This window comes from Pseudophryne corroboree, chromosome 1 (assembly GCF_028390025.1).
Source record: "Pseudophryne corroboree isolate aPseCor3 chromosome 1, aPseCor3.hap2, whole genome shotgun sequence".
NCBI lineage: Eukaryota > Metazoa > Chordata > Amphibia > Anura > Myobatrachidae > Pseudophryne > Pseudophryne corroboree.
In genome coordinates this window covers 683,486,925-683,559,013 of record NC_086444.1, presented here as the reverse complement: position 1 = coordinate 683,559,013, position 72,089 = coordinate 683,486,925, and the positions used below count along the sequence as shown (strand labels likewise).

The window sequence follows — 72,089 nt, the reverse complement described above, 5'->3', positions numbered from 1 at the left end:
GACGAAAAATCTCTGCTATGAATAATTTTGCCAGCTGGGATGCTGATGGAAGACTAGCCAGGGGAACAAAGTGTGCCATTTTAGAAAATCGATCAACTATGACCCATACGGTGTTCCGTCCGCCAGACACAGGCAAATCAGTAATAAAGTCCATAGAAATATGTGTCCATGGTATTTGCGGCACAGGTAGCGGATGAAGTAACCCGGCTGGGGGACCTTTAGGACTTTTATGCTGAGCACACTTTGGACAGGCAGCCACGAATTCCTGTACATCAGTCCTGAGATGAGGCCACCAGTAGGAGCGCTGAATGAATTTGAGCGTTTTATGACCACCCGCATGGCCCATGAAGGAGGAGGAGTGAGCCCATGTAAGCAGTGTCTTGCGAAGATTTGGAGCAACGAAGATCTTTCCTGGAGGAGGAAGTGGAGAGGTATTGGTTGCTGAAAAAGAGGTGGAGTCTAATATGTATTGTTCTTTTGAACGGTCAGAGGGTTCTTCAGAACTCAAGGAACGAGATAATGCATCTGCCTTTTTGTTGAGGGACCCTGGGCGGTAACTAAGTTTAAAGTTGAAACGGGTAAAGAAGAGTGCCCATCTTGCTTGACGTGGATTCAGACATCGGGCTGACTGTAGATACAGGAGGTTCTTATGATCCGTGGTTACCGAGATTGGATGCTGAGCTCCCTCCAACAAATACCTCCACTTCTCAAAGGCTAACTTAATTGCTAGTAATTCTTGCTCACCAATAGCGTAATTCTGCTCAGCGGGAGAGAATCTTCGCGAGAAGAACGCACAAGGATGGACTTTCTTGTCCTCGAAGAGCTGAGATAAAACTGCTCCCACTCCTACCGTGGAGGCATCGACTTCCACCAGGAACGGACGACTGAGATCAGGTTGTCGAAGTACAGGAGCGGTCATGAAGGCCTTCTTTAACGATGAAAAGGCTTCTAAAGCCTCTGGAGACCATTTGGCTGGATCGGCTCCTTTCCTGGTTAATGCTGTTATGGGGGCTATGACAGAGGAATAATTCTGAATGAATCTTCGGTAGAAGTTAGCGAACCCCAGGAAACGTTGAACTCCCTTAAGGGAAGCTGGAAGCAACCAATCCTGAATCGCTTGGACTTTAGCAGGATCCATCTGCAATTTCTGCCCTGAAAGGATGTAACCGAGGAATGGAATCGTGGGTACTTCGAAGGTGCTTCTTGAGCATACAAAATAGTTGATTCCTCCGTAAACGAGTTAGAACTTCTTTGACTTGTTCTCGATGGGTCTTCAGATCCCTAGAAAAAATGAGGATGTCATCCAAGTAAACCACCAAGCAGTCATAGAGGAGATCTCTAAAGATTTCATTAACGAATTCTTGAAAGACGGCTGGGGCATTACATAGGCCGAAAGGCATTACCAGATATTCGTGGCCGTCGCGGGTATTAAAAGCCGTCTTCCATTCGTCACCAGGGCGAATACGTATAAGGTTGTAGGCTCCCCGAAAGTCCAGCTTAGTGAATACAGTAGCTCCTTTAACAAAGTCGAACAGTTCTGGAATTAGAGGTAATGGATATCTGTTCTTAATTGTAATGTCATTGAGACCTCTATAGTCAATACATGGCCGCAGACCCCCATCCTTCTTTTTGACAAAGAAAAACCCCGCCCCAGCCGGAGAGGTGGAAGACCTAATGAACCCTTTTTCCAAGTTCACCCGGATATACTCCGACATGGCCTGAGTCTCAGGGAGTGAGAGCGGGTAGATTCGACCTCGGGGAGGAGTCTTGCCGGGTACCAGATCAATGGGACAATCCCAAGTGCGATGCGGAGGCAAGGTGTCCGCCCCATGCTTACTAAAAACATCTTGGAAGGCCTGGTATTCTGCAGGGAGGCTGGAAGGACTAGAAGAGCAGAGAGGTCTTACAGAGGGCAAACAGTTCTGGAAACAGTTTCGTCCCCAAGAAAGAACATCCATGGTTTGCCAATCTATGTGGGGATTGTGTCTACTTAACCATGGAAATCCTAGGATCAGTTCGTGAGAGGCTTTGGGAATTACTAGGAAAGAGATGTTTTCCGAATGAAGAGCTCCAACCTTCATCTTAAGAGGAATTGTACGAAGAGTGATAATTCCCTCAGGAATATGACTTCCATCCACAGCAGTAATTGAGATGGTACGATCCAAGCGGACCGTTTGTATCCCAGATCGTTTGACCAGAGCTGATGTAATAAAACTTTCGGCAGCTCCGGAGTCGAGTAGTGCAGGGATGAGAAGAGAGGAAGAAGGAAGCTCCAGGTGGGTTAACAAGACTGACTCTTTCTTGGCAAGTAATTCTGAGAATTCTCCTAGCTTGACCTCTCCGGCACAAGCTAGGAGCGGGCGTTTCCCGGACGTTGGCTACAAGATTTAACAAAATGATCAGATGCACCACAGTACAGGCATAAGTTCCCTTGTCGCAGTCTCTGACGTTCCTCGTTGGAAAGACGGGAACGATTGATCTGCATGGGTTCCTCAGTAGTTGGAGTTGATGGTGTTGGTGGAGGAACGACTCGAGGCCTGGGACGATCTGACCGTGATTTCTCCATACAGTGTTCTCTGTATCTTAAGTCTAATTTATAGCATAGGGAAATTAACTTATCCAACTTATCAGGTACGTCCTGAGTCGCGAGGTCATCTTTGATCTTCTCGGAGAGACCGCTCCAGAAAGCTGCGATGAGAGCCTCCTCATTCCAGTTCAGTTCAGAGGAGAGAGTACGAAACTGGATCACGTACTGACTGACCGTACGCGTGCCCTGACGCAGGCGCAGGATCTCCAATGAGGCAGCAGAAGTCTTGCCCGGTTCGTCGAAGATTCTTCGAAAGGCAGCTACAAACTCCGAGTAGTTAGACAGGATTGGATCCGACCTCTCCCACAATGGTGACGCCCATTCCAACGCTTGCCCAGTAAGTAAAGAAAAGATATAGGCTACCTTGGTTCGTGCTGATGGGAAACTGGCCGACTGTAGTTCGAACTGGATTTCACACTGGTTAAGAAACCCACGGCATTGCTTTGGATTCCCATCGAATTTACTGGGAGATGGCAAATGCAACCGTGGAAGTGGGCCTGGCACAGGAGGAAGCGGAACCGGAGGTGCTAATGTGGGAGCAGCTGTAGGAACTTGAGGAGCCGTCATGGCAACACAGAGAGAATCGAGACGTTCGGACATACTCTGCATGAACTGCACAATTTGAGATTGTGTGGCCTCCTGCTTACTTAAGCGAGACCAGATATCTGAGGTTGAATCTCCTCCTGAGGCCTGATCACCCGTCGAATCCATTGGGCCAGTGCATACTGTCACGTCTAGCAAAGTTTGGGGATACGGCAGTTGAGACTTGTCCCAGGAGGTAGCAGGCTGGGGAAGAACAAAATGAGGGTGTTGGATATAGTTCCTTTGCATGGGATACGGAGTAATGAAGGATGTAGGCGGAGTTTGAGAGTCAATGGAAAGTATTTATTATGTACAGAGCAGAGGTAGAAAACTGAGGTTGATGAACGGTGACTTGAGAACGTGGTCGTAGACAAAGAACTGTGGAACTGTGGGTGAGAGTAAAACGAGGCTGAAGACAAGAACCGTGAACTGCGACTTATGAGGTGAAACTGCGGTAGAGGAGCTGAGAACTGTGGACGGTAGTTTGGGTCGTGACTGGAGACTGAGAACTGTAGACTGTGGCTTGAAAGATGAAGCTGGAGATAACGAGCTGAGGACTGTGAATGGTGGTTCGAGGACTTGGCTGGAAGCAAGGATCTGCGGAATGTGGCTTGGAGGACGAGGCAAGAGACCCGGGGTCGTCCGTGCCCAAAGGGTCTTACTGAACTGGGTTTTCCAAGAGCGTCTCCAGACTCCACGGGCAGCAGCAGGCTAGGAACAGGAAAACTGCAGCAGCAACTGAGAACTGGCAAAGCAGGGTTAGAAGTACCAGAATACAGCAGGAATCCTGGGAGCACAGGCTAAAGCACCTACAACATGGTTGTAACTTGAAGCACCGGCATCCCTGTCCTAAATCAGCCCCCTTTTATAGGAAGAAGTCTCCCTGGATTGGCTGGAAAACTAGGAACAGGAATTATGTCAGAAACTTGGTCTCCAACATGGCGGTGCCCAGTAATGCAGACCTTTTCTGACAACATGCTGCTCACTGCCCCTGGTCTCCTAGGCAACGGCTTAGCGAGAGCGAGCTGCTGCAGCGGCATCCCGCCGCCACGAGCGGACCCCCTCAACGCCATTACCGCTGCCTGTACCCTTGAACCCAGCGTCGCAGCCCTCCATTGCCGCTGCCCGGCCGCCCGTGAAGCCCGCCCCGCGGCCCCAGCGTTCCGGTAAGACCCCGGATGCTGACATATTTGTGCAAATGTGTGGTTAAGCCCCAAAGCCGCTTCAAGGCGTCTCTGTATATTTGGGGTCCCTAGCGCTATATCTAGGTGCAGGGTGTGGCACCCCAAAACACCAGCATAAGCCAGAAAGCCCAGCGTAGCATACCAGTGAAAAAACTATAGTGCTAATAAATTAGTATTTAGGAAGCCGAAGCTATAGAGAGGGTGATACAAACATGAAATGTAATTAAAATATAGAAATAGTGTTAAAAAATTAATAAGTGAAAAGTGTTAATAGAATGTAAAGGTATGCCACACTAAAGCCATCCAGCTCAGCCAGTCCAGAAGCACCATACCTCACACCTCCATTACCCCAATCTGGGTCTAATATTAACCAGCAAGGAGCCACATGATAATGGCTCCTTACTACAATATGTCTAAGCTAAGAGCTACCTACCTTGGAGCAACCCCATAATGCTCCATGTGGCATGTCAGGGCTTGCACCTCCTCCTAATGCAGGAACCTCTCTGCCTCTCACAACAGACATATGTATTGGTAGATGCTCAATTAGCTCAGTGATATCATTCAGGTGCTCGAAAGGGAGGGGTATTTCTGAGCAAGAAAAAAAGGCATTTGGTTTCCCCCAGCACCCTGAATGATAACAGTAACCAGATATAAATCCCACATAATAATAGAATTCAGAGTTCTTTGTTACACATATTTGCGCAAATGTGTGGTTAAGCCCCAAAGCCGCATCAAGGCGTCTCTGTATATTTGGGGTCCCTAGCACTATATCTAGGTGCAGGGTGTGGCACCCCAAAACACCAGCATAAGCCAGAAAGCCCAGCATAGTATACCAGTGAAAAAACTATAGTGCTAATAAATTAGTATTTAGGAAGCCGAAGCTATAGAGAGGGTGATACAAACATGAAATGTAATTAAAATAGAGAAATAGTGTTAAAAAATTAATAAGTGAAAAGTGTTAATAGAATGTAAAGGTATGCCACACTAAAGCCATCCAGCTCAGCCAGTCCAGAAGCACCACACCTCACACCTCCATTACCCCAATCTGGGTCTAATATTAACCAGCATGGAGCCACATGATAATGGCTCCTTACTACAATATGTCTAAGCTAAGAGCTACCTACCTTGGAGCAACCCCATAATGCTCCATGTGGCATGTCAGGGCCTGCACCTCCTCCTAATGCAGGACCCTCTCTGCCTCTCACAACAGACATATGTATTGGTAGATGCTCAATTAGCTCAGTGATATCATTCAGGTGCTCGAAAGGGAGGGGTATTTCTGAGCAAGAAAAAAAGGCATTTGGGACCCCAAATATACAGAGACGCCTTGATGCGGCTTTGGGGCTTATTCACACATTTGCGCAAATATGTGTAACGAAGATCTCTGAATTCTATTATTATGTGGGATTTATATATGGTTACTGTTATCATTCAGGGTGCTGGGGGAAACCAAATGCCTTTTTTTCTTGCTCAGAAATACCCCTCCCTTTCGAGCACCTGAATGATGTCACTGAGCTAATTGAGCATCTACCAATACATATGTCAAATGTGCATGGTAGTTAGAGATGCATGGATGGGTCAGCATTAGGAGGGATTGCTGACTCCAGAGTGCCATTGGAGAAGCTATGGGTGTCTCCAGGTAAGCTGGCTCTCAGATGCTGTAGGAGCCATTATCATGTGGCCTTACACTGGGCATTCAGACCCAGACATATGTGTAATTATTTATGGGGTGGGTGTGGGGTGCCCCTATGTCGGTATGGCTGGGCGGCTTCAGGTCGGCACACCCTAACACTTTATTAACACTTATGATTTTCCCTATCACTTTGTATATATTTTTGCATCATTTTAATCACACTTCACTTACATAGCACTTATGTGCTTCTTATTAACCCTTATTAATTTTCACCTGTGTGCTGACCTGGGGTAGCCTACCTGTGCCGACGTGATGGGGTCCTGCACTCCGGACCCATACCTAGTGTTAGGAACCCCCAGTGATGGAGACGCCTTGCTGATCGGCCTGGGGGCTTAACCCGATATCAGCAGATATACGCAACTAAGATCTCCATATTATCTGATTATTATGTAGTATTATTTTTCACTCAGTGTGCATTAGGGATAACAAAATGTTTTTTCTCTCCCTTCAAAAGCCAGCATCTGTCTGTCGCTGTGGAGAATTCAGATATGGCTACAGTTCTGGCACACCCGCAACTCCCTCCCCACTTGGCAGGACCTCCAGCAGTACCTGCTAAATATGTAAGAGCAGATTCAGGGCTCCTTCCAAGCATGCATTTCTACCATTCAATCTCATCTTGCGCACGTAGCGAACAGAGTTGCCGATTTGGAGGACAATAGAGATGTGATAGACTCGAAAGTTATCTGACTTTCATGACCTTGTTTCTCGGTACTCACGTACAATGACCGACATGAGGCATCGACTAGATGACATTGATAACAGAGGTCGTCGTAACAAACTGAGAGTTAAGGGTCTCCCAGAAGATGTACCACCTTAAGGTCTTGTTGATGCTTTGACCAAGATATTTATTGAACTTCTGGATGCAGATCCAAATGCTGAAATTGTGTTTGATAGAGCACATCGTGCACTGTGTCCTAAAGGAGTGCAGACTGAATGGCCGGGAGATGTCATCTGTTGTCTCCATTACTTCCAAGTGAAAGAAAAGATTCTACAAAAATCCAGGTAGGTCTCGGATATTGACTTCAATGGACATCAAATACAGATCTTCCAGGATCTCTCCTGGGTGACATTGCAACAGAGACGCCTACTATGCCCTTTGACAGAGGCACTTCAGAAGAAAGACATTCGACTTCACTGGGGTTCTCCTCTCAGCATACAAGTGGTGGGGATGGGACCCGATACATACTCCAGGACTATGAAGAGCTGCCCTAGTTTACTGGAGCCGTGTGGTCACTGGAGCCAGGTAGACATTGCTGTGAGCCTCCAGTTATGCTGCTGCAACCACTGCTCCCCCTGTCTCCTCCTCTCCTCCCCGTTGTTAGGTTCCTGGTGCTCAGAACAAGGGAGATGTTGCGTTGTGAGTCCTGAGCACCAGAACGTGACACTGAAATAAGGTGTGGTGTGGAAATAGCCCCTAGCACCCTACCTCCGTTGTTTTACCCGTATGGTCAGTTCACGCCTGAGTGTCTATGGTTTCTTGGGCCCACGGCAGCCGCGTTTGAAGGGCGGATTATGTCTGCCCAACTCCGATGCCCCCAGGTCTTAGCGTGAGACAAGGCGTGAACCGAGACAGGATAATAACAAGGGGACCTCCGACTAAAACAACAGAAAGCTAGGGGCTACTAACTACCCTAAAACTAAATATATGTGCGGCACGCCGCCAAAGGAAAAGAACAACCAAGGAAATGCTGTCTACTCACCGACACAATACTGTAGTGTACCGGCGGTGACAGCATAAGCAGAACCCTCTGCAAAACACCAGTTACAAAATATAACCAAAGAATACTGCGGCCTAGGCCGACGGACGCGGCAAAGCCGCTACTCACGGAACCGGTATAAACACTGGCAAACGGACAGGAACCCCCAATGTAGCCGACACAGACTCTCAGAACCGGAGGACAGGCAGAATCCCAAACGACAGACCGGTGGACACCAAGAAGCCAGAAACTCGACTAGGCACAGACAAAGCCACAGGACTTCTGGACAGGAACACTTCACGGCAGGACACAGGAACCGACACAGGAATCGACACAGGAACCAACACTGGAAGCAGCTAGACAGACACTGCTAGACAGGAGCTCAGGAACTGGCAGAGACTAGCTCAGAACTCAAGAACTCTGGAACCCAGGAAATATCACCAGCATCTGTGAATTGCACTGAGCCAGCATATAACAGAGTCTTAATTAATTATGTCGTGCAGCTGCCCTGCTGCACAACTGAGAGGTGCAATCAACAGACAGGTGAGGCTGAACACATGGGAACAAGCTGCAATTACACAGACTCACCACTGGCAGCAAACAAGAATATTCTTAAACCAGAGCAACAGGAAAACCTGGCCTGCAAGACAACTATAAACATAAAATAGGAATGAACCACTACCTGTGGTTCATAACAGTACCCTTTCCTTAAGGGGGAACTCCGAACACCCCATGACACCCACGGGGAACATGAACAGAAGTATAACATAAAATACATAACCAAAAATGCAAAACAGGAATGAGCCACAGCCGTGGCTCATAACACCTGTCCATTCCATCTCCTCAGCTGCTCTCCCCACTGCTACCCCCACCGCCGCAGACATCTCCCCCCCCCCCCCCAGGTGCAGCTAACAGCTCCCCCCGATGCCGCTGACAGCAGCAGCAGGTCAGGAAACCAGGAACGGCCAAATCCGACAGTCGGCTTTGGCCACTCTTTGAATAGGGGTTGTCGGGTCCATTCCGACAACTGCATGTCGGAATGGACCCGACTCTTATTGAATATACCCCTAAATGTTGCAATTTTTTTAGATTCAGCTGGGTGCCTTATCGTTGGCTTTAATTATTGTTTATAATGTGGAGACTGTTTTTCACTTCTCATGTCTCCATTCTATTTCTCAAATATGTCCGTTGTGTCCCATTGATGCTTTGTGTTCATTTGTTGCTAATGTTAATCATAACCATCATTACCCTCTGACCCCAACTCTCTGCTGTATATTTCCTAGTCCATGGGATGTATAATTGTTCTCATGGCTTGTCATGCAGAAATTTTTATAGTTTACTATTTTCTATGTGTTGTTTTTCTGTGTTATTCTTTTGTGTCCCCACTGCTACCTCTGTGTGTTTCCCTGTGTGCTCCTTTCTTCCACAGATCTCAGCAAGTTCAGGAAGCCTCAAGATTTGAAATGTTGATTGCAATGACTTTCAGGGCCATCTTTGTTATGCTTTCACCCCTTCCTATGGCTAATATTAAGATAACCTCATAATGTGGGTCATTCCCAAAAAAGAGGTCGGGCCTCCTACAGTATTTTGCTCCGCCCAGGAAGTGAACAGATCAAGCCAGCCTGAAGATCAGGATCTGAGGCCACTGGGGTATTGTGCTCCGGCCAGGATGTGAGCAGATCAAGCCAGCCAGAGGATCAGGATCTGAGGCCACCCTAGACGGGAAGCGGCAATATCCCCGACGCTACCACCCAGTTCCAGCCGAGCAGCGGGCCCCGCCCTGGACATCCCACAGCTGTCACATCCTCAGCTCTTACCTTGAGACACGCTGCCTAAATCTGCTTAAACGTGAGTGATACCGCCTATTAAATACTGTCCCCCAAAAAATGTGGGCTCACATTAAAAATAGAAAAGTTGATTCCGAATGCCGTGTTTTCAACAAGACATGGACTGCTAAATAATTATTTACAGAAATCAAGGGTAAAGCTGTGTGCTTAGCTTGTGGTACACAAGTCGCTGTGTTTAAGGATTACAATCTGAATCACCACTACGTGACCAAACACGAGGATAAATATAAGAACTTATCCAACCAAGAGTGCGCAAAGGAGTCGGAGGCTTTTCTAACCAAGCTGCAAACTCAACGAACACTTTTTACAAAACTTAGCGCACCCAGAGATACAGCTGCCAAGACAAGTTATATCATATCTCATAAAATAGCTAGAAAAAGTAAACCGTTTTCTGACGGAGAGTTTTTAAAGGAGTGTTTGGTGGACTCTGCTGCGCTAATATGCCCAGAGAAAAAGGGTGCATTTGAGAACATCCCCCTCTCCCGGCGCTCTGTAAAGAGAAGGGTTGAGGACATTGCGGGAAATCTAGAGTTTCAGCTGAAGAACAGAGCGGTTAACTTTGACTGTTTTTGGTCCATTGTCTTTCAGAAGCTCATAAAGCGATAAGCCATTTTGTGTGGGGTGGGCGGAAGCCCAGATTTAAGCATACCAATCTGTGTAGGCATAAATTGCAGGGGGGACAGCAACTTCTGATGGTCTCAGCCTATTACCATGACACGGTCCTCTATCGTATTTTAGACAGGTTCGACCCCAGCCCAACTAGAAAACACTGGGTTGACCTTGAAGCCTCCTCAACAAATCATAATTTGTATGCCTTACCATGGTCTTCCAAATTTGTCTGACTGTCACATCCCACCGTAGGTTCATCCCTAGAGATTTGGAATATCATCAGAGAACACGTCTCTTATGTCAATATTTGATAATCCACTGTTTTCCCCGGGAATCGCGAGTGCAGTGGCATCTAGAAGGCGGAAGGCCAATGTAACGAGACTACACCACCTGTTCAGAGATGGTAAGCTTAAAGCTTTCTCTGAGTTGCGGGAGAATGAGAATATCCTTTCGAAGGATTTCTTGTTTTACTTGCAACTTCACCATTACCTCACAAAGGGGTATGCTCGACCTCCATGGAGACCTCACTCTATTTGAATCTAAGTGTACCCAGACAATAGCTCCCACTCATATAGTATCGGGAATTTATAAGATCCTGATACACGGTTCTTTCCCTGATTTTCCTTCCTACTGTGGTTCCTGGGATAAAGACTTATCTCATTGGGGAATTGCCATTAATTGGGACAAACATTGCGCAGTCTTGGCACGCAGTTCTACTAGCTAGGAAGTTGTAGAAACACAGTATAATCTACTGACATGATGGTATAGTTGCCCGGCTCTATTGCATACATGTTATCCCTCAGTATCTCCCTTGTGCTGGTGCTTTGAAAGGGAGAGGGGCACACTAATCCACATTTGGTGGGATTGCCCGTCTATTGTTCCTTTTTGGTCCAAAATTATAGAGCTCACTTCTAAAATTCTGGGATTCCAGAAGCCAACCGGCCCAAACTTCTGGCTGCTATCGCATTCCACCATCCCCTTACTGAAACACAAAAACTCATTACTCAAGCATTTAAACAATGCGGCAAGAGCAGTTGTGCCAGTTCGCTGGCGTTCTACCGAACCATCAACTATCTGGGAATGGTTCCAGCGTATAGATTTCTACATGCAAATGGAGAACATTTACTTTACAACTTTAGAGACATACTCAGATTATACAGCCGCTTGGTTTGATTGGATGGAGTAGACAACTAAGATTTATGCCGCTTTTGTACCTCATAAGTTACCTTGAAGAGTGTTATTCTAGACCTGATACTTTCAAGGAATGGTTCCTGACTAATCCATGAGATCTTTCCTAGTTTAGACTTTCCTTACCCCCTTCCCCTTGGCTTTGTCTTTTTCTTTGCCACCCCAACCCTTTCTTTTCTTAGCATTGTTCCATACTGGTTTCCTCGTGTATTATTCTGTTGATACTGGAGGTCATTCCTCTTTTATTTTTATATGATGTTGAGGAATGTGTTTCTTTTTCTTATGAAGTGTTAAGTTTCCGACTGATAGAATTTATGAATATATATGCAGTATTCTATTTCTTTGTATGATCATCACATTATGGAACTGTCACTGACTGTCTTCATTTGCAATGCATGGAACTTGTTCTTATTCTAAAACAAAAATAAAGTATTTATGAAAAAAAAAACTACAGTAAGATGTATTGTATGGTACCATGTAAGAATAAAACTATAGTAAGATGTACTGTGCGGTACTATGTAAGAATAAAACTACATTAAGATGTACCGTATGGTACCATGTAAGAATAAAACTACAGTAAGATGTACTGTATGGTACCATGTAAGAATAAAACTACATCAAGATGTGCTGTACGGTACAATATAAGCAGAGCCAGACCTAGGCATAGGCAAACTAGGCAAATGTCTAGGGCATTTGGAATGCCTAGGGGCACAAGCAGCTTCTTAAAATTATATGCGGCATGCCTATGTTGTGTGTGTTACTACGGCTGTATATGCATATGAAATGCTATGTTACAGTGTATTCCTGGAAATCACTGTAACGTAGCATTTTGTATGCAGAAACAGTCAAAGCCGCACACAGAAAATAGGCATGCCACATATCATTTTAATCAGCAGAAGCTGCTTGTGCATCATAGCCACATAGTAATGCAAATAAGATGCATTTTCATCGAAAAAAGGCACCCGACATTATCAGAGATGCCAGCTGACTCAAGCCAGGCATCTCCTGCTGCATGGTGTATTGAGTCAAGATGTATGAGGACACATATGTATCCAAGCAGAGGCAGAGGTCACAGTGTTTGCACCCATGTGAGTGCTGTGTGCTGCTGGGTTGTTTGTGCAGTAGTGTTCAGCATATGTGTAAGGGGAATTATGTGTGTCATGTGTATAAAAGCATTAATAATGTGCGGCATATGTGTAAGGGGCACTGTGTGTGTCATTATGTGTTTACAATAATAATGTGCAGCATATGTGTAAGGGGCACTATGTGTGTCATTATGTAAATAAGTGCATTAATAATGTGCGGCATATGTGTAAGGGACATTGGGGGTAATTCAAACCTGATGGGCTGGGCTGCATTTTTTGCTGCCCTGCGATCAGAGTCACCGCCTACAGGGCGCATACAGGGTATAAGGTCTGTGCAAGTGTGTGATCACTTTTGCAGCAGAGCTGCACAAACATCACTTTGTGCAGCCTCTGCACAGCCCAGGACTTACTCAGCTACTGCATTAGTTTGCTGCTGATCGAGGCCGGAGCTGGCGTCAGACATCCTCCCTGAAAACGGCTGATCCCGCCTGCATTTTTCTGGACACTCCTGCAAAATGGTCAGTTGCAACGGCCTCTACCTGTCAATCACCTTGCGAATGCCCATGCATTTGGAATTTTCAGCCCATCCTGTCGCTAGGCACCAATACCCTGCGCAGTTGTCCGACACGCTGGTGCATTGCAGTGCATACACATGAGCAGTTCAGATCTGATCGTATGCTGTGCGAAAATGCTCAGCAGTGATCAGGTTTGAATTACCCCCATTGTGTGTGTCATTATGTGTATAAGGACATTAATAATGTGCAGCATATGTGTAAGCAACATTATGTGTATGAGGACATTAATAAAGGTTGGCATAATGTGTAAGGCGCATTATGTTTAGAAGAACATTAATAATGTGTGTCATGTGTGTAAGGGGCATTACTGTGTGGTATAATGTGTATAAATGCATTACTAATGTGTGGCATTATGTGTATAAGGTGCTCTACTGTGTGGCATAATGTATAGAAAGGGCACTACTGTGTTGTCTAATGTGAGTAAAGAGCAATATGGTATGGTGTAATGTGAATTAGGAGTAATTCAATGTGATGTAATGTGAATAAGGGTAAAGTGGTATTACTTTGTGATGTAACGAGAATAAGGGACACTATCGTATGATAAGATGTGAATAAAGTTGCACTGCTGTGTGTCGTAATTTGAATTGGCGGTATTATTGTGTGGCTAAGCCCCTTCCCAGCAAGAACATGGCCCTTTTTGGGCTGTACGCCAAATGTGCGCACTGTTCCTATTTCAAATAGAGGGGGTAGGAACACCAAAATGAGGACTGCTATGGGTGAGGTGTGATGGGAAAGGGGTGCAGGGTCAGAGGCGGAACTCACAGTGGTGCTAGGGGGCACCAGCCAAAATCTTGCCTAGGGCATCATATTGGTTAGGGCCGGCTCTGCATGTAAGAATAAAACTACACGGACCGTTGGGGGGGGGGCCACAGCGGCTGGGACAGCAAAGAGGTTCTCCCGGCAAGCCGCAGGAGCTGCGCTGGCCAGGAGTAACTCGTGAGATGCAAAAGCATTGTCGCTGTGCGATGCTTATGCATTTCTGCAGGGGAGGGGGTGTCACTGACATGCAGTGCAGAATATCCCTGTGTTGGGCGTACTCCCGCATGTCTGAGTGCCTGATCGTAGCTGTGCTAAATTTAGCACAGCTACGATCAACTCGGAATGACCCCTTTAGTACATAGCTCAGACCTGGGCAAAGTACGGCTCGCGGGCCACATACGGCCCTTTGTCAATCCCTGTCATGCCCGTGTAGGCTCTCCGCCCACAGGCTCCCTGCACCATGGATTTATCATTAATGCATGTGTGGGGTATTGTGCTCCGCCCAGGACGTGAGCAGATCAAGCCAGCCCGAGGATCAGGATCTGAGGCCACTGGGGTATTGTGCTCCGCCCAGGAAGTGAGCAGATCGAGCCACAAGGAGGATCAGGATCTGAGGCCACTGGGGTATTGTGCTCCACCCAGGACGTGAGCAGATCAAGCCAGCTTGAGGATCAGGATCTGAGGCCACCCCAGATGGGAAGCGGATATATCCCCGATGCTACCACCCAGTTCCAGCCGCCCAGCGGACCCCGCCCTGGACGTCCCGCAGCTGTCACGTCCTCAGCTCCTACCTTGAGACACGCTGCCTAAATCTGCCTAAATGCGAGTGATACCGCCTATTAAATAGTGATGTGCACCGGACATTTTTCGGATTTTGTGTTTTGGTTTTGGATTCGGTTCCGCGGCCGTGTTTTGGATTCGGACGCGTTTTGGCAAAACCTCACCGAAAATTTTTTGTCGGATTCGGGTGTGTTTTGGATTCGGGTGTTTTTTTCAAAAAACCCTAAAAAACAGCTTAAATCATAGAATTTGGGGGTCATTTTGATCCCATAGTATTATTAACCTCAATAACCATAATTTCCACTCATTTCCAGTCTTTTCTGAACACCTCACACCTCACAATATTATTTTTAGTCCTAAAATTTGCACCGAGGTCGCTGGATGGCTAAGCTAAGCGACACAAGTGGCCGACACAAACACCAGGCCCGTCTAGGAGTGGCACTGCAGTGTCAGGCAGGATGGCACTTCAAAAAAATAGTCCCCAAACAGCACATGATGCAAAGAAAAAAAGAGGCGCAGCAAGGTCGCTGTGTGACTAAGCTAAGCGACACAAGTGGCCGACACAAACACCTGGCCCATCTAGGAGTGGTACTGCAGTGTCAGACAGCATGGCACTTCAAAAAAATTGTCTCCAAACAGCACATGATGCAAAGAAGAAAAGAGGCGCACCAAGGTCGCCGTGTGACTAAGCTAAGCAACACAAGTGGCCGACACAAACACCTGGCCCATCTAGGAGTGGCACTGCAGTGTCAGACAGGATGGCACTTCAAAAAAATTGTCCCCAAACAGCACATGATGCAAAGAAAAATGAAAGAAAAAAGAGGTGCAAGATGGAATTGTCCTTGGGCCCTCCCACCCACCCTTATGTTGTATAAACTGGACATGCACACTTTAACGAACCCATCATTTCAGCGACAGGGTCTGCCACATGACTGTGACTGAAATGACTGGTTGGTTTTGGCCCCCACCAAAAAAGAAGCAATCAATCTCTCCTTGCACAAACTGGCTCTACAGAGGCAAGATGTCCTCCTCATCATCATCCTCCGATTCCTCACCCCTTTCACTGTGTACATCCCCCTCCTCACAGATTATTAATTTGTCCTCACTGGAATCCACCATCTCAGATCCCTGTGTACTTTCTGGAGGCAATTGCTGGTGAATGTCTCCACGGAGGAATTGATTATAATTCATTTTGATGAACATCATCTTCTCCACATTTTCTGGAAGTAACCTCGTACGCCGATTGCTGACAAGGTGAGCGGCTGCACTAAACACTCTTTCGGAGTACACACTGGAGGGAGGGCAACTTAGGTAGAAAAAAGCCAGTTTGTGCAAGGGCCTCCAAATTGCCTCTTTTTCCTGCCAGTATACGTATGGACTGTCTGACGTGCCTACTTGGATGCGGTCACTCATATAATCCTCCACCATTCTTTCAATGGTGAGAGAATCAGATGCAGTGACAGTAGACGACATGTCAGTAATCGTTGGCAGGTCCTTCAGTCCGGACCAGATGTCAGCACTCGCTCCAGACTGCCCTGCATCACCACCAGCGGGTGGGCTCGGAATTCTTAGCCTTTTCCTCGCACCCCCAGTTGCGGGAGAATGTGAAGGAGATGTTGACGGGTCACGTTCCGCTTGACTTGACAATTTTCTCACCAGCAGGTCTTTGAACCTCTGCAGACTTGTGTCTGCCGGAAAGAGAGATACAACGTAGGTTTTAAATCTAGGATCGAGCACGGTGGCCAAAATGTAGTGCTCTGATTTCAACAGATTGACCACCCGTGAATCCTGGTTAAGCGAATTAAGGACTCCATCCACAAGTCCCACATGCCTAGCGGAATCACTCTGTTTTAGCTCCTCCTTCAATGTCTCCAGCTTCTTCTGCAAAAGCCTGATGAGGGGAATGACCTGACTCAGGCTGGCAGTGTCTGAACTGACTTCACGTGTGGCAAGTTCAAAGGGTTGCAGAACCTTGCACAACATTGAAATCATTCTCCACTGCGCTTGAGTCAGGTGCATTCCCCCTCCTTTGCCTATATCGTGGGCAGATGTATAGGCTTGAATGGCCTTTTGCTGCTCCTCCATCCTCTGAAGCATATAGAGGGTTGAATTCCACCTCGTTACCACCTCTTGCTTCAGATGATGGCAGGGCAGGTTCAGGATTGTTTGGTGGTGCTCCAGTCTTCTGTACGAGGTGGCTGAATGCCGAAAGTGGCCCGCAATTCTTCGGGCCACCGACAGCATCTCTTGCACGCCCCTGTCGTTTTTTAAATAATTCTGCACCACCAAATTCAATGTATGTGCAAAACATGGGACGTGCTGGAATTTGCCCAGAAGTAATGCGCGCACAATATTGCTGGTATTGTCCGATGTCACAAATCCCCAGGAGAGTCCAATTGGGGTAAGCCATTCTGCGATGATCTTCCTCAGTTTCCGTAAGAGGTTGTCAGCTGTGTGCCTCTTCTGGAAAGTGGTGATACAAAGCGTAGCCTGCCTAGGAACGAGTTGGCGTTTGCGAGATGCTGCTACTGGTGCCGCCGCTGCTGTTCTTGCTGCGGAAGGCAATACAGCTACCCAGTGGGCTGTCACAGTCATATAGTCCTGAGTCTGCCCTGCTCCACTTGTCCACATGTCCATGGTTAAGTGGACATTGGGTACAACTGCATTTTTTAGGACACTGGTGACTCTTTTTCTGACGTCTGTCTACATTTTCGGTATCGCCTGCCTAGAGAAATGGAACCTAGATGGTATTTGGTACCGGGGACACAGTACCTCAATCAAGTCTCTAGTGGCCTCTGAATTAACGGTGGATACCGGAACCACGTTTCTCACCGCCCAGGCTGCCAAGGCCTGAGTTATCTGCTTTGCAGCAGGATGATTGCTGTGATATTTCATCTTCCTCGCAAAGGACTGTTGGACAGTCAATTGCTTACTGGAAGTAGTACAAGTGGTCTTCCGACTTCCCCTCTGGGATGACGATCGACTCCCAGCAGCAACAACAGCAGTGCCAGCAGCAGTAGGCATTACACTCAAGGATGCATCGGAGGAATCCCAGGCAGGAGAGGACTCGTCAGACTTGCCAGTGACATGGCCTGCAGGACTATTGGATTTCCTGGGTAAGGAGGAAATTGACACTGAGGGAGTTGGTGGTATGGTTTGCAGGAGCTTGGTTACAAGAGGAAGGGATTTAGTGGTCAGTGGACTGCTTCCGCTGTCATCCAAAGTTTTTGAACTTGTCACTGACTTATGATGAATGCGCTGCAGGTGACGTATAAGGGAGGATGTTCCAAGGTGGTTAACATCCTTACCCCTACTTATTACAGCTTGACAAAGGCAACACACGGCTTGACACCTGTTGTCCGCATTTGTGTTGAAATAATTCCACACCGAAGAGCTGATTTTTTTTTTGTATTTTGACCAGGCATGTCAATGGCAATATTCGCCCCATGGACAACAGGTGTCTCCCCGGGTGCATGACTTAAACAAACCACCTCACCATCAGAATTCTCCTTGTCAATTTCCTCCCCAGCGCCAGCACACCCATATCCTCATCCTGGTGTACTTCAACAGTGACATCTTCAATTTGACTATCAGGAACTGGACTGCGGGTGCTCCTTCCAGCACTTGCAGGGGGCGTGCAAATGGTGGAAGGTCAGGCATCGCAACCGACACAATTGGACTCTCCTTGGGGATTTGTGATTTAGAAGAACGCACAGTTCTTTGCTGTGCTTTTGCCAGCTTAAGTCTTTTCATTTTTCTAGCGAGAGGATGAGTGCTTCCATCCTCATGTGAATCTGAACCACTAGCCATGAACATAGGCCAGGGCCTCAGCCGTTCCTTGCCAATCCGTGTCGTAAATGGCATATTGGCAAGTTTACGCTTCTCATCAGACGCTTTCAATTTTGATTTTTGGGTCATTTTACTGAACTTTTGTTTTTTGGATTTTACATGCTCTCTACTATGACACTGGGCATCGGCCTTGGCGGACGACGTTGATGGCATTTCATCGTCTCGGCCATGACTAGTGGCAGCAGCTTCAGCATGAGTTGGAAGTGGATCTTGATCTTTCCCTATTTTAGCCTCCACATTTTTGTTCTCCATTTTTTAATGTGTGGAATTATATGCCAGTATCAATAGCAATGGCCTACTACTATATATACTGCGCACAACTAAAATGCACCGCAGGTATAGAATGTAGATGGATAGTATACTTAATGACGACACATAGGTAGGTACAGCAGTGGCCTTCCGTACCGTACTGCTATATATACTGGTGGTCACTGTGTCAGCAAACTGCAAAACTAAAATGCACCACAGGTATAGAATGTAGATGGATAGTATACTTAATGACGACACAGAGTTAGGTACAGCAGTGGCCTTCCGTACCGTACTGCTATATATAGTATACTGGTGGTCACTGTGTCAGCAAACTGCAAAACTAAAATGCACCACAGGTATAGAATGTAGATGGATAATATACTTAATGATGACACAAAGGTAGGTACAGCAGTGGCCTTCCGTACCGTACTGCAATATATAGTATACTGGTGGTCACTGTGTCAGCAAACTGCAAAACTAAAATGCACCACAGGTATAGAATGTAGATGGATAGTATACTTAATGACGACACAGAGGTAGGTACAGCAGTGGCCTTCCGTACCGTACTGCTATATATAGTATACTGGTGGTCACTGTGTCAGCAAACTGCAAAACTAAAATGCACCACAGGTATAGAATGTAGATGGATAGTATACTTAATGACGACACAGAGGTAGGTACAGCAGTGGCCTTCTGTACCGTACTGCTATATATAGTATACTGGTGGTCACTGTGTCAGCAAACTGCAAAACTAAAATGCACCACAGGTATAGAATGTAGATGGATAGTATACTTAATGATGACACAGAGGTAGGTACAGCAGTGGCCTTCCGTACCGTACTGTTATATATACTGGTGGTCACTGTGTCAGCAAACTGCAAAACTAAAATGCACCACAGGTATAGAATGTAGATGGATAGTATACTTAATGACGACACAGAGGTAGGTACAGCAGTGGCCTTCCGTACCGTTCTGCTATATATAGTATACTGGTGGTCACTGTGTCAGCAAACTGCAAAACTAAAATGCACCACAGGTATAGAATGTAGATGGATAATATACTTAATGACGACACAGAGGTAGGTAAAGCAGTGGCCTTCCGTACCGTTCTGCAATATATAGTATACTGGTGGTCACTGTGTCAGCAAACTGCAAAACTAAAATGCACCACAGGTATAGAATGTAGATGGATAGTATACTTAATGACGACACAGAGGTAGGTACAGCAGTGGCCTTCCGTACCGTACTGCTATATATAGTATACTGGTGGTCACTGTGTCAGCAAACTGCAAAACTAAAATGCACCACAGGTATAGAATGTAGATGGATAGTATACTTAATGACGACACAGAGGTAGGTACAGCAGTGGCCTTCCGTACCGTACTGCTATATATACTGGTGGTCACTGTGTCAGCAAACTGCAAAACTAAAATGCACCACAGGTATAGAATGTAGATGGATAGTATACTTAATGATGACACAGAGGTAGGTACAGCAGTGGCCTTCCGTACCGTACTGCTATATATACTGGTGGTCACTGTGTCAGCAAACTGCAAAACAAAAATGCACCAAAGGTATAGAATGTAGATGGATAGTATACTTAATGATGACACAGAGGTAGGTACAGCAGTGGCCTTCCGTACCGTACTGCTATATATAGTATACTGGTGGTCACTGTGTCAGCAAACTGCAAAACTAAAATGCACCACAGGTATAGAATGTAGATGGATAGTATACTTAATGACGACACAGAGGTAGGTACAGCAGTTGCCTTCCGTACCGTACTGCTATATATAGTATACTGGTGGTCACTGTGTCAGCAAACTGCAAAACTAAAATGCACCACAGGTATAGAATGTAGATGGATAGTATACTTAATGACGACACAGAGGTAGGTACAGCAGTGGCCTTCCGTACCATACTGCTATATATACTGGTGGTCACTGTGTCAGCAAACTGCAAAACTAAAATGCACCACAGGTATAGAATGTAGATGGATAGTATACTTAATGACGACACAGAGGTAGGTACAGCAGTGGCCTTCCGTACCGTACTGCTATATATAGTATACTGGTGGTCACTGTGTCAGCAAACTGCAAAACTAAAATGCACCACAGGTATAGAATGTAGATGGATAGTATACTTAATGACGACACAGAGGTAGGTACAGCAGTGGCCTTCCGTACCGTACTGCTATATATAGTATACTGGTTGTCACTGTGTCAGCAAACTGCAAAACTAAAATGCACCACAGGTATAGAATGTAGATGGATAGTATACTTAATGACGACACAGAGGTAGGTACAGCAGTGGCCTTCCGTACCTTACTGCTATATATACTGGTGGTCACTGTGTCAGCAAACTGCACAACTGAAATGCACCACAGGTATAGAATCTAGATGGATAGTATACTTGACGACACAGAGGTAGGTACAGCAGTGGCCTACTGTACCGTAATGCTATATATTATATACTGGTGGTCACTGGTCAGCAAAACTCTGCACTGTACTCCTCCTATATAATATTATACTGGTGGTCCCCAGTCCCCACAATAAAGCAGCACACTAAGCACAGATATGGAGTGTTTTTCAGGCAGACAACGTATACTGGTGGTCACTGTCAGCAAAACTCTTCACTGTACTCCTGCTATATAATACAGCTGCTCCCCAGTCCCCACAATTAAGCAGTGTGAGCACAGATATATGCAGCACACTGAGCACAGATAAGGAGCGTTTTTTTTCAGGCAGAGAACGGATAAAACTGGTGGTCTCTGATCAGCAAAACTCTGCACTGTACTTCTCCTATATTATATAGCTGCTCCCCAGTCCTCCCCACAATTAAGCAATAAAGCACAATCAAGTTCAACAATAACGGAGAGGACGCCAGCCACGTCCTCTCCCTAACATTTCCAATGCACGAGTGAAAATGGCGGCGACGCGCGGCTGCTTATATAGAATCCGAATCTCGCGAGAATCCGACAGCAGGATGATGACGTTCGGGCGCGCTCGGGTTAACCGAGCCATATGGGAGAATCCGAGTATGGCTCGGACCCATGTAAAAAGGGTGAAGTTCGGGGGGGTTCGGTTTCCGAGAAACCGAACCCGCTCATCACTACTATTAAATACTGTCCCCCAAAAAATGTGGGCTCACATTAAAAATAGAAAAGTTGATTCCGAATGCCGTGTTTTCAACAAGACATGGACTGCTAAATATTTATTTACAGAAATCAAGGGTAAAGCCGTGTGCTTAGTTTGAGGTACACAAGTCACTGTGTTTAAGGATTACAATCTGAATCGCCACTACGTGACCAAACATGAGGATAAATATAAGAACTTATCCGACCAAGAGTGCGCAAAGGAGTCGGAGACTTTGCTAGCCAAGCTGCAAACTCAACGAACGCTTTTTACAAAACTTAGCGCACCCAGAGATACAGCTGCTAAGACAAGTTATGTCATATCTCATAAAATAGCTAGAAATAGTCAACCGTTTTCTGACGGAGAGTTTTTAAAGGAGTGTTTGGTGGACTCTGCTGCCCTAATATGCCCAGAGAAAAAGGGCGCATTTGAGAACATCCCCCTCTCCCGGCGCACTGTAAAGAGAAGGGTTGAGGACATTGCGGGAAAATCTGGAGTTTCAGCTGAAGAACAGAACGGTTAACTTTGACTGTTTTACCCTGGCTCTGGATGAGAGCTGCGATGTACGTGACACTGCCCAGCTACTCATCTTCTTACGTGGGATCACTGCAGACTTCAAAATAATGGAGGAGCTGGCAGCCATGCAGTCAATGAAAGGGGCAACAACAGGGAGTGATTTCTTAACGGAGGTACTACTGTAAATGCATGTTTGGACAAGTTGGGACTGAAATGGCACAAACTTGTAGGTGTGACAACAGATGGTTGTCCAAATCTGACGGGGAAAAATGTTGGACTTTTGAAGAGAATGCAGGATAAAGTGACATAAATGAACCCTGAGCAGAAATTAACATTTTTGCATTGTATTATACATCAGGAAGTGTTGTGTAAGTCAGTATTAAAAATTAACCATGTTATTGATGTTGTAACTAAAACAGTTAACTTAATCAGAGCAAGAGCACTGAATCAAAGACAGTTTGTTGCACTTTTGGAGGAAATTGAGACTGAACATCCTGACATCAGCTACCACACAGCTGCCAGGTGGCCCAGCCTGGGAAAAGTGCTGAAAGTTTTCTGGGACCTGAGAGAGGAGATCTTGGAGTTCTGTGTGAAGAAGGGAAATTACATCCCTCAGCTTTCAGATGCAGACTGGCTGGTAGGGGTCTGGGACTCAGGGTCGACAGCAAAAAGGTCGACACACCTTAGGTCGATGCAAATTGGTCGACACACCTTAGGTCGACATGGACAAAAGGTCGACATGGACAAAAGGTCGACAGGAACAAGGTCGACATGGAAAAAGGTCGACATGAGTTTTTTATGTTTTTTTTGTGTCGTTTTCTTCGTAGAGTGACCGGGAATCCCAATTAGTGCACCGCTTCGCTCGTCATGCTTCGGGCATGGTGCCTGCGCTTCGCTCGGCACAGATTACCGTTCCAATCGTAGTCCACGTGGATCGTTAAGCATGAAAAGGTTCCAAAAAAGAAAAAATCCTGAAAAACTCATGTCGACCTTTCCCCATGTCGACCTTGTTCCTGTCGACATTTTGCCCATGTCGACATTTTGTCCATGTTGACCTAAGGTGTGTCGACCAATTGGCGTCGACCTAAGGTGTGTCGACCTTTTTGCTGTCGACCTGGAGTCCGGATACCGGCTGGTAGACCTTGGTTTTTCTGTAGATGTGACTGCTCAGATGAATGAACTGAATGTCAAACTGCAATGCAAGGGCCTTTTTGTGCATGAAATGTACAGCTCAGTGAAGGCTTTCATGAGAAAGTTGCAGCTACTCTCACGCCAAATGGGGGACAATATTCTCACTCACATGCCAACACTAAAGGAAGCCACACCATCAGCTGATCACCTCCACAGGTACTCATCCATGTTAGAAGCACTGCATGGTGAGTTTTCAAGGCGATTTCAAGACTTCAAAACACTTGAGAGTGAAATGAACATGGGCCCTCATTCCGAGTTGTTCGCTCGCAAGGCGATTTTAGCAGTATTGCACACGCTAAGCCGCCGCCTACTGGGAGTGAATCTTAGCTTCTTAAAATTGCGAACGAAAGATTCGCAATATTGCGATTACACATCTTGTAGCAGTTTCAGAGTAGCTTCAGACTTACTCGGCATCTGTGATCAGTTCAGTGCTTATCGTTCCTGGTTTGACGTCACAAACACACCCAGCGTTCGCCCAGACACTCCTCCGTTTCTCCAGCCACTCCCGCGTTTTTTCCGGAAACGGTAGCGTTTTTTCCCACACGCCCATAAAACGGGCTGTTTCCGCCCAGTAACACCCATTTCCTGTCAATCACACTACGATCGCCTGAGCGAAGAAAAAGCGGTGAGTAAAAATCCAAACTTCATAGCAAATTTCCTTGGCGCAGTCGCAGTGCGGACATTGCGCATGCGCACTAAGCGGAAAAACGCTGCGATGCGAAGAAATTTTCCGAGCGAACGACTCGGAATGACCTCCATGGTTTCTTCTCCCTTCACCTGCAGTGTGGATAATGCACCCAGTGATGTTCATATGGAACTCATTGACTTGCAGTCTGACACACTTCTGGCAGCGCACTTTAGGTCAGTCCCACTGCTTGAGTTTTACTCTTCACTCAAAGAGGAGAACTTTCCACACATGAGGAGACATGCTCTGAGGATTCTAGTCCTCTTTGGATCTACCTACACATGTGAACAGACATTCTCAGTGATGAAGTTCAACAAATTCAGACACAGATCCTCTATCACTGATGATCACCTCTCAGCTATCCTTCGCATAGCCACCTCAGACATTCAGCGCACTTGTTCAAGCCCAAGACAGACTGGATTTTTCTCACTGAACAAGTAACTGAACTGTAACATCAAAAGCATTTATTGCTTTTTGTCTAAAGTTGATTAGTTGCTTATCTTTAACATACTGCAAAACACCTCTTTAGTATTTGTGAAGATTAACAAGTTAAAAATAAAATGAAACAGTGATGTAATGATTGTTTTTGTTTTAAAGTAAACTGTTTATTACTTTTAGACTCTTTTACATATTTTCCTCTTTGACCTATACCACAATTCATACATTTACATAAATATTTACAGAATATTCTTAAACTTCTGATTACCAGTAGCATCTTATCAAAATATATAATTTGCTGCTTTTTATAATGGGAGAAAATTAATATTGAGCATAATTAAATTCAAGTTATCATTGGTTCAGCCCTCCAACACAGTTAAGATTTTTCATGTGGCCCCCTATAGAAATTAATTGCCCACCCCTGACATAGCTGCTCTGTATACTTTTATAGTATGCAAATTCTAAATGTTACGTCAATACTGACTGAACTTCTTCACTGGCTCACTACTCCACTTTTATCACTGCTTAGTACATGTCCCCCTCAGTCTGGCTGTAATTCTCTACACACACAGCTTTCTGTCGCTCACAGCCAGGTGCAAGGTAATGCGGCTGCTGTCCTGAATAAAATATGCTATTGTCTCTTCTTGATGGCTCACTCTCTCCCTCTGTGTCCTAAACTCCAGCAATTAACACATTAGCAGACAGGTTGAGCCTGAATAACTGTCCTTAACTGACGACAATGGTGTAGTGAGGGGTTTAATTAGGTGCCTGAGTCTATACCCCTTGGCGCTTTATGAATAGCGGGACTTTGGCTGGGTTTACTTCCCCTAGCAATTCAGGTTCAGGTGCTGTTAGTTTCTGGGGACTCTCTGCCTATTCAGTCCCAGTAACACTATAGGCTAGGAAGTTAGTTGGGAGCCAGTCATGAACTTGTGCTATTACGGGCATATGCACAGTACTTACAGCCAGTAAATCAGTGTCTCACATCAAGCTTGCTGCCTGTTTCCCCAGGTTGTGGGCTCTGAGCCAAGCCCTGACTAAGCTTATATCAGCTTACTACATCTGCAGGCCCTAATAAGCCGCTCCAAGGCTGAAGGTCTAAAGACCCAAAAATGACTTTGTGAATGGAGCCCTTCCGTCTCACATCCACATCCCCAGGATCCATATCTGGCTTTATCGAAAAGCCCAAACTCTCATGAAGTCTGTTTAACAAAACAGAATTTTCCTGGGGGCTTAAAATACATAGGCCAGAAAACTGGAACAAACATACCTCCCGTTTATCACTTTGCCAGCATTTCTATAACTACTTTGTGTGCTTGGATGTAGAGACTGAGAGGTTGGCTGCAGGCTGGGAGACAGGTAGAGAATTCTGCCTAGCTATTCTGAATTTGTAATTCACAATCAGAGCATCCAGGCAGCATTTTGTACCTGCTTGCAGAGGAGCTCTGGAAGTGCCAGCCTGTCACTGCTCAAAGGCCCCTAGAATCGTGGGGTCCTAAGCAGCTGCCCAGTGTACCTACAGTATATGTTAGGATGACCCTGCCAATAAAAGGATAAATCACATAAACCAAAACCTCAGATAGTGTCACACTTCATGTTGTGACATATGAAAGCATTAATCCATCTCACCCTCATTGTACAATAGCCAAAACAGATGGGAGGGTGGGAGATGCTGCCGTTACCAACTGGACGGACCTTACATATTTAACCTTTAGCTTCTAATTCCTTGCTCAGCCATGTCCAGGGTTTCTGTTTGTGGTCCCTATCTGCTTGTTTGAAGGAGTGTTGAATATTTATATGCCGTGACACTAAAAAAGATTAAAAAAAGGCTAAAATAATACATAAATTTTAGCACTACAGTCAATTAAATCATATTTAATATAATCTGAAAAACTGATTTTCTATACTTTCTATTAGAATTAAGGACTTATTCAGTAAGGATTGCAGATTCAGCTTTTTAGCAGAATTTTCAAACCTTTGACTCGCATGCTGGATGCTGCCCATCGCAGAGCAAGGCTGTCCAGCATGCTAACCACCGCCCCCCTATCTGCGATCATGCGCATATTGCGATCGCACTGCAATTAGTGCTTGGTCGCTGAAATTAGGGAAGCCTCCTGCTGGCGCAGCCTGACTGCGACAGCAGGAGGGCAGCCTCCATCTTTTTGATTGGAGTTTGCAGCGCAATGCTCCGTTTCTGCCTTGGAAATGGAGTGTTGCCGCCCTGCGAATGCCTCTGCCTGTCAAATAATGCGAGTCACCAGCAGTAAATGTGGGCACAGGACCTGCCCATGAGCCCGGGGTGAGCACAAAAATTCCGGGCACTAATCAAATGTTTCTTAATAGAAAACTCCAAAATTTATGTAATTATATTTGAGTGTATTTTGGATTATTTTAGCTGAGAGTTTCTCTAGAAAACTGGATTAACAAGGGATCTGGGGTAATTTTGCAATGGTAACTAAAGGTAGGGGGTAGTAGGACATCTTGAGCACTAGTGGTGTGAAGATTGTAGAATGGTATATATATATATATATATATATATATATATATATATACACTGCTCAAAAAAATAAAGGGTACACTAAAATAACACATCCTAGATCTGAATGAATGAAATATTCTTATTAAATACTTTGTTCTTTACATAGTTGAATGTGCTGACAACAAAATCACACAAAAATTATCAATGGAAATCAAATTTATTAACCCATGGAGGTCTGGATTTGGAGTCACACTCAAACTTAAAGTAGAAAAACACACTACAGGCTGATCCAACTTTGATGTAATGTCCTTAAAACAAGTCAAAATGAGGCTCAGTAGTGTGTGTGGCCTCCACGTGCCTGTATGACCTCCCTACAATGCCTGGGCATGCTCCTGATGAGTTGGCGGATGGTCTCTTGAGGGATCTCCTACCAGACCTGGACTAAAACATCCGCCAACTCCTGGACAGTCTGTGGTGCAATGACATGGATGGAGCAAGACATGATGTCCCAGATGTGCTCAATTGGATTCAGGTCTGGGGAACGGGCGGGCCAGTCCATAGCATCAATGCCTTCGTCTTGCAGGAACTGCTGACACACTCCAGCCACATAAGGTCTAGCATTGTCTTGCATTAGGAGGAACCCAGGGCCAACCGCACTAGCATATGGTCTCACAAGGGGTCTGAGGATCTCATCTCAGTACCTAATGGCAGTCAGGCTACCTCTGGTGAGCACATTGAGGGCTGTGCGGCCCCCCAAAGAAATGCCACCCCACACCATTACTGACCCACTGCCAAACCGGTCTTGCTGGAGGATGTTGCAGGCAGCAGAACGTTCTCCTTGGCGTCTCCAGACTCTGTCACATGTGCTCAGTGAGAACCTGCTTTCATCTGTGAAGAGCACAGGGCGCCAGTGGCGAATTTGCCAATCTTGGTGTTCTCTGGCAAATGCCAAATGTCCTGCATGGTGTTGGGCTGTAAGCACAACCCCCACCTGTGGACGTTGGGCCCTTATACCACCCTCATGGAGTCTGTTTCTGATCATTTGAGTAGACACATGCACATTTGTGGCTTGCTGGAGGTCATTTTGCAGGGCTCTGGCAGTGCTCCTGTTCCTCCTTGCACAAACGCGAAGGTAGCGGTCCTGCTGCTGGGTTGTTGCCCTCCTACGGTCTCCTCCACGTCTCCTGATGTACTGGCCTGTCTCCTGGTAGCACCTCCATGCTCTGGACACTATGCTGACAGACACAGCAAACCTTCTTGGCACAGCTCACATTGATGTGCCATCCTGGATGAGTTGCACTACCTGAGCCACTTGTGTGGGTTGTAGACTCCGCCTCATGCTACCACTAGAGTGAAAGCACTGCCAGCTTTCAAAAGTGACCAAAACATCAGCCAGAAAGCATAGGAGCTGAGAAGTGGTCTGTGGTCACCACCTGCAGAACAACTCCATTATTGGGGGTGTCTTGCTAATTGCCTATAATTCCCACCTGTTGTCTAATCCATTTGCACAACAGCATTTGAAATTGATTGTCAATCAGTGTTGCTTCCTAAGTGGACATTTTGATTTCACAGAAGTGTGATTGACTTGGAGTTACATTGTGTTGTTTAAGTGTTCCCTTTATTTTTTTGAGCAGTATATATATATATATATATAAACGTGACACAAATGAGGCGGCACTCAGAGACTGATGAAAAGGTGATCTTTATATTGGCAAAAGGTTGACGTTTCGGAGACGTGCTCCCCTTCCTCAGAACAATTTGAATAATGTGACAGGTGAAACTTAAATACACACAACTTACCCCAAGGGCCTCCCACCACCGGCGTCCTCCCTCGGCACGCTGCCCGCAACTCCGATCTGGCACTTTTGGCTTCCGGCGGTGGAGCGGTGATGACGCAACGGGACCCCGAGCGGTAGTCATAGCAACACCTAGCCTGGCCGGCGCTCAACTCCCGCGATCTCACCAGCTGCCAAATAGCCGGGCGGATGTGACGTCCCGGGACCCGGCTCCGTTGTCAAGGAGACGCTAAAAGTAAACAAACAAAAGAATTTTATAAATGAAGAAAATGCTTCATATAATACAGTGCACATAAATAGCATTATAAAATATGCACAACATTGAAAACACTATTTGCATGAATAAAAATATTGAATTTGATTAAAAAACTTGACAATGTGTGTGACATAAAAAATCTTTTTAAGACATGATAACCATAAACACTATGCCCTATTTCACCTCCGTGTGTTAAATACAGTATACGTGAACAGTGCACTAAACCTGAACTCCATAGAGGGTACACTACGTCATAATAATGTTTAAAGAAAATCAGTGGTCTAAAAAAAAATGTCAAAACTTATTTAAGTTTCCTACTGCAATGCTATCAAATGCAGTAGGAAATGCTACTCTATGCAGTAGGAAACTTAAATAAGTTTTGAAAAATTTTTTTAGACCACTGATTTTCTTTAAACATTATTATGACGTAGTGTACCCTCTATGGAGTTCAGGTTTAGTGCACTGTTCATGTATACTGTATTTAACACACGGAGGTGAAATAGGGCATAGTGTTTATGGTTATCATGTCTTAAAAAGATTTTTTATGTCACACACATTGTCAAGTTTTTTAATCAAATTCAATATTTTTATTCATGCAAATAGAGTTTTCAATGTTGTGCATGTTTTATAATGCTATTTATGTGCACTGTATTATATGAAGCATTTTCTTCATTTATAAAATTCTTTTGTTTGTTTACTTTTAGCGTCTCCTTGACAACGGAGCCGGGTCCCGTGACGTCACATCCGCCCGGCTGTTTGGCAGCTGGTGAGATCGCGGGAGTTAAGCGCCGGCCAGGCTAGGTGTTGCCATGACTACCGCTCGGGGTCCCGTTGCGTCATCCCCGCTCCGCCGCCGGAAGCCGGAAGTGCCAGATCGAAGCTGCGGGCAACGTGCCGAGGGAGGACGCCGGTGGTGGGAGGCCCTTGGGGTAAGTTGTGTGTATTTAAGATTCACCTGTCACATTATTCAAATTGTTCTGGGGAAGGGGAGCACGTCCCCGAAACGTCAACCTTTTGCCAATACAAAGATCACCTTTTCATCAGTCTCTGAGTGCCGCCTCATTTGTGTCACGTTTATATTCTGGGGCAGCCCCCCGGGTGGAGGGCACCGGAGCAAGTTATGTGTGGCTAGTTCAGGAGTGCCGGAGTTTGCAACAAGTATATATATATATATATATATATATATATACTGTATCTATATATATATATATTATAAGTAAATGAAAGCTCCACTTTTTCAGGAGTAGCTTTACCCCCGGGCATAAAATAGACCAGAAATGCTTTATTCAAATCCAAAACTGTAATTCTAGACCAACAAAAACACTTGTTCTTTAAGATTTTGCTTCCTTATGTGCTTTTCTGACATATACAGTTCTCTAAAGTGCAATTTATATAGTTTACTCAATCTGAACCTTTACTGGAGATACAGTGCATCTGGAAAGTATTCACAGCGCTTCACTTTTTCCACATTTTGTTACGTTACAGACTTATTTCAAACTGGAATAAATTAATTTTTCCCTCAAAATTCTACACACATTACCCCATAATGACAACGTGAAAAAAGTTTTTTCATAAAAAAACAAACTAAGAAATCACATATACATACAGTAAGTATTCACAGCTTTTGCCATGATGTTCAAAATTGAGATCAGGTGCATCCTGTTTTTACTGATCAGTTGCATCCTGTTTTTACTGATCATACTTGAGATGTTCCTACAGCTTAATTGGAGTCCACCTGTGGTAAATTTAGTTGATTGTACCCTATTTGGAAAGGCACACACCTGTCTATATAAGGTCCCACCTTTGACAGTGCATGTCTGAGCACAAATCAAGCATGAAGTCAAAGGAATTGTCTGTAGACCTTCCAAGACTGTCTCCAGGCACAAATTTGGGGAAGGGAACAGAAAAATATCTACTGCTTTGAATGTCACAGTGAGCACAGTGGCTTCCATCGTCTGTAAATGGAAGAAGTTTAGAACCACCGGGACTCTTTCTAGAGCTGGCCGGCCATCTAAACTGAAACTCAGGGAGGTGACCAAGAACCGATGGTCACTCCGTCAGAGCTACAGCATTCCTCTGTGGAGAGAGGAGAACCTTCCAGAAGGACAACCATCTCTGCAGCATTCCACCAATCAGACCTGTATGGTAGAGTGGCCAGACGGAAGCCACTCCTTAGTAAAAAGAACATGGCAGCCTGCCTGGAATTTGCAAAAATGCACCTGAAGGACTCTCAGACCATGAGAAACAAAATTCTCTGGTCTGATGAGACAAAGATTGAACTCTTTGGCGTGAATGCCAGGCGTCATGCTTGGAGGAAACCAGACACCGCTCATCACCAGGCCAATATCATCCCTGCAATGAAGCATGGTGGTGGCAGCATCATGCTGTGGGGATGTTTTTCAGCGGCAGGAACTGGGAGACTAGTCAAGACAGAGAGAAAGATGAATGCAGCAATGTACAGAGACATCCTGGATGAAAACCTGCTCCAGAGCGGTCTTGACCTCAGACTGGGGCGACGGTTCATTTTTCAGCAGGACAACGACCCTAAGCACAAAGCCAAGATATCAAAGGAATGGCTTCTGGACAACTCTGTGAATGTCCGTGAGTGGCCCAGCCAAAGCCCAAACTTGAATCCGATTGAACATTTCTGGAGAGATCTGAAAATGGCTGTGCACCGGCAATTCCCATCCAACCTGATGGAGCTTGAGAGATGCTGCAAAGAGGAATTGTCAAAACTGCCCAAAGATAGGTGTGCCAAGCTTGTGGCATCATATTCAAAAAGACTTGAGGCTGTAATTGCTGCCAAAGGTGCATCAACAAAGTATTGAGCAAAGGCTGTGAATACTTATGTATACAGTTGTGCTCATAAGTTTACATACCCTCTAACAAATGGACAGAAAATCACAAATTCTGCTAGGGTATGTAAACTTATGAGCACAACTGTATGTGATTTAAATTAGCAAAAATCTCCAAAAAACTTGTTTCACGTTGTCATTACGGGATATTCAGAGTTGATCACAGCAGCAAATTTGTTAGCAGTTAGGCAAAACCATGTGCACTGCAGGGAGGGGGGTCAGATGTAATATGTGCAGAGAGAGTTACATTTGGCTGGGGTGTGTTCAAACTGAAATCTAAATTGCAGTGTAAAAATAAAGCAGCCAGTATTTACCCTGCACAGAAATAATATAACCCACCCACATCTAACTCTCTCTGCAAATGTTAAAATGTTATATCTGAACCCCCCCCCCCCGCTGCAGTGCACATGGTTTTGCTCAACTGCTAACAAATTTGTTGTTGCGATCAACTGAATTACCCCCATTGTGTGTAGAATTTTGAGGGGAAAAGATTAATTTATTCCAGTTTGGAATAAGGCTGTAACATGACAAAATGTGGAAAAAGGAAGCGCTGTGAATACTTTCCGGATGCACTGTAATAATCACAGCAGTGCCCAAATGACGGATGCTATCACTTACCATATTTACACTCATTCTTACACAACTATTGGGGTTATTCAGAGATGGACGCAGATCTTGCTTCCCGCAGCAAGATCTGCGTCCATCTACTCATATGCTGGGCAGCCCAGCACAGGGCAAGGCCACCCGGCAAAGGCCTTCTCATTTACACAATTTATTTTATTTATTTTTTGATGTTGTCACGCAGCCGCCCTGAAAATGGTCCGGACACGCCTGCAAGTTATTTTGACAAATAATGCTGTTTAGCAACAAATGCAGAAATGTTTAAATAAATCCAACAGATATAAATTACTTTGAATATTTTAAATAAATAAATAAATAAAAAAGATGAATTAGATTTGTGAATTTATTATTCATTTTCCCAGAAATCGCAGATCCTATTTTTTTTTGCATGAAACTCGAACATTTTTAAGGGTGTAATAAATGGGGGCTTATTGAGTAGCCCTCCTCCCTCCCCAAAATAAAATTGGTGCAAAAATAAACAATTTATTGTGTCTAATTGAATAACCCCTTACGTGCCAAGTGTGCCTGTAAGTTTAAAGATTCTGAGATTTAGTCACAACATTTAAAATGGCATTTTTTTGTTTAAAACATACCTGATAGGAATGAGGCTTAGAATAGCAATGATGCCTGATAAAATAAAACAGGTTCCACTGAATCTTTCTAGCGTGGCTTGATAAATCTTATTGTAAACAGTTGATGTAATCACCCCTGAAATGGCTAGTGACAGTTGAAGCACAACAAAGACTTTGCCTGGAAAGAAACATATGCATGATCAGTTTTGTGGAATTCAAAAATAAATATACTGAATAGAAATGGAAAGAACAAAACATTATTTTCTGCATATTCTGTCCGTGTTTGATATAAATAAATATACAAATCTGGAATATATCAAGTGCTACTGTGGGCTGCCTATTACCCAGTTTATAGGCGGCTACATTTTCTGCCAACCAAAATATACAGATTACGGTACACTAATTGGGGTTCCCTGTCACTTTACGAAGAAAACTACACCAAAAAACAGTCAAAAAACTCATGTCTACTTTTTCCCATGTCGACCTAGTACATGTGTACCTACTGACCATCCCAATCCTTTTACTGCAGCGTCCTATGTCCTGCTGCCAGTCCGCCTGCCCCCTCCGGCATCAACAATCCCCACTCCCTAGCCGCAGCGCAGGTGGAACAAAAGCTGCTGCAGCCACCGCCATAGATGTGTATGAAAGCGCCGCAGCCCTCCCTGCGCTGCATACTCTCTGACCCCCGAAGGCTCCTCTGCGCGTGATGTCACAGAAGTGACTCCCCGCCACAGCCGCGCCCAGATCCCCAGAGGCCCTGACTCCGCAACACTGCACCTGGGCTGCCGGCCTGGAAGCCCCGAGATGGCTAATGTAACGGATAGAGTGTGTGATACCGCAGAGGGTAATGTCTGGACGCTGAATCAATGTAAAAGGTGACAGTACTGTGCAGGGCAGTGAGTGTGCAGTGTCACTGACATTTCACAGCACTCTCACCTTTTACATTGATTCAGCGAGTCAGTCAGTTCTGCCAGCCTGTCACTATTGTTAGCGTCGGTGTTCCAACATGCCGCATTACAGGGAAGCAAACGCACTAAATAAACAACACCTCCCAGCATCCCTTAGCGCCAAAGCATTCCAGCGTTAAGGCCTGCTGGGAGCTGTAGTTTATTGTGTGCATCTTCTTCCCTGTAATGCGGCGTGTTGGGATACTGGCGCTAACAAAACTGACTGGCTGCTTGGCTGCTGTGCAAGTCTCCGGGAGAGCCACTGCCAAAGGGAGGACAGCAGCTTAGCTGCTTTCACGAGGAGAAGCAGGAGAAGTATTACCCACCTCTCCCCCACTTGCCATATCCCCAGGTCCCATCTGCGGCACCTCCACACCTCTCCCTCCACCACCCACGGTTGCTCCGGACCCCCTCCCCCATCCATCGCCCACCCTCCCTGTGACTTTGCATGCCATGATCTGTGAGGGCAACCGGTCATCTGATGCTATGCTCCGCTGTGAACCCGGTGATTTAAGGTGAGATGCTGGCTTAACAGCATCGCTGCACTGGGTGTCACAGCAGGAGCACAGCGATCAGATGACCAGCTGCTCTCACAGGATCACCTATCACTGGTTCCTGGGTGCAGGTAAGTATTACTTTTATTCATTTATTTTTTCTAACTTTTTTTTTTTTTTTTTACACAGATCAGCCTGTGTGCCCATCAGACACACATGGCTGATCACAGGGGCCAGATTCAAGCATAGCCTACATTTCTAGCACGCAGTGAAGGCTGTGCAGGAGTCAGGGAACCGGAGGCAATCCTGGATAACACTATCTTAAGATAGCGTTATTATCCGGTATCTTTTTACATTTTTTTCTTTTTTGTAAATTCGGCCAGATCGCATTTCCCTTTACAAGTCATACTTACCTACTTTTGGAAAAAATAAGATTTTAAACCTACCGGTAAATCTTTTTCTCCTAGTCCGTAGAGGATGCTGGGGACTCCGTAAGGACCATGGGGTGTAGACGGGCTCCGCAGGAGACATGGGCACTATAAAGAACTGTAGAATGGGTGTGCACTGGCTCCTCCCTCTATGCCCCTCCTCCAGACCTCAGTTAGAGAAACTGTGCCCAGAGGAGACGGACAGTACGAGGAAAGGATTTTGTTAATCCAAAGGCAAGATTCATACCAGCCCACACCATTCACGCCGTATAACCTGGAATATACGAACCAGTCAACAGTATGAAACAAACAGCAGCAGTCAGAGACTGATCAAAACTGTAACATAACCCTTATGTAAGCAATAACTAGATACAAGTCATGCAGAATTTTGTCCGCACTGGGACGGGTACCCAGCATCCTCTACGGACTAGGAGAAAAAGATTTACCGGTAGGTTTAAAATCTTATTTTCTCTTACGTCCTAGAGGATGCTGGGGACTCCGTAAGGACCATGGGGATTATACCAAAGCTCCTGACCGGGCGGGAGAGTGCGGATGACTCTGCAGCACCGATTGAGCAAACAGTAGGTCCTCATCAGCCAGGGTATCAAACTTGTAGAATTTCGCAAAAGTGTTTGAACCCGACCACGTCGTCGCTCGGCAAAGCTGTAATGCCGAGACGTCTCGGGCAGCCGCCCAAGAAGAGCCCACCTTCCTAGTGGAATGGGCATTTACTGAATTTGGTAACGGCAATCCAGCCGTAGAATGAGCCTGCTGAATCGTGTTACAGATCCAGCGAGCAATAGTCTGCTTAGAAGCAGGAGCGCCAACCTTGTTGGCAGCATACAGGACAAACAGAGCCTCTGTTTTCCTAACCCGAGCTGTCCTGGCTACATAAATTCCCTGACTACATCAAGGGACTTGGAATCCTCCAAGTCCCCTGTAGCCACAGGCACCACAATAGGTTGGTTCATATGAAACAATGAGTCCACCTTAGGCAAAAATTGAGGACAAGTCCGCAATTCTGTTCTATCCACATGAAAAATCCAATAGGGGCTTTTGTGAGACAAAGCCGCCAACTCAGACACCCGCCTTGCAGATGCCAAGGCCAACAACATGACCACCTTCCAAGTGAGAAATTTTAATTCCACCATTTGAAGTGGCTCAAACCAGTGAGATTTCAGGAACTGTAACACCATGTTAAGGTCCCATGGTGCCACTGGAGGCACAAAAGGAGGCTGTATGTGCAGCACTCCCTTTACAAAAGTCTGGACTTCTGGGAGAGAAGCTAATTCCTTCTGAAAGAAAATTGATAGGGCCGAAATCTGTACCTTAATGGAGCCTAATTTTAGGCCCATATCCACTTCTGTGTGCAGAAAGTGGAGAAAACGGCCCAGATGGAAAACTTCCGCAGGAGCATTCTTGGTTTCACACCAAGATATGTACTTCCTCCAGATACGGTGATAATGCTTCACCGTCACCTCCTTCCTAGCCCTTATCAGAGTAGGGATGACTTCTTCCAGAATGCCCTTCCCAGCTAGGATTCGGCGTTCAACCGCCATGCCGTCAAACGCAGCCACGGTAAGTCTTGGAACAGACAGGGCCCCTGTTGCAACAGGTCCTCTCTGAGATGAAGAGGCCACGGATCTTCTGTGAGCATTTCCTGAAGATCCGAATACCAGGCCCTTCGAGGCCAATCTGGAACAATGAGTATTGTCTGCACTCTTTTTCTTCTTATGATTCTCAATATCTTTGAGATGAGTGGAAGAGGAGGGAACACATAGACCGATTGAAACACCCACGGTGTCACCAGGGCGTCCACTGCAACTGACCTGGCACAATACCTCCGCAGCTTCTTGTTGAGACGTGACGCCATCATGTCTATTTGAGGAAGCCCCCACAGACTTGTTATTTCTGCAAAGACTTCTTGATGAAGTCCCCACTCCCCTGGATGGAGATCGTGTCTGCCGAGGAAATCTGCTTCCCAGTTGTCCACTCCCGGAATGAAGACTGCTGTCAAAGCGCTTACATGATTTTCTGCCCAGCGAAGAATCCTGGTGGCTTCTGCCAATGCCACTCTACATCTTGTCCCGCCTTGGCAGTTTACATGAGCCATGGCTGTGACGTTGTCTGACTGAATCAGAACCGGTAGGTCGCAAAGAAGATTCTCCGCCTAATGCAGGCCGTTATATATGGCCCTCAATTCCAGTACATTGATGTGTAGACAAGCCTCCTGGCTTGACCATAGTCCCTGGAAGTTTCTTCCTTGTGTGACTGCTCCCCATCCTCGGAGGCTCGTGTCCGTGGTCACCAGAATCCAGTCCTGAATGCCGAACCTGCGACCCTCTAGAAGGTGAGCACTCTGCAGCCACCACAAGAGAGACACTCTGGCCCTGGGGGACAGGCGGATCTGTTGATGAATGTGTAGATGGGACCTGGACCACTTAAAAATCCTCGCATGGAACCTGCCGAAGGGAATGGCCTCGTAAGACGCCACCATTTTCCCCAGAACTCGCGTGCAGTGATGGACCGACACACTTTTCGGTTTCAACAGGTCCCTGACCAAGTTCTGGAGTTCCTGGGCTTTTTCCACTGGGAGAAGAACCCTCTTTTGTTCCGTGTCTAGAATCATGCCCAAGAAAGTCAACCGGGTCGTTGGAACCAACTGTGACTTTGGTAGATTGAGAATCCAGCCGTGTTGCTGCAGCACGCTTAGGGAGAGCGACACGCTTTTCAGCAATTGTTCTCTCGATCTCGCTTTTATCAGGAGATCGTCCAAGCACAGGATAATTGTGACTCCCTGCTTGCGCAGGAGCACCATCATTTCCACCATTACCTTGGTGAAAACCCTTGGGGCCGTGGAAAGCCCAAACGGCAACATCTGAAATTGGAAATGACAGGCCTGTACAGCGAATCTCAAGTACGCTTGATGAGGAGGATAAATGGGGACATGAAGGTATGCATCCTTTATGTCTAGTGACACCATAAAATCCCCCCCTTCCAGGCTGTAGATCACTGCCCTGATCGATTCCATCTTGAACTTGAACCTTTTTAAGTACAGGTTCAGGGATTTTAAGTTAATAATGGGTCTGACCGAGCCATCCGGTTTCGGTTGCCTCAAATAGGGTTGAATAGTACCCTTTTCCCTGTTGCATTAAGGGAACCCTAATAATCACTTGCTGTAGAAACAGCTTTCGAATTGCAGCCCACGCTATCTCCCTCTCTGGGGGATACGCTGGTAAAGCAGATTTGAGGAATCGGCGGGGAGGCACGTCTTTGAATTCCAGCTTGTAACCTTGGGACACAATTACCATCGCCCAAGGATCCCCATCCGACTGAACCCAGACGTGGCTGAAGAGTCGAAGACGTGCCCCCACCAGAGCGGACTCCCTCAGTGGAGCCCCAGCGTCACGCAGTGGATTTAGTAGAAGCGGGGAGGACTTCTGTTCCTAGGAACTGGCCATAGCAGGCATTCTTTTTCCCTCTACCCTTACCTCTGGCGAGGAAGGAAGAGCCCCGACCTCTTCTGGACTTATGCGACCGAGAGGACTGCATCTGATACTGCGGCGTTTTCTTTTGCTGTGGGGGAACATAAGGCAAAAAAAAGGTAGATTTACCCGCGGTAGCTGTTGAAACCAGGTCCGCCAGACCTTCCCCAATTAAAAGCTCACCCTTGTAAGGCAAAATTTCCATATGCCTCTTTGAGTCCGCATCACCCGTCCATTGGAGGGTCCACAGCATATATAAGACTGCGTCTTTGATGTGACCTAAGGTCAATAAAATGGTATCCCTATCCAGGGTATCAATGTCAGCTGACAAGGTATCTGTCCAGGCTGCTACAGCGCTACAAACCCAAGCCGACACTATTGCCGGTCTGAGCAAGGCACCCGTATGTGTATAAATTGACTCCTGAGGGCTGCTGTATCTGGAGACGGCAGCGCCACCTTTTTGGACAAGCGCGTTAACGCCTTGTCTACTCTGGCCGAGGATTCCCGCTGTACCCTGTCCTTAGCCGGGAAAGGATACGCCATAAGAATTCTCTTGGGAATGTGCAGTTTCTTGTCTGGAGTTTCCCAAGCTTTTTCAAATAACTCATTCAGCTCATAAGATGGGGGGAAAGTTACCTCAGGTTTCTTTTCTTTAAACATGTGTACCCACGTGTCAGGGACAGAGGGGTCATCTGTGATATGCAAAACATCTTTAATTGCAATAATCATATAATGAATACTTTTGGCCACCCTTGGGTGTAACCTCGCATCATCGTAGTCGACACTGGAGTCAGACTCCGCGTCGGTATCAGTGTCTGCTATTTGGGACAGTGGGCGTTTCTGCGACCCAGAAGGGCCCTGTGACACAGTTAAAGCCATGGATTGACTCCCTGCTTTATCTCTGGACTCTGCTTTGTCCAACCTCTTATGTAATAAAGGCACATTTGCATTTAAAACATTCCACATATCCAACCAGTCAGGTGTCGGCGTTGCCGACGGGGACACCACAATCATCTGCTCCACCTCCTCCCTAGAAGAGCCTTCCGCTTCAGACATGCCGACACACACGTACCGACGCCCCCACACACTCAGGAAAATTTCTATCTGGAGACAGTTCCCCAATAAGGCCCTTTGGAGAGACAGAGAGAGTATGCCAGCACACACCCAGCGCCAACTGACACTGGAAACAATTCCCAGATAAACAGCGCTTTATATATATATATATATATATATATATATATATATATATATATACAGGTTGAGTATCCCATATCCAAATATTCCGAAATACGGAATATTCCGAAATACGGACTTTTTTGAGTGAGATAGTGAAACCTTTGTTTTTTGATGACTCAATGTACACACACTTGTTTTAAAACACAAGTTATTAAAAAATATTGTATTAAATGACCTTCAGGCTGTGTGTATAAGGTGTATATGAAACATAAATTAATTGTGTGAATATAGACACACTTTGTTTAATGCACAAATTTGTAAAAAATATTGGCTAAAATTACCTTCAGGCTGTGTGTATAAGGTGTATATGTAACATAAATGCATTCTGTGCTTAGACTTGGATCCCATCGCCATGATATCTCGTTATGGTATGCAATTATTCCAAAATACGGAAAAATCCGATATCCAAAATACCTCTGGTCCCAAGCATTTTGGATAAGGGAGACTCAACCTGTATATGTATATGACAATATACACTCACTGCGCCAATTATAAGTGCCCCCCCACCCTCTTCTTGCCCTCTGTCACTGTGTTCAGCAGGGGAGAGTCCGGGAGCCAGCGTCTCTGCAGATGTACTGTGGAGAAAATGGCGCTGGTTAGTGCTGTGGTACCAAGCTCCGCCCCTCAGCGGCGGGCTTCGGTCCCGCTCAAATTTACAAACACTGGCGCGGATTGTATATCTACTGCCTCCGCAGCCTATATAATATATTAGCCAGTCCTAGAGGTTTATTATTGCTGCCCAGGGCGCCCCCCCTGCGCCCTGCACCCATCCGTGCCTGCAGTGTGTGTTGTGTGTGGGAGCAATGGCGCGCAGCGTTACCTCAGAGAAGAACTGAAGTCTTCTGCCGCCTTTGAAGTCTTCTTTCTTCTAATACTCACCCGGCTTCTATCTTCCGGCTCTGCGAGGAGGACGGCGGCGCGGCTAGGGTGAGACCTGTGTTCCGACCCTCTGGAGCTAATGGTGTCCAGTAGCCTAAGAAGCAGAGCCCATCACTTAAGTAGGTCTGCTTCTCTCTCCTCAGTCCCACGAAGCAGGGAGCCTGTTGCCAGCAGTGCTCCCTGAAAATAAAAAACCTAACAAAATTCTTTTTTCAGAGAAACTCAGGAGAGCTCCCCTGTAATGCACCCAGTCTCCTCTGGGCACAGGATCTAACTGAGGTCTGGAGGAGGGGCATAGAGGGAGGAGCCAGTGCACACCCATTCTAAAGTTCTTTATAGTGCCCATGTCTCCTGCAGAGCCCGTCTATACCCCATGGTCTTTACGGAGTCCCCAGCATCCTCTAGGACGTAAGAGAAATGCATTTCAGGGAGATTGTGAAAGTAACACCTATCAGTGGGGATGTGTACTGCTACATCTGAGAGGCGTGTCATAAAAAGGACTTACATCCAAATGTAAATGGGCCCCAAAGTAAGTTCTAGTTGTTGAAGAAAAGACACTGATATTTTTCAGGATTTGTTTGTGTATTCTGTTTTATAAGAGCTTCCATATACTGTAAGTGGCCATGAGAAACCTTATTTAAAATGCACATAGCCATAGGGATCATTGGGGCAGATGTATTAAGCCAGGAGACGGCATAAGGAAGTGATAAACCAGTGATAAGTGCAAGGTGATAAACGCAGCAGCCAGTCAGCTCCTAATAGTCAATTTGCATATTGGAGCTGATTCCCTGTTGCGCTTATCACCATGCATTTATCACTGTTTATCACTTCCTTATGCTTTCTCCAGGTTAATACTAGAGATGAGCGGGTTCGGTTCCTCGAAATCCGAACCCCCCCAAACTTCACGCTTTTTACACGGGTCCGAGGCAGACTCGGATCTTTCCGCCTTGCTCGGCTAACCCGAGCGCGCCCGAACGTCATCATCCCGCTGTCGGATTCTCGCGAGGCTCGTATTCTATCGCGAGACTCGGATTCTATATAAGGAGACGCGCGTCGCCGCCATTTTCACACGTGCATTGAGATTGATAGGGAGAGGACGTGGCTGGCGTCCTCTCCGTTTAGATAGAGAGTGAGACACTTGATTTACTGGAGCATTAGGAGTACTCAGAGAGTGCAGAGTTTTGCTGATAGTTATACTAGTGGTGACCACCAGTTTTATTTATTATTTAATATAATCCGTTCTCTGCCTGAAAAAAAACGATACACAGTCACATACCATATCTGTGCTCAGCCTCAGTGTGCTGCATGATAATATCATCTATGTATATCTGACTGTGCTGAGTAGTGCTCACTGCTCACACAGCTTAATTGTGGGGGAGACTGGGGAGCAGTTATAGCAGGAGTACATATTTAACAGTGCACACTTTTGCTGCCAGAGTGCCAGTGTGACTGACCAGCAGTGACCACCAGTATATTGTCTGCCTGAAAAAGTTAAACACTCGTGTGGTGTTTTTTTATTTTATTCTATAAACGCATTCTGCTGACAGTGTCCAGCAGGTCCGTCATTCATTATATTTCTATCTTCTTCATACTAGTAGTTTAGGAGTCTGCAGTGCTGACAGTGTCCAGCAGGTCCGTCATTATACAATATATACCTGTCCTGCAGTAGTGATATATATATATTTTTTATATCATTATCATCCAGTCTATACTAGCAGACGCAGTACGGTAGTCCACGGCTGTAGCTACCTCTGTGTCGGCAGTCGCTCGTCCATAATTGTATACCTACCCGTGGTGGGTTTTTTTTTTTCTATCTTCTTCATACTAGTAGTTTAGGAGTCTGCAGTGCTGACAGTGTCCAGCAGGTCCGTCATTATACAATATATACCTGTCCTGCAGTAGTGATATATATATATTTTTTATATCATTATCATCCAGTCTATACTAGAAGACGCAGTACGGTAGTCCACGGCTGTAGCTACCTCTGTGTCTGCAGTCGCTCGTCCATAATTGTATACCTACCTGTGGTGGGTTTTTTTTTTCTATCTTCTTCATACTAGTAGTTTAGGCGTCTGCAGTGCTGACAGTGTCCAGCAGGTCCGTCATTATACAATATATACCTGTCCTGCAGTAGTGATATATATATTTTTTTTACATCATTATCATCCAGTCTATACTAGCAGACGCAGTACGGTAGTCCACGGCTGTAGCTACCTCTGTGTCGGCAGTCGCTCGTCCATAATTGTATACCTACCTGTGGTGGGTTGTTTTTTTTCTATCTTCTTCATACTAGTAGTTTAGGAGTCTGCAGTGCTGACAGTGTCCAGCAGGTCCGCCATTATACAATATATACCTGTCCTGCAGTAGTGATATATATATATATTTTTTATATCATTATCATCCAGTCTATACTAGCAGACGCAGTACGGTAGTCCACGGCTGTAGCTACCTCTGTGTCGGCAGTCGCTTGTCCATAATTGTATACCTACCTGTGGTGGGTTTTTTTTTCTATCTTCTTCATACTAGTAGTTTAGGAGTCTGCAGTGCTGACAGTGTCCAGCAGGTCCGTCATTATACAATATATACCTGTCCTGCAGTAGTGATATATATATATTTTTTATATCATTATCATCCAGTCTATACTAGCAGACGCAGTACGGTAGTCCACGGCTGTAGCTACCTCTGTGTCGGCAGTCGCTCGTCCATAATTGTATACCTACCTGTGGTGGTTTTTTTTTTTTCTATCTTCTTCATACTAGTAGTTTAGGAGTCTGCAGTACTGACAGTGTCCAGCAGGTCCGTCATTATACAATATATACCTGTTCTGCAGTAGTGATATATATATATTTTTTATATCATTATCATCCAGTCTATACTAGCAGACGCAGTACGGTAGTCCACGGCTGTAGCTACCTCTGTGTCGGCAGTCGCTCGTCATCCATAAGTATACTAGTATCCATCCATCTCCATTGTTTACCTGAGGTGCCTTTTAGTTGTGCCTATTAAAATATGGAGAACAAAAATGTTGAGGTTCCAAAAATAGGGAAAGATCAAGATCCACTTCCACCTCGTGCTGAAGCTGCTGCCACTAGTCATGGCCGAGACGATGAAATGCCATCAACGTCGTCTGCCAAGGCCGATGCCCAATGTCATAGTACAGAGCATGTAAAATCCAAAACACCAAATATCAGTAAAAAAAGGACTCAAAAATCTAAAATAAAATCGTCGGAGGAGAAGTGTAAACTTGCCAATATGCCATTTACCACACGGAGTGGCAAGGAACGGCTGAGGCCCTGGCCTATGTTCATGGCTAGTGGTTCAGCTTCACATGAGGATGGAAGCACTCAGCCTCTCGCTAGAAAAATGAAAAGACTTAAGCTGGCAAAAGCACAGCAAAGAACTGTGCGTTCTTCGAAATCACAAATCCACAAGGAGAGTCCAATTGTGTCGGTTGCGATGCCTGACCTTCCCAACACTGGACGTGAAGAGCATGCGCCTTCCACCATTTGCACGCCCCCTGCAAGTGCTGGAAGGAGCACCCGCAGTCCAGTTCCTGATAGTCAGATTGAAGATGTCAGTGTTGAAGTACACCAGGATGAAGAGGATATGGGTGTTGCTGGCGCTGGGGAGGAAATTGACCAGGAGGATTCTGATGGTGAGGTGGTTTGTTTAAGTCAGGCACCCGGGGAGACACCTGTTGTCCGTGGGAGGAATAGGGCCATTGACATGCCTGGTGAAAATACCAAAAAAATCAGCTCTTCAGTGTGGAAGTATTTCAACAGAAATGCGGACAACATTTGTCAAGCCGTGTGTTGCCTTTGTCAAGCTGTAATAAGTAGGGGTAAGGACGTTAACCACCTCGGAACATCCTCCCTTATACGTCACCTGCAGCGCATTCATCATAAGTCAGTGACAAGTTCAAAAACTTTGGGCGACAGCGGAAGCAGTCCACTGACCAGTAAATCCCTTCCTCTTGTAACCAAGCTCACGCAAACCACCCCACCAACTCCCTCAGTGTCAATTTCCTCCTTCCCCAGGAATGCCAATAGTCCTGCAGGCCATGTCACTGGCAATTCTGACGAGTCCTCTCCTGCCTGGGATTCCTCCGATGCATCCTTGCGTGTAACGCCTACTGCTGCTGGCGCTGCTGTTGTTGCTGCTGGGAGTCGATGGTCATCCCAGAGGGGAAGTCGTAAGACCACTTTTACTACTTCCACCAAGCAATTGACTGTCCAACAGTCCTTTGCGAGGAAGATGAAATATCACAGCAGTCATCCTGCTGCAAAGCGGATAACTGAGGCCTTGGCATCCTGGGCGGTGAGAAACGTGGTTCTGGTATCCATCATTACTGCAGAGGCAACTAGAGACTGGTTGGAGGTACTGTGTCCCCGGTACCAAATACCATCTAGGTTCCATTTCTCTAGGCAGGCGATACCGAAAATGTACACAGACCTCAGAAAAAGACTCACCAGTGTCCTAAAAAATGCAGTTGTACCCAATGTCCACTTAACCACGGACATGTGGACAAGTGGAGCAGGGCAGACTCAGGACTATATGACTGTGACAGCCCACTGGGTAGATGTATGGACTCCCGCCGCAAGAACAGCAGCGGCGGCACCAGTAGCAGCATCTCGCAAACGCCAACTCTTTCCTAGGCAGGCTACGCTTTGTATCACCGCTTTCCAGAATACGCACACAGCTAAAAACCTCTTACGGCAACTGAGGAAGATCATCGCAGAATGGCTTACCCCAATTGGACTCTCCTGTGGATTTGTGGCATCGGACAACGCCAGCAATATTGTGTGTGCATTAAATATGGGCAAATTCCAGCACGTCCCATGTTTTGCACATACCTTGAATTTGGTGGTGCAGAATTTAGTGATGAGCGGGTTCGGTTCCTCGGAATCCGAACCCCCCCGAACTTCAGCCTTTTTACACGGGTCCGAGGCAGACTCGGATCTTCCCGCCTTGCTCGGTTAACCAGAGCGCGCCCGAACGTCATCATCCCGCTGTCGGATTCTCGCGAGACTCGGATTCTATATAAGGAGCCGCGCGTCGCCGCCATTTTCACACGTGCATTGAGATTGATAGGGAGAGGACGTGGCTGGCGTCCTCTCCGTTTAGAATAGAAATAGATAGAGAGTGAGAGTGAGAAACTTGATTTACTGGAGCTTAGGAGTACTCAGAGAGTGCAGAGTTTACTAGTGACTGACCAGTGACCACCAGTGCAGTTTTATTATTATTTAATATAATCCGTTCTCTGCCTGAAAAAAAACGATACACAGTGACACAGTATACCATATCTGTGCTCAGCCTCAGTGTGCTGCATCATCTATGTATATCTGACTGTGCTGAGTGCTCACTGCTCACACAGCTTAATTGTGGGGGAGACTGGGGAGCAGTTATAGCAGGAGTACATTAACAGTGCACACTTTTGCTGCCAGAGTGCCACTGCCAGTGTGACTGACCAGTGACCACTGACCACCAGTATATTGTGATTGTCTGCCTGAAAAAGTTAAACACTCGTCGTGTGGTGTTTTTATTCTATAAACGCATTCTGCTGACAGTGTCCAGCAGGTCCGTCATTATATAATATATACCTGTCCTGCAGTAGTGATATATATATATTTTTTATATCATTATCATCCAGTCTATATTAGCAGCAGACGCAGTACGGTAGTCCACGGCTGTAGCTACCTCTGCATCGGCAGTCGCTCGTCCATCCATAATTGTATACCACCTACCTGTGGTGTTTTTTTTTTTTCTATCTTCTTGATACTAGTAGCTTACTTTAGGAGTCTGCAGTGCTGACAGTGTCCAGCAGGTCCGTCATTATATAATATATACCTGTCCGGCTGCAGTAGTGATATATATATATTTTTTATATCATTATCATCCAGTCTATATTAGCAGCAGACGCAGTACGGTAGTCCACGGCTGTAGCTACCTCTGTGTCGGCAGTCGCTCGTCCATCCATAATTGTATACCACCTACCTGTTGTGTTTTTTTTTTTCTATCTTCTTGATACTAGTAGCTTACTTTAGGAGTCTGCAGTGCTGACAGTGTCCAGCAGGTCCGTCATTATATAATATATACCTGTCCGGCTGCAGTAGTGATATATATATATTTTTTATATCATTATCATCCAGTCTATATTAGCAGCAGACGCAGTACGGTAGTCCACGGCTGTAGCTACCTCTGTGTCGGCAGTCGCTCGTCTATCCATAATTGTATACCACCTACCTGTGGTGTTTTTTTTTCTATCTTCTTGATACTAGTAGCTTACTTTAGGAGTCTGCAGTGCTGACAGTGTCCAGCAGGTCCGTCATTATATAATATATACCTGTCCGGCTGCAGTAGTGATATATATATATTTTTTATATCATTATCATCCAGTCTATATTAGCAGCAGACGCAGTACGGTAGTCCACGGCTGTAGCTACCTCTGTGTCGGCAGTCGCTCGTCCATCCATAATTGTATACCACCTACCTGTTGTGTTTTTTTTTCTATCTTCTTGATACTAGTAGCTTACTTTAGGAGTCTGCAGTGCTGACAGTGTCCAGCAGGTCCGTCATTATATAATATATACCTGTCCGGCTGCAGTAGTGATATATATATATTTTTTATATCATTATCATCCAGTCTATATTAGCAGCAGACGCAGTACGGTAGTCCACGGCTGTAGCTACCTCTATGTCGGCAGTCGCTCGTCCATCCATAATTGTATACCACCTACCTGTTGTGTTTTTTTTTCTATCTTCTTGATACTAGTAGCTTACTTTAGGAGTCTGCAGTGCTGACAGTGTCCAGCAGGTCCGTCATTATATAATATATACCTGCCCGGCTGCAGTAGTGATATATATATATTTTTTATATCATTATCATCCAGTCTATATTAGCAGCAGACGCAGTACGGTAGTCCACGGCTGTAGCTACCTCTGTGTCGGCAGTCGCTCGTCCATCCATAATTGTATACCACCTACCTGTGGTGTTTTTTTTTTCATTCTATCTTCTTGATACTAGTAGCTTACTTTAGGAGTCTGCAGTGCTGACAGTGTCCAGCAGGTCCGTCATTATATAATATATACCTGTCCGGCTGCAGTAGTGATATATATATATTTTTTTATATCATTATCATCCAGTCTATATTAGCAGCAGACGCAGTACGGTAGTCCACGGCTGTAGCTACCTCTGTGTCGGCAGTCGCTCGTCCATCCATAAGTATACTAGTATCCATCCATCTCCATTGTTTACCTGAGGTGCCTTTTAGTTGTGCCTATTAAAATATGGAGAACAAAAATGTTGAGGTTCCAAAAATAGGGAAAGATCAAGATCGACTTCCACCTCGTGCTGAAGCTGCTGCCACTAGTCATGGCCGAGATGATGAAATGCCATCAACGTCGTCTGCCAAGGCCGATGCCCAATGTCATAGTACAGAGCATGTAAAATCCAAAACACCAAATATCAGTAAAAAAAGGACTCAAAAATCTAAAATAAAATTGTCGGAGGAGAAGCGTAAACTTGCCAATATGCCATTTACCACACGGAGTGGCAAGGAATGGCTGAGGCCCTGGCCTATGTTCATGGCTAGTGGTTCAGCTTCACATGAGGATGGAAGCACTCAGCCTCTCGCTAGAAAAATGAAAAGACTCAAGCTGGCAAAAGCACAGCAAAGAACTGTGCGTTCTTCGAAATCACAAATCCACAAGAAGAGTCCAATTGTGTCGTTTGCGATGCCTGACCTTCCCAACACTGGACGTGAAGAGCATGTGCCTTCCACCATTTGCACGCCCCCTGCAAGTGCTGGAAGGAGCACCCGCAGTCCAGTTCCTGATAGTCAGATTGAAGATATCAGTGTTGAAGTACACCAGGATGAGGAGGATATGGGTGTTGCTGGCGCTGGGGAGGAAATTGACCAGGAGGATTCTGATGGTGAGGTGGTTTGTTTAAGTCAGGCACCCGGGGAGACACCTGTTGTCCGTGGGAGGAATAGGGCCATTGACATGCCTGGTGAAAATACCAAAAAAATCAGCTCTTCGATGTGGAAGTATTTCAACAGAAATGCGGACAACATTTGTCAAGCCGTGTGTTGCCTTTGTCAAGCTGTAATAAGTAGGGGTAAGGACGTTAACCACCTCGGAACATCCTCCCTTATACGTCACCTGCAGCGCATTCATCATAAGTCAGTGACAAGTTCAAAAACTTTGGGCGACAGCGGAAGCAGTCCACTGACCAGTAAATCCCTTCCTCTTGTAACCAAGCTCACGCAAACCACTCCACCAACTCCCTCAGTGTCAATTTCCTCCTTCCCCAGGAATGCCAATAGTCCTGCAGGCCATGTCACTGGCAATTCTGACGAGTCCTCTCCCGCCTGGGATTCCTCCGATGCATCCTTGCGTGTAACGCCTACTGCTGCTGGCGCTGCTGTTGTTGCTGCTGGGAGTCGATGGTCATCCCAGAGGGGAAGTCGTAAGACCACTTTTACTACTTCCACCAAGCAATTGACTGTCCAACAGTCCTTTGCGAGGAAGATGAAATATCACAGCAGTCATCCTGCTGCAAAGCGGATAACTGAGGCCTTGGCTTCCTGGGCGGTGAGAAACGTGGTTCCGGTATCCATCATTACTGCAGAGCCAACTAGAGACTTGTTGGAGGTACTGTGTCCCCGGTACCAAATACCATCTAGGTTCCATTTCTCTAGGCAGGCGATACCGAAAATGTACACAGACCTCAGAAAAAGACTCACCAGTGTCCTAAAAAATGCAGTTGTACCCAATGTCCACTTAACCACGGACATGTGGACAAGTGGAGCAGGGCAGGCTCAGGACTATATGACTGTGACAGCCCACTGGGTAGATGTATGGACTCCCGCCGCAAGAACAGCAGCGGCGGCACCAGTAGCAGCATCTCGCAAACGCCAACTCTTTCCTAGGCAGGCTACGCTTTGTATCACCGCTTTCCAGAATACGCACACAGCTGAAAACCTCTTACGGCAACTGAGGAAGATCATCGCGGAATGGCTTACCCCAATTGGACTCTCCTGTGGATTTGTGGCATCGGACAACGCCAGCAATATTGTGTGTGCATTAAATCTGGGCAAATTCCAGCACGTCCCATGTTTTGCACATACCTTGAATTTGGTGGTGCAGAATTATTTAAAAAACGAGAGGGGCGTGCAAGAGATGCTGTCGGTGGCCAGAAGAATTGCGGGACACTTTCGGCGTACAGGCACCACGTACAGATGACTGGAGCACCACCAAAAACGCCTGAACCTGCCCTGCCATCATCTGAAGCAAGAAGTGGTAACGAGGTGGAATTCAACCCTCTATATGCTTCAGAGGTTGGAGGAGCAGCAAAAGGCCATTCAAGCCTATACAACTGAGCATGACATAGGAGGTGGAATGCACCTGTCTCAAGCGCAGTGGAGAATGATTTCAACGTTGTGCAAGGTTCTGCAACCTTTTGAACTTGCCACGCGTGAAGTCAGTTCAGACACTGCCAGCCTGAGTCAGGTCATTCCCCTCATCAGGCTTTTGCAGAAGAAGCTGGAGACATTGAAGGAGGAGCTAACACAGAGCGATTCCGCTAGGCATGTGGGACTTGTGGATGGAGCCCTTAATTCGCTTAACAAGGATTCACGGGTGGTCAATCTGTTGAAATCAGAGCACTACATTTTGGCCACCGTGCTCGATCCTAGATTTAAAACCTACCTTGGATCTCTCTTTCCGGCAGACACAAGTCTGCTGGGGTTCAAAGAACTGCTGGTGACAAAATTGTCAAGTCAAGCGGAACGCGACCTGTCAACATCTCCTCCTTCACATTCTCCCGCAACTGGGGGTGCGAGGAAAAGGCTCAGAATTCCGAGCCCACCCGCTGGCGGTGATGCAGGGCAGTCTGGAGCGACTGCTGATGCTGACATCTGGTCCGGACTGAAGGACCTGACAACGATTACGGACATGTCGTCTACTGTCACTGCATATGATTCTCTCCCCATTGAAAGAATGGTGGAGGATTATATGAGTGACCGCATCCAAGTAGGCACGTCAGACAGTCCGTACTTATACTAGCAGGAAAAAGAGGCAATTTGGAGGCCCTTGCACAAACTGGCTTTATTCTACCTCAGTTGCCCTCCCACAAGTGTGTACTCCGAAAGAGTGTTTAGTGCCGCCGCTCACCTTGTCAGCAATCGGCGTACAAGGTTACATCCAGAAAATGTGGAGAAGATGATGTTCATTAAAATGAATTATAATCAATTCCTCCGTGGAGACATTCACCAGCAGCAATTGCCTCCACAAAGTACACAGGGAGCTGAGATGGTGGATTAAAGTGGGGACGAATTGATAATCTGTGAGGAGGAGGATGTACACGGTGATATATCGGAGGATGATGATGAGGTGGACATCTTGCCTCTGTAGAGCCAGTTTGTGCAAGGAGAGATTAATTGCTTCTTTTTTGGTGGGGGTCCAAACCAACCCGTCATTTCAGTCACAGTCGTGTGGCAGACCCTGTCACTGAAATGATGGGTTGGTTAAAGTGTGCATGTCCTGTTTATACAACATAAGGGTGGGTGGGAGGGCCCAAGGACAATTCCATCTTGCACCTCCTTTTCTTTCATTTTTCTTTGCGTCATGTGCTGTTTGGGGAGTAGTTTTTGGAAGGGCCATCCTGCGTGACACTGCAGTGCCACTCCTAGATGGGCCAGGTGTTTGTGTCGGCCACTTGGGTCGCTTATCTTAGTCACACAGCTACCTCATTGCGCATCTTTTTTTTCTTATTTGCGTCATGTGCTGTTTGGGGAGTAGTTTTTTGAAGGGCCATCCTGCGTGACACTGCAGTGCCACTCCTAGATGGGCCAGGTGTTTGTGTCGGCCACTAGGGTCGCTTAGCTTAGTCACACAGCTACCTCATTGCGCCTCTTTTTTTCTTTGCGTCATGTGCTGTTTGGGGGGTGTTTTTTGGATGGGCCATCCTGCGTGACACTGCAGTGCCACTCCTAGATGGGCCAGGAGTTTGTGTCGGCCACTTGGGTCGCTTATCTTAGTCACACAGCTACCTTATTGCGCATCTTTTTTTTCTTCTTTGCGTCATGTGCTGTTCGGGGAGTAGTTTTTTGAAGGGCCATCCTGCGTGACACTGCAGTGACACTCCTAGATGGGCCAGGTGTTTGTGTCGGCCACTAGGGTCGCTTAGCTTAGTCACACAGCTACCTCATTGCTCCTCTTTTTTTCTTTGCGTCATGTGCTGTTTGGAGGGTGTTTTTTGGAAGGGCCATCCTGCGTGACACTGCAGTGCCACTCCTAGATGGGCCAGGTGTTTGTGTCGGCCACTAGGGTCGCTGAGCTTAGTCACACAGCTACCTCATTGCGCATCTTTTTTTTCTTCTTTGCGTCATGTGCTGTTTGGTGAGTAGTTTTTTGAAGGGCCATCCTGCGTGACACTGCAGTGCCACTCCTAGATGGGCCAGGTGTTTGTGTCGGCCACTAGTGTCGCTTAGCTTAGTCACACAGCTACCTCATTGCGCCTCTTTTTTTCTTTGCGTCATGTGCTGTTTGGGGGGTGTTTTTTGGAAGGGCCATCCTGCGTGACACTGCAGTGCCACTCCTAGATGGGCCAGGTGTTTGTGTCGGCCACTTGGGTCGCTTATCTTAGTCACACAGCTACCTCATTGCGCCTCTTTTTTTCTTTGCGTCATGTGCTGTTTGGGGGGTGTTTTTTGGAAGGGCCATCCTGCGTGACACTGCAGTGCCACTCCTAGATGGGCCAGGTGTTTGTGTCGGCCACTAGGGTCGCTTATCTTAGTCACACAGCTACCTCATTGCGCATCTTTTTTTTCTTCTTTGCGTCATGTGCTGTTTGGGGAGTAGTTTTTTGAAGGGCCATCCTGCGTGACACTGCAGTGCCACTCCTAGATGGGCCAGGTGTTTGTGTCGGCCACTACGGTCGCTTACCTTAGTCACACAGCTACCTCATTGCGCCTCTTTTTTTCTTTGCGTCATGTGCTGTTTGGGGGGTGTTTTTTGGAAGGGCCATCCTGCGTGACACTGCAGTGCCACTCCTAGATGGGCCAGGTGTTTGTGTCGGCCACTCGGGTCGCTTAGCTTACTCACACAGCTACCTCATTGCGCCTCTTTTTTTTCTTCTTTGCGTCATGTGCTGTTTGAGGATGAGTTTTTTTAAGGGCCATCCTGCGTGACACTGCAGTGCCACTCCTAGATGGGCCAGGTGTTTGTGTCGGCCACTTGGGTCGCTGAGCTTAGTCATCCAGCGACCTCGGTGCAAATTTTAGGACTAAAAATAATATTGTGAGGTGTGAGGTGTTCAGAATAGACTGAAAATGAGTGGAAATTATGGTTATTGAGGTTAATAATACTTTGGGATCAAAATGACCCCCAAATTCTATGATTTAAGCTGTTTTTTAGGGTTTTTGGAAAAAAACACCCGAATCCAAAACACACCCGAATCCGACAAAAAAAATTCGGTGAGGTTTTGCCAAAACGCGTTCGAACCCAAAACACGGCCGCGGAACCGAACCCAAAACCAAAACACAAAACCCGAAAAATTTCCGGTGCTCATCACTAGCAGAATTATTTAAAAAACGAGAGGGGCGTGCAAGAGATGCTGTCGGTGGCCAGAAGAATTGCGGGACACTTTCGGAGTACAGGCACCACGTACAGAAGACTGGAGCAACACCAAAAACGCCTGAACCTGCCCTGCCATCATCTGAAGCAAGAAGTGGTAACGAGGTGGAATTCAACCCTCTATATGCTTCAGAGGTTGGAGGAGTAGCAAAAGGCCATTCAAGCCTATACAACTGAGCACGATATAGGAGGTGGAATGCACCTGTCTCAAGCGCAGTGGAAAATGATTTCAACGTTGTGCAAGGTTCTGCAACCTTTTGAACTTGCCACACGAGAAGTCAGTTCAGACACTGCCAGCCTGAGTCAGGTCATTCCCCTCATCAGGCTTTTGCAGAAGAAGCTGGAGACATTGAAGGAGGAGCTAACACAGAGCGATTCCGCTAGGCATGTGGGACTTGTGGATGGAGCCCTTAATTCGCTTAACAAGGATTCACGGGTGGTCAATCTGTTGAAATCAGAGCACTACATTTTGGCCACCGTGCTCGATCCTAGATTTAAAACCTACCTTGGATCTCTCTTTCCGGCAGACACAAGTCTGCAGGGGTTCAAAGAACTGCTGGTGAGAAAATTGTCAAGTCAAGCAGAACGCGACCTGTCAACATCTCCTCCTTCACATTCTCCCGCAACTGGGGGTGCGAGGAAAAGGCTCAGAATTCCGAGCCCACCCGCTGGCGGTGATGCAGGGCAGTCTGGAGCGACTGCTTATGCTGACATCTGGTCCGGACTGAAGGACCTGCCAACGATTACGGACATGTCGTCTACTGTCACTGCATATGATTCTCTCCCCATTGAAAGAATGGTGGAGGATTATATGAGTGACCGCATCCAAGTAGGCACGTCAGACAGTCCGTACGTATACTGGCAGGAAAAAGAGGCAATTTGGAGGCCCTTGCACAAACTGGCTTTATTCTACCTAAGTTGCCCTCCCACAAGTGTGTACTCCGAAAGAGTGTTTAGTGCCGCCGCTCACCTTGTCAGCAATCGGCGTACAAGGTTACATCCAGAAAATGTGGAGAAGATGATGTTCATTAAAATGAATTATAATCAATTCCTCCATGGAGACATTCACCAGCAGCAATTGCCTCCACAAAGTACACAGGGAGCTGTGATGGTGGATTCCAGTGGGGACGAATTGATAATCTGTGAGGAGGGGGATGTACACGGTGATGAATCGGAGGATGATGATGAGGTGGACATCTTGCCTCTGTAGAGCCAGTTTGTGCAAGGAGAGATTAATTGCTTCTTTTTTGGTGGGGGTCCAAACCAACCCGTCATTTCAGTCACAGTCGTGTGGCAGACCCTGTCACTGAAATGATGGATTGGTTAAAGTGTGCATGTCCTGTTTATACAACATAAGGGTGGGTGGGAGGGCCCAAGGACAATTCCATCTTGCACCTCTTTTTTCTTTCATTTTTCTTTGCGTCATGTGCTGTTTGGGGAGTAGTTTTTGGAAGGGCCATCCTGCCTGACACTGCAGTGCCACTCCTAGATGGGCCAGGTGTTTGTGTCGGCCACTAGGGTCGCTGAGCTTAGTCACACAGCTACCTCATTGCGCCTCTTTTTTTTCTTCTTTGCGTCATGTGCTGTTTGGGGAGTATTTTTTGGAAGGGCCATCCTGCCTGACACTGCAGTGCCACTCCTAGATGGGCCAGGTGTTTGTGTCGGCCACTTGGGTCGCTGAGCTTAGTCACACAGCTACCTCATTGCGCCTCTTTTTTTCTTTGCGTCATGTGCTGTTTGGGGAGTGTTTTTTGGAAGGGCCATCCTGCCTGACACTGCAGTGCCACTCCTAGATGGGCCAGGTGTTTGTGTCGGCCACTAGGGTCGCTGAGCTTAGTCACACAGCTACCTCATTGCGCCTCTTTTTTTCTTTGCGTCATGTGCTGTTTGGGGGTGTGTTTTTTGGAAGGGCCATCCTGCGTGACACTGCAGTGCCACTCCTAGATGGGCCAGGTGTTTGTGTCGGCCACTTGGGTCGCTGAGCTTAGTCACACAGCTACCTCATTGCGCCTCTTTTTTTCTTTGCGTCATGTGCTGTTTGGGGAGTGTTTTTTGGAAGGGCCATCCTGCGTGACACTGCAGTGCCACTCCTAGATGGGCCAGGTGTTTGTGTCGGCCACTTGGGTCGCTGAGCTTAGTCATCCAGCGACCTCGGTGCAAATTTTAGGACTAAACATAATATTGAGAGGTGTGAGGTGTTCAGAATAGACTGAAAATGAGTGGAAATTATGGTTATTGAGGTTAATAATACTTTGGGATCAAAATGACCCCCAAATTCTATGATTTAAGCTGTTTTTTAGGGTTTTTTGAAAAAAACACCCGAATCCAAAACACACCCGAATCCGACAAAAAAAATTCGGTGAGGTTTTGCCAAAACGCGTTCGAACCCAAAACACGGCCGCGAAACCGAACCAAAAACCAAAACCCGAAAAATTTCCGGTGCACATCTCTAGTTAATACATCTGCCCCATTGTGTCTTATAACCAATGCAGGGAAATGGCACAGATGAGCCCATTTGAATGTATGTATCTCTGACTTCTCTTTTTCCCCAATGCTGTAACTGCTTCATAATGAGGGTAAGGTGCAGTGGCGGAACTACCAGCAGTGCAAGCAGTGCAGTGCACTGAGGCCCACCACAATGAAAGGGCCCACAGACGGCAGCAATATCAGCTATAAATTAGCTGCCGGCTATTGTGGCCAATCCCGGGATCGGGATCGGCGGGATCCCGGGATTTAGGCCCAAAAATGGCCGGGATTCAATCCCGGGATTGGAAGCTCCAATCCCGGGGATTGAGGGATCAGCGTTGAGCGTCCACAGGTAGCTCAGACGGTGCCCGGCATGCTCCTTCCGGTTCCCTAGCGCAGCGTGAGAGGTCACGCTGCGCTGTCAGGAGCCACCAGCAGCAATCAAGGGATGATCCCCTCCCGCCGGCCCTCGGTATATGGTAAGTTATATGTGCGGGGCGGGGTGGGGCGAGGGGGCGGCCACCTATCTAAAAGCCAATCCCGGGTATCCCGGGAATCCCGGGATTGGCCATTTTTCAATCCCGATACCCGGGATTGAAAAAATGGCCAGGGATTGGCTTCCCTACTGCCGGCGGACTCCGGCAATAAACATGAAGGAGCAGGCGGACCTGCTGGAAGAAGTGGAGGAAAGCCCTCCTCCCTGCTTCCCCTTTCTCCCTCAGCGTTGACATGTACCCAGCCTGGCACCCCTGATTCCTGTCCGCTTTATCCAGAGCGGCTCACAGGGCCATGAGCAATGTGACGCAGACGTGATGTAATTACATCATCCTGACCATGTGATTTCCAACATGAATAGTGAATACTGAGTGAAGACGCCGTCTGACCAGGGAGAATACATTTCTTCAGAAGTTCCCCATTGTGAGAAACCATCATATAGGTAAGGTGAATTTGGAATGGAAAGGAATGTTCCCAGAGGGACGAGAAACGGGTGTCATGTCATGTTGACATGCCCCCATTTTCAGTGGCTACTCCCATTGTGGCATGTGGCCATGTCCATTTTTTGACACGTGCCTTTGGAGCAATATTTCTACTTGCACCACTATTGGTATCTCGAAGTAGTAGTGAGTAAGTAGTAGTAGTGAGTAAGAGGTACAGGTACTATATATTAGAGATGAGCGCCTGAAATTTTTCGGGTTTTGTGTTTTGGTTTTGGGTTCGGTTCCGCGGCCGTGTTTTGGGTTCGAACGCGTTTTGGCAAAACCTCACCGAATTATTTTTGTCGGATTCGGGTGTGTTTTGGATTCGGGTGTTTTTTTCCAAAAACACTAAAAAACAGCTTAAATCATAGAATTTGGGGGTCATTTTGATCCCAAAGTATTATTAACCTCAAAAACCATAATTTACACTCATTTTCAGTCTATTCTGAATACCTCACACCTCACAATATTATTTTTAGTCCTAAAATTTGCACCGAGGTCGCTGTGTGAGTAAGATAAGCGACCCTAGTGGCCGACACAAACACCGGGCCCATCTAGGAGTGGCACTGCAGTGTCACGCAGGATGTCCCTTCCAAAAAACCCTCCCCAAACAGCACATGACGCAAAGAAAAAAAGAGGCGCAATGAGGTAGCTGTGTGAGTAAGATTAGCGACCCTAGTGGCCGACACAAACACCGGGCCCATCTAGGAGTGGCACTGCAGTGTCACGCAGGATGGCCCTTCCAAAAAACCCTCCCCAAACAGCACATGACGCAAAGAAAAAAAGAGGCGCAATGAGGTAGCTGTGTGAGTAAGATTAGCGACCCTAGTGGCCGACACAAACACCGGGCCCATCTAGGAGTGGCACTGCAGTGTCACGCAGGATGGCCCTTCCAAAAAACCCTCCCCAAACAGCACATGACGCAAAGAAAAAAAGAGGCGCAATGAGGTAGCTGTGTGAGTAAGATTAGCGACCCTAGTGGCCGACACAAACACCGGGCCCATCTAGGAGTGGCACTGCAGTGTCACGCAGGATGTCCCTTCCAAAAAACCCTCCCCAAACAGCACATGACGCAAAGAAAAAAAGAGGCGCAATGAGGTAGCTGACTGTGTGAGTAAGATTAGCGACCCTAGTGGCCGACACAAACACCGGGCCCATCTAGGAGTGGCACTGCAGTGTCACGCAGGATGTCCCTTCCAAAAAACCCTCCCCAATCAGCACATGATGCAAAGAAAAAGAAAAGAAAAAAGAGGTGCAAGATGGAATTGTCCTTGGGCCCTCCCACCCACCCTTATGTTGTATAAACAAAACAGGACATGCACACTTTAACCAACCCATCATTTCAGTGACAGGGTCTGCCACACGACTGTGACTGATATGACGGGTTGGTTTGGACCCCCCCCAAAAAAGAAGCAATTAATCTCTCCTTGCACAAACTGGCTCTACAGAGGCAAGATGTCCACCTCATCTTCACCCTCCGATATATCACCGTGTACATCCCCCTCCTCACAGATTATCAATTCGTCCCCACTGGAATCCACCATCTCAGCTCCCTGTGTACTTTGTGGAGGCAATTGCTGCTGGTCAATGTCTCCGCGGAGGAATTGATTATAATTCATTTTAATGAACATCATCTTCTCCACATTTTCTGGATGTAACCTCGTACGCCGATTGCTGACAAGGTGAGCGGCGGCACTAAACACTCTTTCGGAGTACACACTTGTGGGAGGGCAACTTAGGTAGAATAAAGCCGTGAACTACCGCACTGTACTGTGTCTGCTGCTAATATATAGACTGGTTGATAAAGAGATAGTATACTCGTAACTAGTATGTATGTATAAAGAAAGAAAAAAAAACCACGGTTAGGTGGTATATACAATTATGGACGGGCTGCCGAGTGCCGACACAGAGGTAGCCACAGCCGTGAACTACCGCACTGTACTGTGTCTGCTGCTAATATATAGACTGGTTGATAAAGAGATAGTATACTCGTAACTAGTATGTATGTATAAAGAAAGAAAAAAAAACCACGGTTAGGTCACTGGTATATACAATTATGGACGGGCTGCCGAGTGCCGACACAGAGGTAGCCACAGCCGTGAACTACCGCACTGTACTGTGTCTGCTGCTAATATATAGACTGGTTGATAAAGAGATAGTATACTCGTAACTAGTATGTATGTATAAAGAAAGAAAAAAAAACCACGGTTAGGTCACTGGTATATACAATTATGGACGGGCTGCCGAGTGCCGACACAGAGGTAGCCACAGCCGTGAACTACCGCACTGTACTGTGTCTGCTGCTAATATATAGACTGGTTGATAAAGAGATAGTATACTCGTAACTAGTATGTATGTATAAAGAAAGAAAAAAAAACCACGGTTAGGTCACTGGTATATACAATTATGGACGGGCTGCCGAGTGCCGACACAGAGGTAGCCACAGCCGTGAACTACCGCACTGTACTGTGTCTGCTGCTAATATATAGACTGGTTGATAAAGAGATAGTATACTCGTAACTAGTATGTATGTATAAAGAAAGGAAAAAAAAACACGGTTAGGTGGTATATACAATTATGGACGGGCTGCCGAGTGCCGACACAGAGGTAGCCACAGCCGTGAACTACCGCACTGTACTGTGTCTGCTGCTAATATATAGACTGGTTGATAAAGAGATAGTATACTCGTAACTAGTATGTATGTATAAAGAAAGAAAAAAAAACCACGGTTAGGTCACTGGTATATACAATTATGGACGGGCTGCGGAGTGCCGACACAGAGGTAGCCACAGCCGTGAACTACCGCACTGTACTGTGTCTGCTGCTAATATATAGACTGGTTGATAAAGAGATAGTATACGTAACTAGTATGTATGTATAAAGAAAGAAAAAAAAACCACGGTTAGGTCACTGGTATATACAATTATGGACGGGCTGCCGAGTGCCGACACAGAGGTAGCCACAGCCGTGAACTACCGCACTGTACTGTGTCTGCTGCTAATATATAGACTGGTTGATAAAGAGATAGTATACTCGTAACTAGTATGTATGTATAAAGAAAGAAAAAAAAACCACGGTTAGGTCACTGGTATATACAATTATGGACGGGCTGCCGAGTGCCGACACAGAGGTAGCCACAGCCGTGAACTACCGCACTGTACTGTGTCTGCTGCTAATATAGACTGGTTGATAAAGAGATAGTATACTACTAATATTATATACTGGTGGTCAGGTCACTGGTCACTAGTCACACTGGCAGTGGCACTCCTGCAGCAAAAGTGTGCACTGTTTAATTTTAATATAATATTATGTACTCCTGGCTCCTGCTATAACCTATAACTGGCACTGCAGTAGTGCTCCCCAGTCTCCCCCACAATTATAAGCTGTGTGAGCTGAGCAGTCAGACAGATATATAATATATATAGATGATGCAGCACACTGGCCTGAGCCTGAGCAGTGCACACAGATAAGGTATGTATGTGACTGAGTCACTGTGTGCTGTGTATCGCTTTTTTCAGGCAGAGAACGGATTATAAATAAAAGTGGTGGTCACTGGTCACTATCAGCAAAACTCTGCACTGTACACTACTGAGTACTCCTAATGCTCCCCAAAATTAGTAAATCAAGTGTCTAAACGGAGAGGACGCCAGCCACGTCCTCTCCCTATCAATCTCAATGCACGTGTGAAAATGGCGGCGACGCGCGGCTCCTTATATAGAATCCGAGTCTCGCGATAGAATCCGAGCCTCGCGAGAATCCGACAGCGTCATGATGACGTTCGGGCGCGCTCGGGTTAACCGAGCAAGGCGGGAAGATCCGAGTCGCTCGGACTCGTGAAAAAAAACATGAAGTTCTGGCGGGTTCGGATTCAGAGAAACCGAACCCGCTCATCTCTACTATATATAGAATTTATGGATGGGCGAGAGGTACTGTATATCAGTGGGTGGGTGTAGTATATGGAGAGATGTTCTAAAGACAGAGACACTGTTGCAATGAAGCCTACTCTATGTTGGATATTTGATTTTCTATCAGTGTGCAAATATGACAGCATTCACTCAAGTTTCTACTGTTACTATGCAAAGATAGTAACAGTAGAATCCTCAGGACCCTCCCCCAAATCTTGGTGTTTTCTTTTCTATTGGGGGGGCCCAAAGCATATTTTTGCACCTGGGCCCACCGCACTCTAGTTCCGCCACTGGAAAGGTGCAATTAGGGAGATTGATGGACTATTCAGGGAGTAAGGGAGATTGCTGCTATTTTAGGGAGTCTCCTGCAGAATGCGGGAGGGTAGGAAACTATAGGGCAGATGTATTAAGCCTGGAGAAGTGATAAAGCAGTGATAAATGGAAGGTGATAACGCACCAGCCAATCAGATTCTGATATTTTTCAAACCATAATGATTGGCTGGTGCGTTATCACTTTCATCACTGCTTTATCACTTATCCAGGCTTAATACATCTGCCCCAATGTTACAAGTATGGCAAATGTGATCTGATTACTAAAAAATATTGTGAATTTAAGTGCTTGGAGGAAAATATTGTATTCTCCTCCAGTTGCGCTTTAGTACAGTCATGTGATTCTAAAATAATGTTCACATTATTTTAATAAAATAATTTTGATAAATATGCTTTATTTAATATCCATGTCCTTATTTCATTTCACACCCAAGCTCCCCCTCTTATCCATTCCAGTGTTGCTGTGGAAATGATGAGTAATGATTTTGTGTTTGAGTAGTGTTTTACCAAAGGTTGTCATATTGCTGAAATTATGATTTTATATAGAGTTGCTGCTTATTGAATTTCCACATCATATTTTTAATGTGCATGTCTACTATGTTTACATCAACTTCCCCTATTATTGTTGTTAATCTCAGGTGGAAGTTGATCTTGAATTATAAAAGATGTACTGTTATATATATTGATTGTCCTTTGAAACAGAAAAGGTGTGTTACTAAAGTTGTCATGAATCAATTCATTGTTATTTACTGGATGCGGTCAGGATCCCAGCTGTTGAAATACAGACGGTGAGAATGCTGACAGCTGCATCCCGATGGATTCCGACAGTAAGTATGAGGTTAGGGTTAGGTTTAGGGATAGGCACTAGGGGGAGGGTTAGGGTTAAGCTGCAGGAGCAGTTAGGTTTAGGCTGCAGAAGGGGATGGTTAGTGTTAGGCTGTGGAAGAGGACGGTTAGAGTTAGGCTGCAGGAGGTGCATTTTTATCATCAGGATTTCAACCAGTGGGATATCGATACCATCATGTTATTTATATATCATAGTCTGATACAGCATAGGCTACACAGGGGTAAAGTCAGGCTTTCTTTTTCTTGGGGCAATAGATTGACTACAACTAGCATATACAAACTTGTTCATACAGATATGGGCAGACAGACAGTCAGACTGACAGACGCATACACAAATAATAAAGATAAGTAGTCACCAACTCAAATTCGGATTTTCCCATTGATCCCTCTATTAATAAGCTGGATGGTGGTATATATTCTAGAGATTTGTCTAGTTAGATTTCCACTTACCGTAGGAAGATCCTTGTATATTTTTGGATAACACAGACCTTATAGTGGGTAATGGTATTAGAGAAAACATCATCACAGTCCGAGCTACAAAAAAATTAGAAATATAAATTGCTAATGTTATACTTTATGTATTGATATGTCTATTTGCAAATACAACCTTATATAGCTATTTGTTTTATGTTAAAACATATATGATCTGATAGGCAAGTTTCCCAAAACGATCCTTAGCATTTATACTAATTTTTTTAATCAAGTACCCATTATCTTTACATTTTTTCCAAGTGCCCCTAATGCAGCATTTTTCAACCCCTGTGCCGCAAACAGTTGACAAGTGTGCTGCAGAGTCAGAGCTGCCTTCAATTCATCTGCAGCATCGGGCAGTGCTGGGCTCTTCTAGGAGGCTCAAGCACGCTCGTGCAGTGACCTATAGTGATGCAGTGGTGTGACATAATAGGTCACGCGCTCCACATAGCTGTTCTGTTAGCCCACCAGCATTCCTGCCCGCCAGCCAGTCTGTATGGCCACCCGCCATCCAACCCACACACTCCCCACTCGCCAGCTAGCCAGCCAGGCATCTTGTCATCCAGTCAGCCTGCATACCCGTCTATTGCTCACAGCTCGCACTGTTAGCGTGACTCCAGCCGATGAGGGACCTGGAAGTCTAAACTTCTTTATCTTCTACCAGCAGGTAGTGACCAATGTATTTTATTTTATTTTTTCTCTGGGAGCAAAAGTTTGTTTTTTATTACTGTGAGGGCAAATGTATGTTGTTTTTTTGTGGGGGTGTAAGTATTTCTTTTATTACTGTGAGTGCACATGTTTTTGTTTTATTACGCTAGGGGCAAATTTATTTCTTTGATTACTGTGAGTGCACATGTGTTTTTTTTATTACTGTGGGGACCAATGTGTGTGTTTTTTCCTCGTGGGTGACAATGTGTGTGTTTTTTCCCCATGGGGGACTGGTAGTGTGCCTTAACAATTTTAAAATCTAGTTCGGTGTGCCGCAAGTTGAAAAAGGTTGAAAATCTTTGCCCTAATGTGTTTATCATCTTTACCAAATAAAGGGGTCTATTCATGAAGCAATGAAAAGTGCAGAGAAACAGACTAGTGGAGAAGTTGCTCATGACAACCAATCAGCATCTCCCTTACATTGTATAGAATGTACTTGAGAAAGGCTTTCTTCAAAGCTCACTGCTTCATGAATAGATCCCAAGGTCTGACATGTTTATATAGGTTCCAGTTCGTGACGTCAGTCACAATGGATCGGGCAGTGTGTATGCATAACACACTTCGTGATCCGGCTATAGATATATTTGCAGATCCATTGATCTGCATATATATCTACAAGTATGTACCCACTACCCAGCTTAAAATAGACAGCTCTATTCTTATGCATATCATACTTAGAAATTTGTTTTTATATGCAGACTAATCTAAATGTTATTGAACATTTATAAAATAGAAATAAAGTCAAAATTATATTTTGTGTATATTTTAGTTTTTGGAGAAATATTGATGCTTTCACTTACCTATAAAATACATGAAAGTCCATCGTACAAAAGCCATGATGAATATACCAGCCGAGAAGGATATTATGCCAATTAGAATCAGCTTTACATCTCTAAACCACCTGGATAAAATAAATACTCCTAAAAAACTGGTGATGAATATCATGTAACCAGCAGCATTGCCATAACCAATATACTCAGGACTGAAGCTTAGAGGTTCTTTAAGTAAAAACAAAGACAGTACATCCACAGATCCAGCCACAGAAATATTGTACAAGATGGCACTAGTGAAGAGAAGAGCAATGAAGATTCTTGATGGTGTCCCAGTTGTGGGAATCACTAAAGGTCCATCACCTATATTATCCAGAAGTCTGGAGCTTTCTGCTGGTTCAGTGGAGAAAGTTTCATCTTCCCCAGTTCCATGATTCTGTGCTCTTGTATTTTTAGGTTGTGAGATTTTATAATGTGGTACTTTCAAAATAAAAATACTATATCCTAGGCAGAACATGTAAAGCACTATACTGCATATGACGAGTGTTGTACCCTGGTGGTTTGTTATGTTTACAATAACAAATATATGTCCTGAAGCCAAACTGCCAACAAAACCAGCTAACCCATACACTAATTCGATGATGATGAGCTTGAGAGACCGTTTCTCTTTGGAGGAGCCCTGGGAAGCCCATGCCATAACACCAGCCCAGTAAGTTGTGAACCAACCTGTTAATCCGTTCAGAGCTGCAGAGCCAAACATGACTTCAATTGGCCAGTTAAAAAAAATTACAGGCAACAAAAAGCACCGAGATATTAAGTACCCAAGTAATGGCACACAGATAGTGATCTTTCTTCTCTGTCTATCTCCAATATTAGCCAAAATATAGGCAGAAAGCAAAGGGGATAACCCCAAGATAAGGTTGTGGATGATGTAGAAGTTAGATATCTCTTTCTGTAATGTGTCTGAATCAGAGGTATTTAGGAATTTGGTTGTCCGATTATAATAATTCTTTACAGAAAGAAGTAAAGCAGTGTCATAGAAAGAGCTGGCAATCTGAGCTCCGGCAACTATCGGCTCAATCCAGGTCCTCACCTGTGCCATGGCTGTAAGATGTATCTCACTTCATTAGCAGTGGCAGTCTTTTAGACAAAGTGGAACACAGCCTCGTACTGGCTTCCTGGATACAATGGAAGTAATTCAGCCAAAATATTTCTCAGAAAACCAAGTCCTGGATATATAATGTGCTTCGTCTGGCTTTCTTTGCAGTTTTATGATGTTATATTCTCTCTGCATAAGATGAACCATAACTGAAATGATAACTATCATGTGCAAAATATCTGTACGGGAAAGTTCTGACAGACACTGTACACAGCACATACTTCCTCATTCTAAATAAACTGACTTTGCAGGCGGAGCAATGCTGTGTGTGGCAGAGTTCATTTTCATGGGCTTAGTACCGAAGTTGACATATGAGGAACTTGTTAAAAAACAGATACATAATGTATTTTAACATATTTACAGTATATTATTATACTGTAGTCATAACTGTTTCACAGTGCATTACAGTATCCAGTCTGGTGCATACAGTATTTAGGATCTAATAACATTTATACTACTGCACCATTTGCTACATGTCACTCATGTATTCAGCATGCTTGTATATATGAAAAATAAAGGGTAGAGCACTGCTATAGGTTTTACTATTCAGTAGTAAAATAAGTAAACACAAAGCATTATAACCACCATATACATATAGGATAGACAGACCAAACGAGCAGATATAAAAAAAACAACAAAAACAATAAAATCTCAGAAGACGTAGGAAGGTTATGTAAACTTCCTGGGGTCTGCTGTAGACGTCTTAATGTATCTTTATAACAACATATATAATTAAGATGGTAAAAGGAATATTGTTTGCATAATTTAGAACCATAAGCAGTTAGTCAAATTTGATTTTTGATGTATATGTCTTTACATTAGATGGATATTTTAGTGTAGATAAAAAAAATCATGCTAAAATAGCAGCATTATGCAATGTAAAGTGCTTATTGTATCAAATTAGTCATATCAACTCCTATTTAACTAACCAGACTTTGTTAATTGGGAAATCTTGATCATTAATGTTGTGGATAAGGGACAATGGGCTATGGGCCCGATTCAGCATCATAAGCAGAAGTGTGGAAATCGCAAATCAGCGATTTCTGCACTTCTGTGCATGCGCAAAGACATAGATTGCGATCCGGACCATTTGCGGGGCAGGCAGCGGCTGCATGATTTCACACGCAGCTGCTGCAAACCAAAACATGGTGGCCCGGCGACTGCCTTCGCAGCTACCCTGAAGATGTGAGCACTTTGCGCTCTCATTTTAGCAGGGGGGGGGGTTAGAGGGGGGACCCCAGCATGCTAGAGAAAGGAGTTGTAGTTTTTGCGATTTTTCGCAAAACTACGGCTCACGCTGAATTGGGCCCTAGATGTCAGTATATGAGACAGGTAGACACATAGAATCAATCACCTCATGAACTGGGGCAGCTAGGTGTAATATGATACACTTGTTCTGTCCACGTGGACTACGATTGGGAATAGTAGCCACGCGCAGCGATAACAGAGCGAGGCACCTTGCCTACAGCAAGGGGACACGGCATACTAATTGGGGTTCCCTGTACTCTTATGAAGAAAACAACCCCAAAAGTAAAAAAAATATGGTGTACATTTTTTGGGTGTCGACCACTTGTCATGTTGACCATTTCATGTGTCGACGTTTTGTACATGTCAAACTTTTACACGTTTGACCTTTCATATAATAATAATGATATTTATATAGCACTTTTTTCCTAATAGGACTCAGAGTGCTTTGTCAACCTAAAGCCCATGTCGACCTTTTGACAATGTTGACAATTAGTTAGAGAGCTTGTCTGGGCCCCAGTAAAGCAGCGGGTGCTGCTTAATCACGGAGGTGTGACCACACCCCTTCTTTAAAAAAAAAAAAAAAAACAAGAAAAAAATACTGTTTATGCGCCCATGTTCAAGAGGCAATACATTCCACTGGTGCGTACATTACTCTGCCATGCCATATGTACACACATATTTATACCTCCCAACTTTCTTTCCTTGTGGAGCGGGACAGTTGCGCGGCAAAGCCGGGCGCGCTCCCGAAAAGGGGGCGCGGCCTATGAAAAGGGGCGTGGCTTCGCGGGAGGACCGGCGATCGCGAGCCACGCCCCCATTTTTGTCACTGAGGGGGCATGCCCAGCGCTCTGTGAGCCGCTGGCATGCTCCCTCTCCCTCTGACTCCACTGAATAGACGCTGTGCGCATGCGCACAGCGTCTATTCACCGCTGCTCTGCTAAGCAGAGCAGCGATTGACAGAGCCTCCCAACTGACCCCCCCCCACCGCGGGACACTGTGGCCCGCGGGTGGGACAGCGGGACAGTCCCCAAAAAAGGGGACTGTCCCGCGAAAATCGGGACAGTTGGGAGGTATGCATATATCCAACAAACACTGGGTTCTCACGCACACTAACGTCAGATGCTCTGTCACCATTTGCAAGTATGGCAAGTCTAATATTGCATCTTTGCGAGTGGGCTCCCACACCAGTTGTTTGAAGGATGCTTCCTGCAAGGAATTCAGAATGTTCCTACTTTTAGTAGAACCCCTCCCAGTTTACATCAAGTAGATTAAAGCCTCCCATGATTATTACCTATTCTTTCTTTATCTGGTCAATCATTACCAGCTCATATTACTGTCCTCCCTGAGTTCTAGCTACTAGCCCACAGTACTGATTCAGAGCCACATGCAATCTGCACACGTCCGTCTCCCACTATGTCATTCTACACAGTAACAAGATAGTGCAGTGCATGTGCAGTACTATCTCCTCCAGTAGTCATCTTTGTTAATGAATGAAGCATCCCTAGAGGAACCATCTTGGAGTATGTGCAGTAGCACTCTCCTATACCAATACCCGCCTTGCTACAAGCTTCTCCATGTTACACAAACATCTAAATAATGCTTTTTTGTACAACCTGTATGAAACATGAAAGGTAACGTTAAACACATGAAAAAAACAGTGATGTGCGGTGGGGTGAGGCAGAGCCTTTCTTGTCATACTAATGTTTAAACCAGAGTTTTGACTGTATAAAGTATATGAAAAATAGAAAGACTATATTATAAATATCTTTTTTTTATTATTCTAATGATTTTTATAGTCAAATCTCTGGACTAAAAAGTCTATTGCAGGTGAGGCAGTGCCTTACCTGACTACCTTTCCCGCACATCTCTGATCAAATCTCACCAACTTTCCAGCAGTACATATTGCTGCACCTGTGTATAATGCCCGCATGCACCCTTTGGCTTGTAAATTGTGTGTAAAACTGGCTCTGGTACTAGCCAGTGCCTCCTCAGCCATTTACCTCACCGCACGTCCCTGGAAAAAACATCACCATGTCAAGTGACTATGGTTTGGCCTTCTTGGTAGATTCATCAGCAAGACTCCTCTTACTGACAGAATGGACCACGGCAACATTTTCTCGACTCATAAACTTTGGACTGCTGTCGCAACTCTACATGTCTTTTGAACTTATGACTTTTAAATCGTGCAAAGTCCCTTTTTCTGTTCTGGATTTGCACTCACACCATTCAGTCTTTGACTTTGGCTTTTGGTTACGATGTTTGCAAATTTCTCATCATACGTCATAAGTTGTTTTTTATGTGTTTGACCTAGCAGAAGATATTTTCTGTGGTTGACTTTCCATGCTGGTAGTCACCAGTTCAGATATATATCCAGTTACTGCCATGTGACACATACTCACTTTGCAAGTCAAACTTTTCTGTAACTTCTGCTGTTTCTTTGAATATAACATCTCTTGACTTGGCAAGTTTTCAGGTATTTAGATTGCACAATCTGAAGCCTTTACTTTCATAGCAAAAGCCAAGCATGATGCACTTTACTGATTTTGAATCCTGGTTGCATCCTCTTTCTTTTGGTATATGGACATAGGCAGTACTCCCAAAAGTTTTGTTTTACACTGTGTTGGTCACTGACATTCATGTGACCATCCCATTCTACAGCTTTTGAACACTGTGATATCCATGGTGACTAAATCTTCTATGCCAGAGTTGCAATGACTGTGACTCATTTATCATCTTTGCGTAGCAGTACTGTGTATCAATGACATACAATACCTGACACCTTGTGCCTATTGCAATAATTGCCCCACTTCTGCTTCTCAAAATGCACTTTCCTATGATGAAATTAACTCTGTAGCCTCTCTGCTCTAGGACACTGATGAGATTTGTTCCCATGGCTACACGAAACACATTTTGGATTTCCGTAACTTTTGTTCTTGTTCCAATTTCCAAGTGAGCTTAACTTGCACCAACTTTTATATTTGTTAATGTTTGATTTCAAATCCCTATGATTGCAATAGCTTCGCATTCAGTTAACTTAGTTAACCATTCCTCATTACAGTTGAAATGCAGTGTGCCTAAATCAATATACCAACAATCCTTTCTTCGGTTATCTGTAATACTCAAGGCTACAGTAGCTCATCTTTGTCGCTGCATTTCTGCCTTTGCAGGATAAACTTTTTTCTGCTTGTAGTGAATTGCTTTGTGACCTATTTTATGACAATAATAACATTTGAACTTTCTGGATTTCTCACTTTTTGCTGTAATACATTGTCTCAGCATTTGATTTACAAGAAGCACGTTCCTGCAATTATAATAGCTTTGTTCTTGCTATGTCTGCTGCTAGCTTTTCTGTGTTTGCCTCCAACACCACAGCTAGGAAGTCAAACTCATTCATTACATTTTGCAGCATGGCTGTAGCTATTCGCACATCATCTAGTTGTACGCCAGCAGACATTGGGCCTAATTCAGACCTGATCGCTGCTTTGCATTTTTGCACAGCAGCCGATCAGGTCTGAACTGCGCATGCACTGACGCATGCCAGACAGCCGACGGCCATCTCAGCCGTGCGATCACCTCTGCCTGATTGACAGGCAGAGGCGGTCGCTGGGTGGGAAGGGGCGGACCGGCTGCATTTGGCCGTCATTTTAGGGGCACGGTCCGGGCAATGCAGGCATTTCCGGACCGTGTGGGGGCGGGCCACTGCAGCTGCGTGATGTCACATGCAGCCGCTGCGACCCAGACAGCGACAAGTAGCTCCCTGCCAGCATGCAGGAGCTATGCTGGTAGGGAGCTACGCTTCAATTATAAAAGCATCACCGCCGTGCAATGCTTTTGTTCTTGTGTGGCAGGGTAGGGCCTGACATGCGGAGCGGACTAGCCCTGTACTGGGCATCTCCCCATATGTAAGGGAAGCTGATCGTAGTTCTGCTAAATTTAGCACATTTACGATCAGGTCTGAATTAGGCCCATTAACTGCTCAGAGACAGACATCATGCAGTCTATATAATCACTCATACTTTGGCATTTATGTAACTTTGTATTGTATAATGTATGTCGCAAATGTATTTTTCTCATAAGACCCTCATCCTGAAATGCTTGCTGCTTGTCACAATCCTGACTGAATTTCTTATGTTCTGTGACTTACCTCAGCATATTCTGCAAACCTGCATCTGCTTCACAGCTCAGCATACTATCTGCAGTCTTAATTACTTACTCTTGATTAGCACCTGAGTAGGAATTCCTCGGTGTGAGTAATTACCAGGATCCAGTATTCAGCAACTGGGCTCTCTGTTCATCACTCCCAGCTGGCAATAAAGTCTGTACATACTGTTCCAGCACAGCTCTCTCAGCATAATGTGTATAAATTCTAAGTGTGTCTCTCCATAATGTCTGCATCCTAGTGTTTGGGCCTGCTAGGCCTCAATCCACACCAGAGTATAAGCCTGGAGTACAGCTGTGACAAGCCGTGATCACCTGACTGCAGCACAGCCAATCATGTGACTGCCTGAGCTTCCCTGCACCACCTGATTCCATTCAGCCTATCACAGTTAACCTAGTGGTTTATCTTCCAGCCTCTGGGTCTCAGAAATCATCAGTACAACAGTCTCTATCCAGGAAGTACCAGCTCGGTTCTGAGTTCCTTCATTAAAGTGACTTTGTATGATCCGGCCCGTTCTGGTTCCATTCCGGTTATCATTGTTATATGGACTTTTTCAGTGTTTCTAGTGTTAAGATTCCGGATCAAGCCCGGTCAGCCTCCAGTCCATTCTGGTTCCATTCCGGTTGCTATTGATATATGAAATTTGTCTTTATTCAGGATGTTCAGTGTCAAGATTCCGGGTAAAAAGCCTGGTCAGCACTCCAGTCTGTTCCGGTTCCATTCCAGTTGTTATTGTTATATGAACTTTGCCTCTCTTTAGGACTTTCAGTGTCAAGATTCCGGATCAAGCTCGATCAGCACTTCAGTCCAGTCCATGCTGGTCACCATTCCGGTTCCATTCTGGTAATAATTTCAGCTGTTAACCTGGTATCTTCGTGTCATCATACAATATCTGCAGTAAATCATGGACATTGTTCTTTAATAAAGTTATTTTTATATTATATCTCCCTTTTGGGCTTGTCACTACTAGAACACCAACGATTCTTCTAAGTTTATGCCTCATACCTGGTTAACGTCTCCTCACTTCAATCATGTTCTCTCTGTACTTGCTCTACCTACAAATGCCCGCTGAAGCCAAACCCAACCCTCAGGCATGACACTGCTGTTTCATCTCTAATATTTTTCCCAATAATTATGGAGTATACATGTTACTCCACACTTGGTGCCCATGGCTCTCTCTGCATCATCTGGGCTTGGACTGTCACCAGTATCTACTGTTACCTTTCACAGCCTTTCACACTTTAATTGCATTTCTATAGCAAACCTCCATGAAGTGTAATTTTCTGCACCTGTTAGTTTAATAGACACCATTATGGGCATAGTTCCTGTGTGCTTCTCACAGACATTATCTTACAGCTTCTTCACTCTAATAATTTTTTTGCTGTGACACTCTAAGCCCGTGACCACAATCCATTGCTTCCGAGTTACCTGTACCTCACTGTAGTATTTTTGGTAGCCTGCAGAGCGCACAGGCTTGGGTAGTCACTGGCACTGCTCCCTTCAATTCTAATATAGAGCCTGCTATCAGCCAAACAGAGCTCGTGGACCGGCAGTGGCGGCTCAAGATTGACTACTGAACCACAAGCTTTGATTGGCTCACAACCATATTTCAAATGGCCATCAGAGAGTGTCACCCTGGTGCTCAACAGACTTTCAGTGAAGTGCAGGAGAGGCGAGTGCTATGCTCTCCTCCCCTCCCCTCAGACAGGAGCAGC

The 72,089-nt window shown here is 45.6% G+C and overlaps 1 protein-coding gene and 1 pseudogene across 1 annotated transcript; one reads left to right on the top strand and one right to left on the bottom strand.

The window, feature by feature from the left end:
* Positions 1 to 14,266: 14,266 nt before the first annotated feature.
* Positions 14,267 to 24,651, top strand: LOC135043423 (general transcription factor II-I repeat domain-containing protein 2A-like; annotated as a pseudogene).
* A 182-nt stretch (positions 24,652 to 24,833) lies between these two features.
* On the bottom strand, positions 24,834 to 65,148 carry SLC46A2 (solute carrier family 46 member 2). Its single transcript, XM_063929771.1, has 4 exons — positions 63,839 to 65,148; positions 62,310 to 62,393; positions 33,249 to 33,405; positions 24,834 to 26,456 (listed from the first exon to the last, which is right to left on the bottom strand). Exons 1-4 carry the CDS (start codon positions 64,908 to 64,910, stop codon positions 26,411 to 26,413), a joined length of 1,359 nt encoding a protein of 452 aa, XP_063785841.1. The 5' UTR covers positions 64,911 to 65,148; the 3' UTR covers positions 24,834 to 26,410.
* Positions 65,149 to 72,089: the final 6,941 nt, after the last annotated feature.

Excerpts from the sequence above, each read along its gene's own strand:
- SLC46A2 (XM_063929771.1), bottom strand. The coding sequence starts at position 64,910 with ATGGCACAGGTGAGGACCTGGATTGAGCCGATAGTTGCCGGAGCTCAG. Across the intron at positions 62,394-63,838 it reads GACTTTCATGTATTTTATAG|CTCGGACTGTGATGATGTTT; the intron begins GTAAGTGAAAGC and ends ATTTTTTTGTAG. Across the intron at positions 33,406-62,309 it reads TATACAAGGATCTTCCTACG|GCAAAGTCTTTGTTGTGCTT; the intron begins GTAAGTGGAAAT and ends GTTTCTTTCCAG.